General features: G+C 36.9%; 1 protein-coding gene and 1 long non-coding RNA gene across 2 annotated transcripts; one reads left to right on the top strand and one right to left on the bottom strand.

Annotated features, from left to right (window-relative positions):
- The first annotated feature begins 32,242 nt into the window (after positions 1 to 32,242).
- LOC131073585 (uncharacterized) lies at positions 32,243 to 33,631 on the top strand. Its single transcript, XR_009112900.2, has 2 exons — positions 32,243 to 33,022; positions 33,139 to 33,631. It is a non-coding gene; the product is annotated as an uncharacterized LOC131073585 (long non-coding RNA).
- A 5,765-nt stretch (positions 33,632 to 39,396) lies between these two features.
- LOC131073620 (uncharacterized) lies at positions 39,397 to 45,291 on the bottom strand. Its single transcript, XM_058010098.2, has 2 exons — positions 44,750 to 45,291; positions 39,397 to 42,330 (listed from the first exon to the last, which is right to left on the bottom strand). The coding sequence occupies exons 1-2, from the start codon at positions 44,756 to 44,758 to the stop codon at positions 39,787 to 39,789; spliced, it is 2,553 nt and encodes an 850-aa protein (XP_057866081.2). The 5' UTR covers positions 44,759 to 45,291; the 3' UTR covers positions 39,397 to 39,786.
- Between the last annotated feature and the right edge of the window lie 26,798 nt (positions 45,292 to 72,089).

Consider the following 72,089-nt stretch of genomic DNA (forward strand, 5'->3'; position numbering starts at 1 on the left):
TAGACAGTTCAAATAACTGGAAGACAACTGAGAGGGGGGGTGAATCAGTTGTCACCAGATTACCAGAACCTTAAGCAATTAAAAATTTAATACCGGAACCTAAAAGATCAATACCAAAATGCATAAACCAATTGCCAAAATAGCAGACAAACCAATTAAGCACAATAAATAATCAGAGAATAAATACCATCCACATGACACCAAGATTTGTACGTGGAAAACTTGGTAAAGGGAAAAAGTACGGTGGGAAGTCTACCCACAGTCAGATAATACTTCTGCAATAAGTATGTGATTACAAATGAGGGGCCTGCACTTGCAAGAAGGCCATTAGCTTAGAGCAGACTGCTCATTACAAAAGGATTCTCACTAACTACATAAAGATCCAAACTACAATCTAGAAGAGAGAATGAACTGCAATGATAGCATCTCCTATGCCTGAATACAGTTTCGGTTAAGCTCAATACGAGAGGACTAAATCCTCTTACATAAACCCAACTCGATCACCAATGATCGACCAAATCCTCTACATGAATGATTATTACATTATTCACTCCTATTCATCCATATCCCTTACATATGATCTACAATGGGATCTTACATCATATATACACAAACCCTCAACCACAAACAATAAGGTCAGCCACCAGACAATAAAGCAATTACATAATTACAAAACATGTCAGCCTGAGACCAAACAAATAATATCCCACTCATAAGACATCCTGGAAACACATCGAGAAGTCCAATCAACACGTTACATTAAGCCGGTCCATAACCTAGATAAACCGGGACTCAATTTAGGTCCACACACACTAAATAAATAATCCCAATCAACCAAGTCTCGAACATGATCACCATCAGCATCATGAATCTCTACTAGAAGCTGCACCAACACCACTTATGCATATCATCAAAGATCTTCAACAAATCTCTTCCCGTGAAACCCTCACCAGATCAACAAACCAAGCTTACTAGCATACAAGATAGCATTTGATCACCAAATCAAAACCAACTGACTGAACATGAATCTAAGTAGCATGAATAAGCCAATTCCATAAGCCAAAACATACCAGAGCATACTGGATCATCATGATCTAATCCAACCATAAACCACACAAATTACCGAGACTAGAAGGATACCGATAAACCAACCAAAACAGGTAGTGTTGACATCAATGACAAAACATCAATGAAACACATAATCAATTTCTCCAAATGGCCAACAATCTCCCCCTTTGGCAGTGATGACAACACTAGATGTGAAAAACATCCAAGTGCCAAGAAATGCCAAACAAATCTCCCACACAAAATATAGCAATGAAGTTCTGATCCATATTCTCCCTGTAAATGATATCACAATTAAGTTCTAAAATTTTCTCCCCCTAATGTATATATCCCTTAAGTTTTTCACATGAATATCTCTCCCCCTTTGACATGAATGCTAGAAATCTGACAAAAATATCAAAGCAAAAACATAAACCACTGAATTACAAGGCTAACTACTCCCTCTGAGTAGTAGCATCTCCACATCAATCCGAAATGAATAATATCTCTGATAGACATACTGGACTGATGCAAAATAACATCAACTAGTTCTTTGTTGGAGGGGCAGAAATCCCTAATCTGTCTCTGAGATACTCAAATGATTGTTTAGGAAAAGGTTTAGTGAAAATGTCTACAATCTTCTCTTTAGTGTTCACATAAACCAATCTAGCTTCATTTTCTTCCACCTTCTCCTTCAAAAAGTTATACTTGATATATATGTGCTTTGTCTTAGAGTGAAATACTGAATTCTTTGATATGTCTATAGCAACAGAGTTATCACAGTGAATAACTATCGGTCCGATGCAATGCACTCTTATGTCCTTCAACATTTGCTTCATCCATAGAACTTGTGTATGATAGTTTTGATACTAAATGTAAGTACAGATCCAATAGCCAACAAGATGAGAGGGGGGGTGAATCATACAAACTTAATATTTCATAAAAACATCGTATTCAACCTCGGTAACATATACTTCAATAATATAACCAAAATTTTTAAACATGCAAACTCAAAAGCATATAAACATCATAAACCTCATAACACCAGATTTAACGTGCAAACCCAAATAGGGAAAAACCACTATGGGATTTTGGACCCACTAAGAAATATACTCTTCTAGAGTATGCTCAATTAAAAGCAAATCCTGTTAAAGATTACAAACACATTGCTAGATGTGACGCGATTAAGGGATTTCCCTTAGATCTGTTAGGATCTTCACCTTGTTAGAAGTGACCTTGTTAAAGGATTTCAAACACTCAATCAGAATGTCACCTTGCTAGAGGGTTTTACAAATAAGACTATTAAGTCCACTTGGTTAAGAGATTTTCTGTCACTTTCACAAAATAACAATAATAAAATCTATCTGCAATTTCACATCTAAAATGCTAAAGAAGATTCTTATTTGTTCAATACAATCTAGACATAGAACTAATCTTGTCCATCTGCTAGGCTTCTATACTTTGTTATTCAAACAGGTCTTCAAGCTTTTGTGCTCGGTAATCACTATGTAGCATCCTTGTGCATACACTTGCCTGCATGCATTGTTTATCAACAGTTCCCTATTTATAAATAATTAGCTAACTGCTTAATCTCCTTGATCACATTTCCCATGATCAATCATAGCCATCAGATCTTCAATCTTGTCTAGGTTCAATGTATCTTTCGATTTGAAAATGTTTTACCCTACCTTGGAACTTGTGCCAAGGTATTATGGTTCAATTTGTGTTGTATATCTTCATGCCGATCTTCCATTGCCATAGATTCTTAACAAACTTTATTTATGGCATACCAATCATTTAATCAGTTCCATCTCATCACCTTCCTTCATTAAATAATGCATGTAACCATTTAATGTATTCTGTTATAGCTCGGTTACAACTCGGTAAATACTAAACTTCACTCGGTAGACATTCCGCCTTCATTAACCGATAGCGATAACCTTAGGGTTTACCGACTAGGTTCCTTAGGGTTTACTGACTAGGTTCTTTGCTTGATAACATAGTATAGTATTAACCTTACAATTTACAACATATGTATGATGTTAAAACAATCTAAACAGCATGATCTCATCATTGTCTGACTCGGTAATAGTTGCCCATTGAATACCTTATTCATCCCCTTATTCATCATAATCTTTCTTGTGTCTTTTACCGACATCTTTATACTCTTCAAATCATATTTCTCAAGATATAGCAACATCATACTGAATTAGAAAATCAATTTCTTGACGTCAATGACAAAATAATAATATCAAGACAGTAAACATCCTTAATCAGTTATATCCATAATCATCAACAACCTTCTCAATATCCTTTATTGAAATGTCAACAATCCTTCATTGTCTGTTATAATGCTAAATTGCCAACAATATCCCCCTTTGGCATTGATGGCAAAACCAATTGATTTGACCTTAAAAGATTCGGATTGTTGTGATTCTGAAATGCTAAAATGCTCTCTTGCTATCATCAGACTTCTCCCCCATACTTTAGACTTCTCCTCTTTTTTCAGTCTTCTTTCCAATCTTCAGTCTTCTCCCCTTTCTCAATTTTCTCCCCCTTTGACAACAATGCCAAAAAGTAAAGAACTTAAAACATAATTTCTTCCTGTATGAAGTGAATTCCTGTTGTAATGTGTCAATTCAGTCTCGGTCAGAGCATTTTGTCTTCAATTTCTGTTCCCTATATGGTATCTTGTACACCTTTAGAAAATCTCCTAAAGTGTGTAAATCAGCATCAACTCCTAAAAGATATTCGATAGAGTCATCGGATTGATGCTTTCACCGAACTCGGTCAATGAGTAGAAGATAGGGGTAGGACCCCTAACTTACTTCTGAGATATTCAAAAGTGTCTCTTGGTAGTGGTTTGGTGAAGATATTTGCTATTTGTTCCTTTGTGCTAACATATTCCAACACCACTTTCTTCTCTTGAGCTTCTTCTCTAAGATAATGATATTTGATAGAGATGTGCTTTGTCTTAGAGTGCATAACAAGATTTTTTGAAATGTTAATGGCACTAGTATTGTCACAGAATATAGTTATAGGCTTGGTAACTTTCTCATTTATACCTTCCAACAGTTGTTTGATCCATGCAATGTTGGTACAATTCAATGTTGCAGCAACGTATTCAGCTTCTTCTATTGACTGTGAAACACATCCTTGTTTCTTGCTAAGCCAACTCACTAGTCTTTCTCCTAAAAAGAAAGCTCCTCCACTTGTGCTTTTTCTATCATCAATGTTGCCTGCCCAATCAACATCAGTATAAACTTTTAAATCAAAATCATTTCCTTCCTAATATACTAAGCCATAATCTTCAGTGCCTTTCAAGTATCTAAAAATTCTTTTGATTGTTGTCATGTGCATTTCCTTAGGATCTGCAGAGAATCTTGCAACTATACCTACTACATGTGCTATGTCTAGTCTACCGTGAACAACATATTGTAGCTTTTCAATCATGGATTAGTAAAGTGTCTTATCAACAGATGCAGATTCATCATTCTTTGATAATTTACAGTTGGTAGTCATAGGAGTACTTACTGGTTTTGAATCCTCCATTCCAAATTTCTTCAAGATTTCCTTTATGTACTTGGATTGAGTAATGAAAATCTCATTTTTCATTTGCAGTATTTGTAAACCTATAAAATACTTTATCTCACCGATTAATGACATCTCAAATTCTTTGCTCATTTCATTTCCAAAGTTCTTGCATAAAGAGTCATTTCCATAAAATATAATATCATCAACAAATATGGCTGAGATCAGTATTCCATTTTTATCATTCTTCATGTACATATTGTTGTTCTCACTTGTCCTTATAAAACCAATCTTAATCAAATAAGAGTGCAATCTTTCAAACCATGCTCTAGGTGCTTGTTTCAAACCATATAAAGCTTTGTTCAATTTACATACTTGATCTTTATTCTTGTCTTCAACAAATCCTTCAGGTTGTTCAATTAAAACTTCTTCTTCTAATATTCCATTCAGAAATGTAGATTTGACATCCATTTGATATATCTTGAAGTTTTTTAAAGCAGCATATGCCAACAATGTTCTTACTCCTTCAAGTCTAGCAACAGGTGCAAAAGTTTCACCATAATCAATTCCTTCTTCTTGAGCATAACCTTTGCAAACTAGTCTTGCTTTGTTTCTAATGACCTCTCCTTTTTCATTTAGCTTGTTTCTGAAAATCCACTTTGTATCGATTACATTTTTGTCCTTCAGTCTTGGGATTAGTGTCCATGTGTCATTCTTCTTGATTTGATCAATCTCTTCTATCATAGCATTTATCCAATCTTCACTGTTAAATGCCTCTTTCACTATTCTCGGTTCAAATTCAAATATCAAACTTGTGTTATGTCTCAGTTTGTTCCTTGTCATCACTGGATCATCCTTATCTCCTATAATCTGACTTGGTGCATGATGTCTTCTAACATACTTGGCTAATATAGGCTCGGTAGGCTCTGTATGATCTTCTTCATCACTCGGTAACTGGATATTCTCTTCATTTTCTTCAATAGTTTTCTCGGTAAGACTTGTCAGTTGAACATAGACAAATTCATCATAGTCTTCTAGTTCTTTGGAATTTCCTTCATCATTTCTTTCTGCAAATTCATCAATTTTCACATTTGCACTTTCTACTATTTTGTTAGATGATTTGATCAGACATTTAAATGCTTTGCTTCTAGAAGAATAACCTAGAAATGTTCCTTCTTCACTTTTCTGATCAAACTTGCCATTTCTATCATCTTTGTGAACATAGCATCTACTTCTAAAGATTTTAAAATAACTTACATTAGGTTTCTTATCATACCAGATTTCATATGGTGTCTTCAAAGTACCTTTCTTCAATTGTACTCAGTTCGGGGTGTAAATTGTTGTGCTTATTGCTTCTCTCCAAAATGTTTGTGGCACTTTCTTTTCAATCGTCAATGTTCTAGTACAATCCACAATAGATCTATTTCTTCTCTCAGCTATTCCATTCTACTGTGGAGTTCTCAGTGCAGAGACTTGTCTTTTAATACCATGATCATTGCAGAATAAGTTGAATTCGTTAGATGTGAACTCTCCTCCTCTATCTGATCTAAGACATTTCAGTTGTCTTCTTGTTTCATTTTCAACTCTTGCCTTGTACCATTTAAACATTTGAAAAGCTTTTGATTTTTCTTTTAAAAACATTACTGACATCATCCTTGAATAGTCATCCACAAATAATATGAAATATTTATCACCATAATAACTTTGAACTTTCATAGGACCATAAAGATCAGTGTGCACAAGATCTAAAATTCCCTTAGAAGTGTAAGACTTACTTGTAAAGCTTGATCTTGTCATCTTACCCATCTGGCATCCTCGACACATAGCATTCTTAGGTTTTTCAAGACTCGATAGACCTCTTACTCTGTGCTTCTTACTTATTTTGATCGGATTATCAAAATTTACATGACAAAACCTTTTATGCCATAACCAAGTATCATCTATCTTTGCATAAAGACATTTATTCCAAGTTGAGTCAAGATGAAATGTATTACCTTTTGTTTGTGTCCTGGTAGCAGCTAACTTTCCATTCTTGTCATGAACTTTGACAATTCCTTTCTGAAATTCTATTCGGTAACCTATGTTGTTTAGCTGTGCTACACTCAACAAATTGTATTTCAAACCTTCAACCCAATAATCATCATTACATTTAGCATTGTCAAGAAGTGTTATAGATCCTTTACCTTTCACCGGACATGGTGCATCATTACCAAATCTAACATAGCCTCCATCATAATCTTCTAATATAACAAATTTGTGTTTATCTCCTATCATATGATGTGAGCATCCACTATCTATGATCCAATAATCATTAGTGTTTATGTGAGATATTAGGGCTTTTTCTTCATACTTTTCTTCATCTGATCCATCTTTGATAGCCACATAAACTACTTCCTCTATATCAGTGTCATCTGATTTATCATCATTGGATTCCTCATCGGCTATTAAACATGTCTTTCTATCTCTTCTTCTAAAGTCTCAGTGTCCTCTGTAATGATTATCTTTCTATCTGTCATCTCGGTAATCTCTCTTTTCAGTAGAATCTTTGTCAGGATAGTTAGAAGCCATATGTCCTATTTTATCACAATTGAAACATTTCAAAGGTAGTTTTCCTTTATACTTACCTTTTCCTCTCAATAACCTCTTGGCTAATAGTGCTTCAAACTCTTCTTGCTTTCTGATTTCCTCATACAGTTTGTGTACTTCTTCCATTTTCTTATGAAATCTTTCACTTGCTCCACTGTGATCTCCTTCAGAGTACTTATACTTTCTTTTATTGTAATCATTAGATTCATCAAGATGAAAATAACTAAATGCATATTCAACTTTATTTACTGAAGATCCACTGTTATCAAAGTTACTTAACTCAAATACATGTAGCTTACCAATAGTAGCATCTAAAGAAACTGGCATATTAGGTAGAAACCTCAATTCATTGATTGCAGAGACTTGGATTGCATAAGCTAGTAGAAGGGTTCTTAACAACTTACTTGTTATATCCTTTTCTTCAATAGTTCCACCTACTCCTTTGATTTGATTGAAAATCTCTTTTAGTCTTGTATTGTACTGAGTTATGTTCTCAGCTTCATTCATCCTCATGGATTCAAGTTGTCCTCTTAGACTATCTACTTTTCCTCTTTGAACATGTTCATCTCCTTCATATACTGATATGAGCTTATCCCACATTGCCTTTGCATCATTGCAGCCTTCTAGGTCATTAAACTCTGAATCGGTCAATGCAGATGTTATTTCAATCATTGCTTGAATATGTTCTTGCTTTGCCTTTATCTCTTCCATTGTCAGTGGATAGGTGCTCAGTGTAACAAAATCATTCTCCAGATAGCATACAGCATATTCTCCAACTCCTGATAGATGCAGCTTCATTCTTTTCTGCCATGTAGAGAAACTTGACTTGTTCAGCTTCGGTGCATCCCTCTTATACATCTTTGGATCTTTAACTCAAGTGCCTTTAAACTTTTCTTCTGGAGTCCAAAGCTCTGATACCAATTGATAGTTCTAATACTAAATGTAAGTATAGATCCAATAGCCAACAAGATGAGAGGGGGGGGGTGAATCATACAAACTTAATCTTTCATAAAAACATCAGATTCAACCTCGGTAACATATACTTTAGTAATATAACCAAAACTGTTAAACATGCAAACTCAAAAGCATATAAACATCATAAACCTCATAACACCAGATTTAACATGGAAACCCAAATAGGGAAAAACCACTATGGGATTTTGGACCCACTAAGAAATATACTACTCTAGAGTATGCTCGATTAAAAGCAAATCCTATTAAAGATTACAAACACATTGCTAGATGTGACCCGGTTAAGGGATTTCCCTCAGATCTGTTAGGATCTTCACCTTGTTAGAAGTGACCTTGTTAAAGGATTTCAAACACTCAATCAGAATGTCACCTTGCTAGAGGGTTTTACAAATAAGACTGTTAAGTCCACTCGGTTAAGAGATTTTCTGTCACTTTCACAAAATAACAGTAATAAAATCTATCTGTAACTTCACATCTAAAATGCTAAATCAGATTCTTATTTGTTCAATACAATCTAGACATAGAACTAATCTTGTCCATCTACTGGGCTTCTATACTCTGTTATTCAAACAGGTCTTCAAGCTTATGTGCTCGGTAATCACTATGTAGCATCCCTATGCATACACTTTCCCACATGCATTGTTTATCAACAGTTCCCTATTTATAAACAATTAGCTAACCACTTAATCTCCTTGATCAAATTTCCCATGATCAATCATAGCCATCAGATCTTCAATCTTGTCCAGGTTCAATGCATCTTTCGATCTGAAAATGTTTTACCCCACCTTGGAACTTGTGCTAGGGTATTGCGGTTCAATCTATGTTGTAGATCTTCATGTCGATCTTCCATTGCCATAGATTCTTAACAAACTTTATTTACGACATACCAATCATTTAATCAGTTCCAACTCATCACCTTCCTTCATTAAATAATGCATGTAACCATTTAATGTATTCTATTATAGCTCGGTTACAACTCGGTAAATACTAAAATTCACTCGGTAGACATTCCGCCTTCATTAACCGATAGCGATAACCTTAGGGTTTACTGACTAGGTTCCTTAGGGTTTACCGACTAGGTTCTTTGCTTGATAACATAGTATAGTATTAACCTTACAATTTACAAAATATATATGATGTTAAAACAATCTAAACATCATGATCTCATCATTGTCTGACTCGGTAATAGTTGCCCATTGAATACCTTATTCATCCCCTTATTCATCATAATCTTTCCTGTGTCTTTTACCGACATCTTTATACTCTTCAAATCATATTTCTCAAGATATGGCAACATCATACTGAATTAGAAAATCAATTTCTTGACATCAATGACAAAATAATAATATCAAGACAGTAAACATCCTTAATCAGTTATATCCATAATCATCAACAACCTTCTCAATATCCTTTATTGAAATGTCAACAATCCTTCATTGTCTGTTATAATGCTAAATTGCCAATAGTGTACAGTTAGTAGCAGCGTCAACATACACAGCTTCAGCAGTAGATAAAGAAGTACATGATTATTTCTTGTTGATCCATGAAATAAGTTTCTTTCCAAGAAAGAAAGTTCCATCGAAAGTACTTTTTTGGTCATCAACATCACCTGCCCAATCTACATCTGTATATGCACATAATGTAAATTCATCATCCTTAGGGTACCATAAACCATATTCAGATGTAGCTTGTAAGTATCTAAATATTCTTTTCACCGCACTCTCATGATTTTCTCTAGGATCACTTTGATATCTTGATGGAATGCAAACAATATTCATTATATCATGCCTAGTTTGATTCAAATATAGCAGACCTCCAATCATAGACTTGTATCTAGTAGGATTTATCGGTGCAGTTTAATCTTTCCTTGTCAATTTCTCACTTGTAACCATAGGAGTACTTACCGGTTTAGAGTCTTCTATACCAAATTTCTTCAACAATTCCCTAGCATACTTAGTTTGACAGATGAAAATACCTTTATTAGTCTGAGTAATCTGCAAACCTAAGAAAAATTTCATTTCCCCAATCATAGACATTTCAAATTCTTTCTCCATATTTTTAGAAAATTCCATGCACAACTTATCTTCACCTACAAAAATGATGTCATCAACAAAAACCTCAATAATCAGTATATCATCATCAATGACTCTATAATATAGATTACTATCAGCATTACCTTTACTGAAACCAAGCTTCAAAAGATATTTATCTAACCTTGCATACCAAGCTCTAGGTGCCTGTTTCAATCCATATAAGGCTTTCCTTAACCTGCAAACCATGTTTTTATCATCTAAAAGTGAAAAACCATAAGGTTTATCAATATAAACTTCCTCATCAAGACCCCCATTCAAAAAGGCACACTTAACATCCATCTGATATCCTTGTAGTTTTTATGTGCAACATAGGCAAGAAATAATCTTACAGCTTCAATCCTAGCTACAAGTGCAAAAGTTTCACCATAATCAATTCCTTCCTTCTAAGAATATCCTTTACAAACTAATCTAGCTTTATTCCTTACAACTTGTCCATCTTCATTTAATTTATTCCTAAAAACCCATTTAATTCCAATAACATTCTTATTTTTAGGCTGGGGAACCAAAGTCCATGTGTTATTCTTCTCTATTTGATCTAATTCTTCTTTCATAGCTTTCATCCAACATTTATCTTTACATGCTTCAATTACTGATACCGATTCAACTTGACAAATTAAACATACCTCATTAGTTGCCAATCTCCTTCTTGTCATTACTCCATTGTTCGTATCCCCAATGATCTGATCTTCTGAATGATTCATCCTTACATACCTAAGAGTCTTCTGATTCTTTGTTCCTCTTTCCTGTTCTTTAGTTACTATTGAATTTTATGATACTATCGGAGTAACCGGTTCAATATTTTGTTTTGGTAAAGGTGTTACCAGTTCAGTTATGATCATTTCCACTATCGGTTCTTGCTCATAAACTCTGATTTGACTTTTATTCAACTCATCCACCTTGACATTAGCACTCTCCACAATTCTCTGCAATCTCTTGTTATAACATCTATATGCCTTGCTTTCATTAGAATAACCAAGAAATATTCCTTCATAACATCTAGGATCAAATTTTCCAATGAAATCATCTCTCCTGATATAACATTTACTACCAAAGATTCTAAAATACTTAACTATATAGGTGTATTGCCAAACCATAATTCATAAGGTGTCTTACCAGTTTCTCCTTTGATATGTACTATGTTGAATGTATAAACTATTGTGCTCACTGCTTCTCTCTAGTAGATATGAGGTAGATTAGCTTCCATCATCATGGTTCTAGCAGCATCCAAGATAGTTATGTTCTTCCTTTCCATAACTCCATTTTGCTGAGGTGTCCAAGGAGCGGAAAATTGTCTCCTTATGCCATGCTTCTCACAAAAGTTATTAAACTCACTGGATGTGAATTCTCCACCATGATCTGACCTTAAACATTTAATCTTAAATCTTTTCTTAGTTTCAACTTTAGCTTTAAAATTTTAAACTTTTCAAAAGCCTCAGATTTCTTAACCCGCATCATTCTAGAATAATCATCAATGATTAGCATAAAATATCTATCACCTTGAAAACTTTTAACTCTAGCAGGGCCACATAGATTAGTATGAATAAGATCAAGAACATTATTAGATTTATCTTGTATACTCTTAAAAGAGGTTCTGGCCTATTTTCTCATTTGACATTCTTTACATACTAGATTATAGGGCTTCACAATCTTAGGTATATCTCTAACTGCCTTATTTGAACCGATCTTTACCATGCAATCAAAATTCACATGACATAGCCTTTTATGCCATAGCCAACTCTCATCAATTTGTGCAATCAAACATGTCTTCTCAATGGAATTCAAATGAAATATATTACCTTTTGTCTGAGTACCAGTTGCAATCTCCAATCTAGATCTATTAATGATTTTTCACTTTCCATCCTTGAATTGTAATTGAAATCCCTTATCCACCAATTGTCCTCAAATGATTATGCCTTAAACCTTCAATATAATAAACATTATCAGTATTGTGCTTACCATCTAATGATATAGTTCCTTTTCCTTTGATCATACATGCTTTGTCATCTCCAGATCTAACTAGACCACCATCAAATTCTTGCAAAGATAGAAACTACCTTTTATCTCCAGTCATATGATGTGAACATCCACTGTCAATTACCCATTCATCCTTATCTTCAAATTTAGCAGCCACGGCCTTCTCTTCAGGTACATTCTCTTCCAGTGCTGGAACATCTTCCTTGAGAGCCAAGAATGCCCATTCCTTTCCATTTTCAGAACCACTAGCAGAGTCTTGTGTCGGTTCATCATTAGAATCAGTCACACCTTCCTCATCTGCAATGTAGCATGATTTATCTATGTTTTTCATGTACTTATACTTGTTCTAATATCTAGGGCTAGGCTTAAAATATCTTCTAGCTCTCTCTTCAAATCTTGAATTCCTTTCAGGACATCTAGATGCAAAATGACCTATCTTATTACATGACAAACATTTAAAGGGTGCTTTTCCTTCATACTTACTTCCTACTGGATCTTTAGGTACTCTTCTAGCAAATAGGGCTTCAAGTTGCTCGAATTCTTCATTTTCTCTCTTCATATCATCCAATTCCTTTGCATACAAATCTTTCCAATCTTGCTTGTTGGTTGATGATGTGGATGCATGAAAAGAAGGTTCAAATTTCACAGCTCCAGAAGGTCCAAATTATTCAAGCTCAAAAGAAGATAATTTCCCAACCAAAGTATCTCTATTGACAGAAGTATTAGCCATTATTCTCAATTCATTAATTGCAGTAGCCTTCATTTTATAAGACAGTGGAAAAGCTCTCAAAACTTTAGAAACTATTTCAACTTCACTCAGAGTTCCACCACAACATTGAATTCCCATAACAATTTCATTTACCCTTTCCATGAATGCTATAATCCTTTCATCTTCTTCCATCTTCAATTTTTCATATCTCACTTGATAACCATCAAGTTTAGCAATCTTAACAGTAGGTTCACCTTCATTAAGAGTCCCCAACTTGTCCCATATAGACTTTGCTGATGATTTGTCAGTTAATCCCATTATTTGTTGATATGAAAGTGCACACAAGAGGGCTTCTCTTGCTCTACAATCATTCTCAAGCTCCTTATCCAAGTTTTCCATAGGAGGATTGCAAGATGTCAAATTATAAAGTGTAACACCATTCTCTGTGAGCTCCCAAATTTCCTTACCAATACATCTTAGATGAGTCTCCATCTGAATCTTCCATACTCTGTAATTTGTTCCATCAAGCCTAGGAATATATCTCTGAAAGATAGCAGTAGATGAACTTGAACTGTTAGTTGCCATAGGATCTTCCTCAAGCGGTTAAGCTTTTGTAGAGAGGACCAAAGCTCTGATACCAATTGTTAAATAGTTCAAATAATTCGAAGACAACTGAGAGGGGGGGAGGGTAATCAGTTGTCACCAGATTACCAGAACCTTAAGCAGTAAAAAATTTAATACTAGAATGCATAAACCAATTACCGAAATAGAAGATAAACCAATTAAGCACAAGAAATAATCAGAGAATAAATACCATCCACATGACACCAAGATTTGTACATGGTAAACCTGATAAAGGGAAAAACTACAGTGGAAAGTCTACCCACAGTCAGATAATACTTCTGGAGTAAGTATGTGATTACAAATGAGGGGCCTACACTTGTAGGAAGGCTAACAACCTAGACCACACTTCTCATTACAAAAGGAGTCTCACTAACTACATAAAGATCCAGACTACAATCCGGAAGAGAGAATGAACTACAATGATAACATCTCTTATGCCTAAATACAATTCCGGTTAAGCTCAATACCGGAGAACTAAATCCTCTTACATAAACCCAACTCGATCACCAATGATCAACCAGATCCTTTGCATGAATGATTATTACATTATTCTCTCCTATTCATCCATATCCCTTACATATGATCTACAATGAGATCTTACATCAAATATATACAAACCCTCGACCACAAACAATAAGGTCAGCCACTAGACAATAAATAAATTACATAATTACAAAACATGTCGTCCTGAGACCAAACAAATAATATCCAGCCCATAAGACATCCCAGAAACACATCAGGAAGTCTAATCAACACGTTACATTAAGCCGGTCCATAACCTAGATAAACCAGGACCCAATTTAGGTCCACACACGCTAAAGCAATGATCCCAATCAACCAAGTCTTGAACATGATCACCATCAGCATCCATAATCTCTACTATAAGCCGCACCAACACCACTTATGCATATCATCAAAGATCTTCAACAAAGCTCTACCCTTGAAACTCTCACTAGATCAACAAACTAAGCTTACCAGCATACAAGATAGCATCTAATCACCAAATCAAAACCAACTAACTAAATAGGAATCTGAGTAGCATGAATAAGCCAATTCCATAAGCCAAAACATATCAGAGCATATCGGATCATCATGATCTAATCCAGCCAGAAACCACACAACTTATCGGGGCTAGAAGGATATCGATAAAGCAACCAAAATAGCTAGTGTTGACATCAATGACAAAACATCAATCCAACACATAATCAATTCCTCCAAATGGCCAACATACCCCTCATGTACCCTTTCATGTTGAGACATGAATCCCTCATTTGATCTTTGGTCTTTTGAGGTAAGAGAATCCGGTATGCTCAAGAAGTGAGTGCCATGGTGGGAGAGTCGATGCTACCAAAATCTCTAGCTATCCACTTGTTTGAGGCATTTCTATTTTGTGGGGGGCCCATTGAATGGTTTCTCTTTCCAGCCTAGGTTGTGCATGTTTTCAAGTGTCTTTAATCTGTGCTATACCAGTGGAAATGTGTAGCGTCGTAAATTGTACGCAATTGCTAGGGTGGTACAATTTCACACCTAGTTTAGCACCCGCCTTGGCGCATTTTGCATTTTGCATTGCATTTCCCCTTTAGCACTTAATTAATTAAATTAATTAGGTCTAAGGTTCTATTTTATCATTTCCCATATCATAAAATTGGGCCCTTTTCATTAAAGTGTGCCCCTTTCATTTTATTCTTCCAATACATCATTTAATCAAAAACCCTAATTAGGTCCTATTTTGAAAATGGGGGCTTGATTTCGGGGATCAAAACATCTCGAAATCAGCTGTAACTTCGGGATTCGCTCTAAAATCATCATATCTGACGGCCCTGAAAATTTGGTGAAAAGTTGTCGGGACCATGGCGCCCGGCGTGCACATGGTCCCGGACATTTTTCCCAAAATTTTAGGAGCGCGATCCAATCATAAAATAAATCTTAACCCCAAGAAATTGGTGAGAGATTCAATCTCTAGGTCGGCCTAAAGTTGAAATTAAGACCTAGGGTTTCATATATAAGAGCTCTCTTTCTTCATTTGAAAGGATCAAGAATTTTGGTTTTCAAGGACCTTCTATGCAGCGAAAGAGCAGATCTTTGAAGACTTCAACAACATTCAACATCCATCCATCAAGCATTCATCAATTTCATTCATCTATTTAGGGCTTGGAAGACATTGAAGAACAATAGGAGATTACCGACTGAAGATTGGCTTGTACCCCTCCCTTGAGGGTTGGGTATGATTTCATGTTGTTTTCATGTCTTTGCATAAGCTTCAATATATCATTTATTCATACTTTAGATCACTTTGCATCTTGATTTAGAGCATTTACATTTTCATTTACAAGCAATTAGGGTTTACTTTCTAGGTTGCTCTAGTTTGCTTACTTGCATTTTAGATCTTGCACACACACAAGGTCTGCACACACATTACTTTAACAATACAACTTGGCTATTCGTGGAGGTCGAAATCACCGAAGCGGGGGTTTGACTAAGGCAAAACCCTATATAGCCGCCCAAACACCCTTTTCAAATATAAGTGTAGGTTTCGGGACTCGGACGATGCCGCAGGTTACAGATCCGGGAAAAGCAGGTGGAGTGTTCGGACGACGCCGCAGGTTATAGATCCGGGAAAAGCAGGTCGAGACAGCACTCCACACCAAATTGCAGAGAAAAAGACCAGGACAGGGGCGTGGGGTGCCCTGGTCCTACCAAGACAGGGGCGCTGGGTGCCCTGGTCCTTCTGTCAGACAGCAAGTTTCAGCATTTTGACAACTTTTCAAGTTGCAAAACAGCAGTTTTCAGAGCAGTTTCAGGGGCAGAATCAGGACAGTGGCGCCCGCGCCCCCGTCCCGAACATTTTCACTCAGATTTTAACTCCAAGTACGCATCTGCATTCTTGTCTTGCTCTTGTGTTTACAGCTTTCCATTGTTTAAGTTCAATTCTGCAATCTTGTTATTAGTTCATACTTGCACTTTGGGGTTTGGAATTGAACTTGCATCATTTTATCTTCCAATTACAACAAAGGAATAGAAATCCTAATAGGTAGCTCGTGGCTCTCTCTTCCACAAAAAGAAGTAGCCAATTGTGTGATACCTCTAGGCTCTTTCGTATTCCACAAATGTGTGATTGAAAGTGAGATTAGGGCATGTTTGCTTAGTGTCACTTTTTCCCCCACACAAAATGTTTTGAACAAACACAAAACATTTTGGACAAAAACACCTTCAAACATTGTGTCTTCATTGTTTGTTATGTTTTCTTGCCACAAGATATTGAACATCAATATTTGGTCACATTCAACAATTACACATCTGGATAGATTAAGAAAATTTTCTTAGAAGAACGTCTGTGTCGAGAAATCGCGTCTATGCAGAGTAGTAACACATCTGTGTACTAGAGAGTGAACATTGTCAGAAACAACAATATAAATCATGTATGTGACATATCAAACTACGTCTGTGATTTAAAATTGCGTCTAGGTTTCTTTAAGTCACGTATGTGTAGGAAACAATTATAAGCCATAAGGAAACCGCATTTACGCAAAGCAGAAACATGTCTATGTTTCAGAGAATAAATTTCTGCAAAAGTTGCCAAGGAAAACATGCTTAGGTTTTTAGATCAAAAGAGCTTCCAAGATAGCTTCCTTTTTAGGGCTTCATCTTTAGTCAATCGGTCCTTGACCCTGTCATACATTTTCAACCATTTTCCTTCTTTTGGAAAAACACATCCTTCAAGCTAGAGTCAAATGGTTGTTGTGTGGTCCTCATCATATCTTGCAAACATACTACAACATATCACTAGGTGGGGCCTGCATCAGATATATCATCTTAGGGTCCCACTTGGTCCTCTTTAGTCAAGGTCAAATTCCCTCATCAAGAGATCTATCATCTCTTTGGAAGCCATACCTTACTTTAGATCACACATATCTTGGACTTACATTTTTGGACATTACAAGACAACCCTAGATTCTTTTCATCCCATATTCCTTTTTGGTCTTCTATAGTCTTCACATTTTCTTCCATCATTCATTTTAGCCAATGTTTAGTTCATGGTTGAAACCCGTTCACAAAGGTCTAGAAGAGAAGTCGAAGAATCTCTCAGATCTCTCAATATGAATACCTATGAGTTTGATGGAGATGAATTTTACAACCCATTTGAGACTCAGTATTATTCCAAACAATGAGAATAACAATGATAATGACAATGCATCTATCACTTCCACATACATTGAAGAAACTATCATAAATCCAAGGTTCAATAGATTGATCAAAGAAATCATGAGAAGTGATAGACAATAATTTTTTCAAGTCATGACACAAAGTGGAACAAGACTACCTCATAATTTTGATGTGTCACAAATTTTAGAGGAAGATCCTAATCAAATGGCTCAAACAAATGCAAATCCTAGAGGACATAATGGTGGTAATAGGAGAGACCGTTTCATGCCTGAGTCACCCTCATCCTTATTTCAAAAATCCGAAGTTACCAACACTCATGCTCAAGCCAATTTTGCTAGGAACTCTCATGAATAGCCCCACAGTCGTCATTTCCCATGGAGAAAAAATGCTAATACACATGCTTATGATAACACCCAAGATCATACCAATGCATACAATTACACTCAAGGGAACATTCAAAATCATGACAAAAGGAAACCTCGTGTCAAATTTGGGGGCAATATCCAAGATCATTCTTATGATACCTCTTATCCTCATGGTCAGGACATGTATCAACCTAGACCTTGTGCTCCTCATTAAAATACCATACCAAGTGGTTCATATGCTATCTACAACTATGTTCCTCCTCCATATGAGCACATCTATGACCAATATCATCCATACATGCATTATATCCCTCCTCCTCCGCTTAGTGGCTCAGGCATGGGACTAACTCAAAGAAAAAAGACACCACCCAAGAATGACTTGCAACAACAAATAAAGGATTTGGAAAAACAAATGGTAGACATGAATACACCAAAGCAAGAATATATAAATAAAGACATATGTCCTTATCCATTTGATAGAAGTGTTCCAATGCCTCCATTTCCTCCACATTTTGTGACACCAAAATTTGATAAGTATAGAGGCAAGGGAGATCCTAAGGCACACATAAGAGAATTTTTCACAACATGTATTAAGGTAGCCAACGAGGAAACATACTTGATGAGATTATTCCCACAATGTTTAGGTAGACAAGATATGGAATGGTTCTCCCAAATTCCACCTGGAATCAAGTCATGGAGTGATCTAGCAGAAGCTTTCATATAACACTTCTCATACAATATTTAAATATATGTGTCAGTGATTAATTTGTGCAATACCAAACAGAATAATGGGTATTCCTTTGCTTCATTCTTACAATAATGGATAGGTCTTTCTAGTTGATGCTCTTGTGATATCCCACAAAAAGAAATGGTAGAAATGTTCACTCAAATGTTAACAAGGATATTGGATATGAACTAAGAAAAGTTTGTTTGTCTACCTTCAAGGAAGTCATAGAAAATGGATTGGCAACTGAGAAAGTCCTTATTGAACAAGGAACTATAAAGCTACTAAAGGATAAAAAAGAGGAATCAAATGGGAAAGACAAACCCTAGTTTTGGAAAAAGAACAGGAACATAGTCAATGATGGGGTAGTATATGCAAGTGTTGTAAAACCAAAAATGACTTTCCCCTGTGCAAGTTCATCCAATTCGAACAATCAAGTGAACACTCAAAGGAAATCAAAGCCTCGAAGGAAATACACTTCATTGGGAGAGAAAATTGAGACAACATTTAAGAAATTGGTTGCAAACAAGCTTATACCAATACTAGACAATCCACCTTATGAACCAAAAGTGAAACCCGCATGGTGGAATGATGATGAGTATTGCGAGTACCACAAGAGTAAAGGGCATACAATTGGTAGTTGTCATAGATTGAAGAATTTTATACAAGATCTTATTGACAAGGGCGACATAGAAGTTGATGGTCACACTTCCAATGAGGAACATGTGATGTTTAAGGAGCCATTCCATAAACATGATAAAGGAAAAGCCAAAGCCGATAATCAAGATAATTATGCTAAGATGTCCTATGATTATGATTCTACCATTAACCACATTTCAATGGACAATTATGTTTCTACCATTATCATAAAGGACAAAGCTCTCGAAGGTTTTACCCAAAGGAGTAAATCTATTTTGAAAGGCATTGGACCATCCTCTTCACCATCTAAGGACAAAACCTCCAAATGTAATGTCACAAACTGTCGAGGTAATGTAACCTTGAAAAGTGTTGCGCCCAAGCCTCATTATCTACCAAAAATGAGTATGACCTTGTAGATCAGTTAGGGAAGATACGCACCCTCATTTCCATTCTTGAGATTTTGCGTATATCCCCTTTACATAAGGCTATCCTTGACGAAGCATTGAGAGAAACCTCTATGCCCACTGATCTGAATGTGGACCATTTTCAAGCCATGGTGGGATACCTTTCCACTCCACATTGCCTTACATTCACAGAAGCTGATGGCGTATCCATATGCCAACCACACAATGCACCTCTCCACATTGAATCTTTTCTCCATAAAAAACTGCATCAAACAAGTCTTGATAGATGGAGGAGCAGGTTTGAACATTTGTACATTGAATACTATTAAACATATGGGATATTTTGAACAAACTGTGAATTCAAAAAATAAGATCACCATTAAAGCATATGATGATGAAGAACACTCATCCAAGGGAATAGTCACCTTACCTCTGAGAGTTGGGCCAATCACGAAGGATGTGGTTTGTCAAGTCCTTGATTTAGATCTTACATACAATATACTTTTGGGACGCCATGGATACATGAAATGAAAGTAGTACAATCAACATATCATCAATGTATCAAATTTACTTACAATGGAGTTGAAGTGACGATAAAAGGTGATCGAAATCCATTCATATATTGCAATAGCCTGCAACCAAGACCGGAAATAATAGTTCTAGTCAATCGACAGGCTATTCCATCTTCAACATATGTTGATCCAGAATCCTTGAAAGCTTCTACATCAAAACAAGTAGAGCTCAAAAAAAAATTCAAGGTTAAAGACATGGGATGTGGTGAGTATATATTTCATGTTGATCAACTCCCACTATCTCCTAAGACATTTAGTCGACAGGAACAACCTACAAACAATTTGGAATGTTAAGGAATTGTGTGTGAACCACCTAGTGTTGTGGCTACTAAGTCTGAATGCAAATCTCCTCTAGTGGTGCAAGCAACTCTTGATATCAATAGTCCTAAGAGTGGTTCCAACAAAGAAACTATTGAATATATCATTGGCCCTCTTGAGAACTCATATAGCCTTACGATTTCATCCACTCATTCCATTTCCACTTCACTCCCAGACTTGGATCAACAAGAATCATAAAATCCCTTACTCATTAGGGATCAAAAATCAAGCTTTGAAAAGAAAAATCTAAAAGTAAAAAATAAAGAAAAATCCTTTAGTCCAAATCAAAATCAAAAGCTATTGGACTCTGGAAAAATCAAAGTCAAGGATAAAAATCCTATGAAGGAAAAAGAAGAAGAGTTGATCTCCCCTAATGCCAAATTAACTATGGGCAAAAGTTCTAATATTTCAAGTCAAAAGATATTCTTGTTGATCCTAATTCTCAATCATGTCGTGCTACTTTCACTTCTTTTCACAATCATAAGACTGCATCATTCATTCACTTGTTCCATGCATCTATCTCCTTTTGATGATATATCACATCAATGGACCTTTAATGGAACTTCCTTGAGGGACTTTTTTGACAAGGATGCCCAAACTTCTTTAGGTGACACACATATGGGCCTACATAGTTCACACATTAGTAATTCTACCTTAGTTCCTTCATCAAGGAAGACAATTAAGGGAGCAACACATCAATCGGTCAAAGTATATCAACAAAGAATGAGTCAAAGCTACAATCATAAGGTAAAACCTTGCACATTTGAGGTAGGAGACTTAGTTCTAAGAGATAATCTGAAGAATCAACAAGATAGAGAAAAAAAGGGTAAGTTCAAGCCAAATTGGCTTGGCCCTTACATCATCACAACGGTATATGGATTAGGTGCATATCATCTCTCAACACCAGATGGAGAACCTTTGGAGGATCTTATCAACAACATGCACCTTTGCAAATTTTATACATAGTTTTTCAGAGTATCCCAATGTCAAAAATACAAAAAAAAAAAAAATGTCAAAAATACAAAAAAAAAAGGTCAAAAATTCAAAAAAATTATAAAAATAAAAAAATTGTTACTTGGTGAAAACTTGGCAAATAGGTGCCTTGTGACACACAAAAAAGTGAAAAATTGAAAAAAGAAAAAAATAATTTCGTTTAACGATGAAAACCACTTCGGTGGCACCTTGGGCAAGTACCATGGTGAAAATCGGGTTACCGACACCATGTGTAGTGACTTTCCTCGTCCCTCCTTCAGGATTCAATCTAACCCTTTCACTTTGAACACACTCACAACCTACCACCTCATAATAAATTTACCCATTCTCATCATAGATTGTTATTGATCTACCTAAGATTGGTTATCCATTCATAATAAACCCCTTTTCACCCTTTCCTTCCATAATAAATTAGGTCCAATCTATAACTAGGGAAAAATCCTAACTCTAGTGATGGAAGTGCCACTCTGAGCATCACATGTTTTGAGGAGTATCATCTTTTCATTCCTCCTTCTTTTCATGCACAAACTGCAATAAAAGGTCATTTGTATTGCTGATTCATAGTAAAGTTTCGTTCTTCTTCACAATAAAGGTATCAGTTTTAGATGAGACACACTCGGTAGTGGGCTTTCAACAAATCAAATCTTTTAGCAAACTTTGGCAACAACATGGTTTTTCAACAAGATTTGTCCTTTATCAGGAAAATAATATTGTGACCAGATCAAACATGTTAACATATGTGGCAAGAAACACAAATAACTTGAGGATTTCATTGGATGTTGGTGTCAAGTCTTGGTTTTCTATTTGATTTTATCTTATGGTGACATGTCTTTTAGCTTTTTCGGGATGTCTCTGACTAGAGATTCTATCTTCAGGATGTCTTTGACTAGAAAGGCAAGGATGGGATATGTTCACCTATTTTGCTGTCTATGGATTGTCTCTTAGTAACACCATGGCTCGTCCAAGACTTTGAGGACACTGTGAGTCTAGTGTGAACTAGGGAATTCCTTATTTGTGACTATCTGATCTCCATGGAAACAGGTACAATGACTTTCTAGGTCGAACCTATACCTAGATGCTCATAGCCTATTTGCCATAATAAAGTTCCATGATGATAATAGCACAAGAAGCTCTTTCACCTCCATATCTTCTACCTTCCATCCCCCTTTCTTCCATTTGTCTTCCATTGTCCCTTCCTGAATCCAAGTAGCTCACTATCACATGACTGAGTATAATGACACACCAAAAATATCTGCATCTCATGTAGTATTCATCTGTATCATCACATGTCATTAAATTCCATTATATGCATATACAAATCATAATAGCATCATTTCCTAAACACACCACTTATTAGTATCTCATATAAGCATTTGCATCCTCATATAAACCATAAAAATAATACAAAAATAATTCATCCCATCATGTATATAGTGTGTCATATAAGTAATCATACAACATCATTTTCATACATTCCTTTGCATCATGCATATAATAAATCATAAAAGCACAAAAACCAATGCATCACATCATATAAACATCTCATTGCATCATCATAGGCATCATAAGAATCATAATAAAATATGCATCATAGACTGCATCATCATATAGAATCATCACATCACATCACATAATCATAAAGCATATAGAAGTGTCACATAAGAACACATGCATATAATCGTCGCAAGGATAGGTCATCTTATATATATCAAAAATATCAGTGTCATGATACAATGATGTCAAAATATTATATGGCTACAAAATCACCTAAAGGTGTCTATATCATCATACAAAACTGATACAAAATGGATCCAAGATAGATATGATGAACTTCCTCCCTCAAAACCGACAAGCCTCGAAGGAATCTGAGCTCTTGACGACCCAACCCCATCTCATCTGCCTCCTCCTGCTGACCTTGTTGCTGCTAGTGGTGTGGGTGGACCCATAAAAGCCCCACTAAATGCACCTCATCTCTCCTAACCTGTCATCATAGAGCTAAAGGCTCTCCTAAAGCTGCCTGCTCTAAGACCTGGAGGAACTGTTGCATGATATAGGTTCCTCCAGTACTCTATCTCCTCCCTTGCTCTGACTCAGTATGCAAACCTTGCCCCTGAGTATCTTGAGGTTTTGGTTCATGTTTCCCTTAGTTCCTCCTCTATAGTTGTGTATCTTAGTATGGCTTGGTCTCTCTTGCTCTGCATCTCTCCCAATTGTTGCCTCAATCGAGTCACCTCTCTCTCCAGATCATTGATCTTATTGACTTGTCCCTGAGTGAGCTCTCATAGCATGAGAAGCTCATCCTCCTCCTCATCTCCTCCTCAGGCTCCCTCTACCTATCCACCCTATCCCTGTCCCTCTGCCTGTCCCTATTCTTGTCTCTGACTAACCTGTACCTATCTTGCTACCCGAGTTGGAAATTATAGTATTTGTCCTCCCCTCCCTTTGGGTGGCCTTGGTGGTATGCCTTCCTTCCCACCTCCCTGTGCTCCCTCTACTCCCCCTCACACAATCCTCCTCACTCGTCCTCTCCTCTTCCTCCTCTGTTGGCTACCTCTATCCTCATCATCCTCCTCTGCAGGTGGTATGGTCTCCCCGAGATTTGTCAACCTAGGAAAAGGATGTGCCCAAAAATAAGCTGTATACTCCTCATCCATCCCTACATCAACAAAATCCGGTAGCATATCCCAAGGCATGGGTACCATCTCCTAAAATTGGGCAACTGTCGCATCATATGACAAAATTGGCCCCTAGTGAGCCTGCTCTCTGACAGTCCATGCAAACTCTCTAGATCCTCGTGGCATCCATTGTCTCCTGCCAAACTATCGAGTGACCCTATCTATCAAGTGTTTGTCCAAAATTTAAGGAGTCCTCCCAATGAGATACCTATTGCATAAACAAAATGACATCTCTATAGCTCCTCCTCCTAGGCCTCACAATCAATGTACGACCACCATGTAACACTATCTATATCATCGATGATGTGCCACCATAACTCTAACTTCCCAATCCATGGCTGGGAAGTAATCATGTTGTATAAATGGACATGTGCTTGCACATTCCCTTTGAACCTGTAATGAATCGGCCTCATCACAATGATATGCTCACAAGCCCATACTTGTAGTAGAGTCACCCCACACCCTAATCCGCAACCACCAAGGTAAACACACTAATGTAGCTCATGGTACAGGTGTGCTAGTACACAAGGTTCCCAAGCAAATCTCCTCCTCTCAGTAAGTAAGATCTCTAATGTCCTCCCCCATCCGATAGCTAGTCCTTGTGTTGCCCTGTTGGGACATAGATACCCGCTGATCATACCCCCTAACACTTCTACCAATGTTCGTTCGCTGGAATAAACGACATCCTAGCTCAAATGTCTTGGTCTCAGCTCTAGATTTGGGTCTCCAAAGACTTGTTAGAGCGCATCCTTATCTTCCTCTCGATCATATACTACTAGAGCTCCATGAATCAATATTCGTAGTATCCTATACACATCCTCTAATGTGACTGACATCTTGCCAGTCGACAAATGAAATGTGCACGTCTCTAAGTGTCACCTCTCTCCAAGAGCAGTCAACAGTCCTGTGTTCGTCTAAATCTCTGGCATAAACATAGCATGCCTTAGTCCCATACCATCAATGGCAATATTATCATCATTGGTCAACTCTGGTCGTAACCGTTGAGTCAGTGGGAATCTCTCTCATGACTCTAGCTGGGGCAAGTCCTCCTGCATATAATCAAACCAATCGTGTCGATCCTAGTGGTACTCATGTTAATCACATAGTGCTATGTATCTTATCCTATCTATCTTAGTGTATGTGTTTATCACATTGCACTATATCCTATTTTGCTAGAGCACTCACCAGATTCTATCAATTCGACAACTTATCCTATACTCAGCTTAGCAAACCTATCTGTTTTAGGGCACCTGTTTGAGTGAATCCTCTTAGCAGCTTATCCAATTGGCAAAGTATGTCTATCACAGAATTGTAAATTCTATCCTTGTTTCTAGTTTTTTTCCCCTAGAGCACCTATTTGAATGAGTCCTCTTAGCAGTTTATCTAATTCACAACGTATGTTGATAACAAAATTGTCAATTTTGGCCTTTTCTAGACATAGACGTGTTTTTGCAACAGAAACGTGATTTTACTCAACCTATACATGTGTTGGTCGCATAGACGTGCTTTATCAACATAGACACAAAGTTGTCCCTCATAAATGTGCTTTCCAAACACATACGCGCTTGTTCATCACAGGCGCACCCATATGCATACATAGATGCGATTATATTCGCAAACGCGTGCAAACTCAACCTAAACATGCATGTTCATCATAGACATGCTCAAACCTAACATAGATGCATTTCTAGCTTAATTACTGATTACATGGTTTTGCTACACTACTCATACAATGCATTAAATATGGCATAGATGCAAAAATGTACAAAGCAAGATCAAGGTACATACCGACTCACTCATGTCATCTAGCCACTGGAACCATCAGACATGATCGAATTTGTGGATCCTCTCTGCCATCTCTCCTATACTATTGATTGATCTCTAGGTGCTATACTATAATCTGATCGCTTGAGTGTCATGGATGCCAATGATGATTTTTTCCTTTGAGCCTGCATATATATGTTGCTTAACCCTAGTTTGTTGTGTCAGTATCTTCATTCTCGAGTTAGTCTTTTTCCTGTGTAACCTTGCCACCCTAGCTTGTCAGACCTTTCTAGCCTTTCTTTCTTATTGAAAGATTGTCTACAAAATTCATCCAATCTCTTGAGGGGGCATATCATTCCCATCTTGGGGCAACTTTGTATCAGTTTATCTTCTTTGAGCCAACGTGACAAGCTGCATTGTCTCAGAGAGGGGCAAAATGTAGACACCTAAAATTGTCCTATTTAATTAAATAAATATTTTTATTTATTTAATTATTTTATCCTAACTCTTATATTAATTAAATAAATCTTTATTTATTTAATTAATTCATTAGCTTTTTCCTCTATGACATATGTCATTTATCTCTTAATTTTCCTCTACCTACCCTCTTCATTATTTTATTATTTCTTCTACCTACCCTTTAATCCTAGCCGACCATTTATTTCTTTCACCTCTTAATCTTATCCCTCCATTTTCTAAAGTATCTTCTATATAAGAGGATTCTTTCTCTCTTTCTAACACTTAATGCATCTACCTAATGCGAATATCAAGCCTTCTTGCAATCAAGAGATTTCACAACCACAATCCACTCTTTGTTGAGTTCTTGTGCACATACAAAATCTAAGAACAAATATATTAAACAAGATCAATGGAGATAGGAGACAAGGAGATTAAAACCCTACTTGGCATGTGAATGGTATTATTGTTCAATTTGTTGATTTACGTGTTCTTAGGTATCTTTATTGGTGTATGGTGAATGTTTTATTGTAGGACTAGGGTTTGTTGTGGTTGGATCTTTGACGCTTTGCAATAGTTTGTCATCATCATTTTTCACTATATACACCTTCCTCGATGAACATTTATTTTATCTAACAATGCATACACCTTGATATGCAGGCATGGATAAGTTTTTAGTTGTAGAAAAAAACCACCACATTTATCACTGAGGGAGAAATGCCAACTAGTTGAGCATAATTTCTATATTCCTGGATAGTTGGTTATTTATTCTATATAGGGCCTGAAAATGTATGCGTAGATGTGTCAGAGGGTGAAATATTTGATATTCTCAAGGTTTTTCATGACGAGTATTGTGGTGGACATTTTGTTGCTAAGAGAATAACACTCAAGATTCTCAACATAGGATAAATGCCCTTGCAACAACAATTAGTGGTTGCACCATTTGACAAATGGGGCCTTGACTTGATGCAAGAGAATCTAGTAGTGTAAGGGCAATCTTGCATCACCCAAAAATATTGTATTTTTCTTTTGTTTTGTAGTTTAATTTAGTTTTTTTAGAGCCCATGATGAAACATATGAGGTGTAGGATAGTTAGATGCTTGGAATGACCAAAAATATTCACATATTATTTTAAGTAAGTCGAATGATTCAAATTTATATGGACATGATAGTTGATCCCAAGGATTGAAATTGAAAAATAAAATGATTAGTGAAAGAATCATCTCATTATCCTGCAATTTTTGGAAGGTATTAAAGTTTTCATCTGGATAAATTTCTCTAGTAAAGTTTCAAACTCAAAATTGAGGACCTTACAAGTATCAAAAAGTATTGAAATGTAGACAAATAAATCTTTAGATTATTTGGCATTGTAGATGTCTTTGAAACCTTTCCAACAATATGTTATAATAGCAAATCAGATGCCCGAGTCAAAATTATGGATCCTAGAAGTTATGTCATTAAAACTCAAGTTTCAATGAATCCACTTGGATGTGAAAATGAACCATTGGATTGTTGGGCACCAAAGAGATGAAAAGTTACACTTTTTATAACATTCTAAGGTGGTTATTGGTGTTAAATAAAGAGGTGAATTAAGGTTTACATGTGTACATATCCACCAGTACAGATTGTGGCTCCAAATCGTAGAATTTTCTTTAAGGAATAATATTTTTGTAGTGATTTGAGCCCATGTGTCTATAACATGTAAATTATAAATGTTGTAGTTCTCATTTCATTGGGATAATAAAAACAAGTGTTTATTTCTTGCATTTTCTATTTATTTATTTGTTGTTCTTATGTGTTTGTCTTTGTAAGAGGAGTACCCTTCATCATGAGTTCATTGGCCCAATTGAACCAACATCTAACACCAATTCTTACATATTGGTATGTACATCCTACTTGCCTAAATGGGTAGAAGTTAAAACATTGAAAAAATTGCTAGAGATACCATAGGAATGTTCTTGTATGAATTTTTTTCACCAGATATGGTTTATGTCACAAAATAATCATAGACCAAACCTTAGTTTACTTCGGGCTTGATTACACAACTAGTTAAATAATATGAAATCGGACACAAAAAGTCCACACCAAACCACCCACAATCTAATGGATAGGTTGGGGTGACGAACAAATACCTTGAATACCTACAAAGATAGTTCAACTTCATAGGAGAGCCTAGGCACCTCAACTACTAGAAGCAATATGGGAATGTAGAACAACATGGAAAATGACCATAGGGTTCACACCTTGTGAGCTAGTTTATGGGGAAAAGTCAGTTCTACCAGTTGAATTTGAATACAAAACATTAAGGACACATGTGGAATTGGGAATAGATATTAGAGAAGCTTAGCAAGACAAATTACACTAGATGAATGTCTTAAATGAGATGAGGTTAGAAGTAGTGCATCATATAGAGATTATCCAAAACTAGAGGAATAAATGACATGACCAGTTTATTAAAACAAAGAAATTCAATGAAGATGACTGGACACTTCTTTATAATTTTAGATATAAGGACCATCACAAAAAACTTTAGACACGATGGCTAGTTCCTTATGAAATTCAACAAGTTTTTCCAAATGGAGTTGTTTAGCTTAACAATGTTGATATAGTTTATTTTTCACTAATGTGCATCACCTTAAGTTGTACAAAATCCCCATAATAAAGATGAATTTGTGCATCACTTGCAACAATAATTCATTTCTCCATGCACATCAACAACATCACCCAACCAATCAAATGACCTTAGTCCATCAACATCGTCATCCACCACTAAGGTGGTACCACACCCTTATCAAAGAACTAGTTGGTGGTATACTTTATCTCTCATAACCAACCTTAAATAACTCCCGCCCTATAGATGGTAGGGGTAGGCTTCGTTACTACAACATCATCGGCTTGGTTAGTCTCTACTCCCTAGCCATGAGTCATCTTTGCCCCCTAGGAGAGACTACTCAGTCTCATCAATTGGCTATTAACCCTCCTCTATTTGTTGATGGGCCCTTGTATTTCCTTCTTGACAACAAATCCTAGCCTTGAAGGTAAGAAGAGTCCTATGATTGTGGAGTAGCAATTTTGGGGTCAATAGAAGGTACATCAATAGAACCAAATGCATCATTATGAATCAAATATAAAATCCATATAGATCTTACAAAGCTATCATAAATAAAACACAAATTTTCTTTCCATATATACAAAAAATTTAAAATATAAGAAATAATCAACTAATCCCTCAACCATTTTTTTACATCCCAAATCCCTAAATCCTTTCTCTTTAATGTGGCCCATGCCCTCATGCCAAAACATAGTCTTCTCAATTGGAAGCTTATGGTTCTCTAATATGGAATTATACAAATAAATTGCCAAGCTATAGAATTCGTTTGCCACTAGATTTCTTAACTATACCATCAGGTAATGTAACTCCTTTTCTATGAAACTCAACTTTTGTAGAAATTGTTGAAGAACCACCATATTATGAAGCTCTAATGTTACATAGTAAATTTTTTATAGAGTTTATCATGGGAATTCTATGCCCATTACTTCTTTGCTACAAAACTCGATGTGGAACTTCCTTTGTATGGAAAGTATTATAGAAATTGTTATGAAACTTATAAAGTGTTACTTTTTATGGAATTCCTAGCCTCAAGCAAGAACAAACTTTGAACATGAGATCTCTTAGCTAGTATCATAGCTTCATAAACCATCTTACACTCATCTTGGATTAAGACTACTTGTACACCCACATCATTCATTTCCATCACTAAGAAAAGGTTCCTCACCAAACTAGGGATGTGTACTAACACAAAAAGAGATTAAATTTTTCCAACACCATACATGAGCTTGAGTTTTCCATATCTAATATTATCAAGAAATATATTATCTCTCAAGTAGAAATTCCCACTATTAATTCTCTCATACTCTAAAAATCACTATCTATAGGGACTCATGTGGAAGGAGACTCTAAATTCAATCACCTATGCATGCTCAATTCATGTGTAGCAAGGGCTACATAAAATACATTACCAATGTCATCATTCAAGGTTGTTGAGTTTAAATCATCATCAAATGCCTTCTTTTATTCTTCTTTCCTTTGTATTCATCTCTATATGATCATTTTTTGCCACAATTTTAGCACTTAACCTTATACCTTCTAGGAGACAAATATCCCTTTTGATTGGAACTTCTTTGGTTTCTCTTGTTCTTGCCATTTTCCTTTGAGATGTGAAAGTGGCTCGTGGAAGGTGCCCAAAGAAGAGTGGGAAGAGAGGGTGTGCCTCTTTTGTAGCAAGAGGGAGGTGGAAACAAAATGACATTTCATCAAGGAATGTGCAACATATGAGGATATTTGCAGTCAATTTGAGGAGTTAAAGGTGGACAATTTGAATGAACTTTTTGAAGAGATGAGGCTTCATAAAACAACTAGTTTCTTACTCAAGATTCATAACAGAAGAAACAACATGGAAACGAACTTGAAAATGGGCTAATTTTGGTTCTTGGTCCCTTGGCCCATTGGGTCTCGTGGACATCATTAAAATTATTTCATCCATTCATTCATTTGTTCTACCCTTGAAAACTAATGCACCTTAATAGATAGGTTTTCTAAATCATCTCCTCTAAAAGTAATGTACCCACATTTTGTCAATTTTAAATTTTGTGATAATAATTATGCCGAGAGGCATCTACAATGACATCAAATGTCCGTAAACAAAAATCTATTTTTGAAACAATTTGACATACAAATGACGGGTAAATGCATGAAATATACCATGTTTCAATTTTTGTGGAGGTGTTATTGTATTACTCCAAATAAAATAGAATCCTCGCCACTTGTCTCCAACTAGATTCACAACTTTTTGTGTGCAACAGTTTAATGGATTTGTATTCTTGGTGTTTAGTAAGAACATTTATTTGACAATGATTCTCTTCTATTATAAGATATATCTCGACATATTTTACTTATGTTTTTTAAATATAAGTATACTAGTTTTTATTATGCCGAGAGGCATCTACAATGACATCAAAGTGTTTGTAAACAAAAATCCATTTTTGAAAAAAATTGACATGCAAATGACAAGGTAAATGCATGAAATATGCCATGTTTCAGCTTTTGTGGAGCTATTATTTTATTACTCCAAATAAAATAGAACACTCGCCACTTGTCTCCAGCTAGATTCACTGTTTTTGCATGTAAGACTTTAATGTATTTATATTCTTGGTGTTTAGTATTTTAGAAGAATTTACAATGAGTCTCTTCTATTATATAAGATATCTCTTCTACAATGAGTCTCTTCTACAATGACATCAAAGTGTTTGTAAACAAAAATCCATTTTTGAAAAAAATTGACATGCAAATGATAAGGTAAATGCATGAAATATGCTAAGTTTCAGCTTTTGTGGAAGTGTTATTTTATTACTCCAAATAAAATAGAACACTCCACTTGTCTCCAGCTAGATTCACTGTTTTTGCATGTAAGACTTTAATGTATTTATATTCTTGGTATTTAGTATTTAAAAAAAAATTATTTTACAATAAATCTTTTCTATTATATAAGATATCTCTAGACATATTTTACATATATTTTTTAAATACAAGTATACTAATTTATATTGGTAATCATTTACAAATATCTTCCTCATATAGAAACCAACATGAGACCAATACAAACAAGGGCAGGAGTAGCAGGATCTTTGGCGGAGCTAGGGTTTCGACCGATGGTGGTAATGCAGATAGGGAAGGAGATCGTAGGGCAGATGATGTAGATGGGGCATGAGTGTTCTCGGGTCTACACTGCGTGGGGGCCGACGTCTTTGCTTTGGGCTTATTTTTCCTATTTTGACCGATCTTGTGTTTTTCTGTCGTGGTCGACGATTAGGTGTTTATGTACAAAAGAGGATGCTTTCTCTTCCTATTATGCACAGGGTCCCTGTTGGTTCCAGGTTTTTGCATTTTGATCCATGCTTCTTGTTGCACCCTCCTCGTCTCCCAGTTTTTCGCAGCTGTTTTTGATGAGGGTGGAGTTGTAAGCACAGGGGAGGTTGCTATCTGTAGGGAGGGCGCCTATATTAATGTTAAAGGCTATCATTTTTGGTCCTCTCTGTGCCTGTCTCTATTTCTCCTTAATGTGTATTTTGGGATCTTTCATTGATGTTCCCTTTGTGGGGGCCTCTCCGATAGTGGCTTGGTGGATTTATTGGCCTCTTTGGGTTTATTGGTCACTGGCGTTGTGGGGTCGTTCCTTTGCTTGGGTTGTGCTGTCGGCTCTTCAATGTGTATGCCCAGATTGTTTTCCTTCTAGGGTCAATTCTGAAATGTATTGTGGGTTGTGTTTTTATGGTGATCGGTGGATTGCTGGTGATAGCGAGGATTCTTTGGAGGCTAACATAGAGGAGGTTTTCTTCGTGGGACAACATAGAGGAGGTTACTTTCTGAGGGTTATTTCTCTTTTTGCCTTTTCTCTTCCCCTTGGTGTGCTCATTTAGTGTATGCTCAGTTTGTTCTCTTTTCTCCCCTGGAGTGTGGTTTTACCCTTGCAGGGCTGCTCTGATGTAGATTGTGGGCTACACTTTTTTATGGTGTTAAGGGAAATGCGGTTGTCACTAAGGATTCTCTGGAGGCTGACATAGAGGAGCTTGCTCTTGGGACTTGAGGATGATGTAGAGGAGGTCGCCTCTAAGGGTTGGTCCTCTTTTTGCTTGGGCTCTTTATCCTTAGTGTGCTCATTTGGCTTAGTTTGGTCCTGCTCTAGTTGATGTGGGATTATGTTTGTGGATGCCTCTCTATGTTCTTATCGGGTAAACCTTGTAAGTGTTAGGGTTTGATCAAAATGTTTTTGATTAATGAGGATGTTGTGCCACTTTCATCCCGGTTGTGGAATATGCCTCTTCTCCTCGGTTGTTGAAGACCATCTTCAAAATTAGTTGTCTTTCCAAATTCTTATGTTATTCATTTGTGGATGTTAAACATCATAAACATTGTTTTGGGCCTTCGGTCTAAGTTTTTTATGGATAAAGATTATGGGAGTTCTTTCAAAACCCATTGCTCCAATTATCTTCTCATTTAGGTTCTCTTGGTTGTTGGAGGTTTGACCCGTTCTCGTGGGGAGGAAGCTTGCTTGTTGGTAGGTTGGTAGGTTGTTGTCTGGCTCATGGTCTTTCCTATGTTGCAACTCTATGTTTAAGGTCTAGACTCGTTGTGGTCTTTTGTAAAGGGTTTCGGCATTGCTTTCAAACCTTGTTTTACCCCTAATAAAAAACATGAGACCAATACATCTCTTGCAAGCACAACCATGTGACTAGTATTGGCTTGTTTTGAGCAAACACACTAAAAACACCATGGAAGACCAAGAGTCACAACTTGTAATTCCATACTAGATGCCTCTTTGGGATTTAAACTTGGGTCTCCACAACAAGATGCTTTAACCAATTAAGACAAGCCTTGGATTGCCTCATAAATCTATTAAATAAAACATAGTTTGTAATATTTCCCTTACCTCCTAACGTAAGGGCTCTAAAGCACTCAAGTGCTCTCTCAAACTATGAGCTATTTTTATAATTAAGATAAGTTCATCAACATATAAAAGTAACTTTACTACATATCTACCAAGTTGAACTCCTTCACCATTGACCTTGTTTATCCACTTTTTTGACTTAGCAATTTGTAACCCAAACAAAGTCCGGGAGAGTTAGAAATCGTATTTGATATCAATATCACTAACAAAGCACTTGAACTTTCTTGAACGCTAGTTCTAATTTAAAGCCTATGAATGATTGGTCTAAACTCATCTAGAACATTGAGCTTTTCCATCTCATTCCAAAGTTTTTCTCTATGCAATGTGTCAAACGCTTTTGTAAAATCCACAAAGCAACCAAAACCCTCTTCTCCTTGGATGCCCCCTATTTTTTCAATCAAATACATAAGAGTGAAATAATGATCAATAGTGTAGTGTTTTAGTTGAAGCTTGTCTTCCTCTTTACCATTGTCCCTCTTTTTCTACACATTTGCTATTTTTTTTTTTTTTTTCGATAGGTAATGGGCCAAAGCCGATGAGGTGTACATACCCTACCCCATTTGTGGGATTTGAACTTGTGACATCTATTTCAAGAGTACGAGTTCTCCACCACTAGGCCAACTTAGGTTGCACTACACATTTGCTAATTTTTGCCTCAAGAATACTTCCACACAGTTTTCCAAAAGGAGTATTAAACATATTTGCTAATTTGATGGACTATTGATATCTTTACTTTTATAAAGAGGGGTAACAACACTACTTGTCCATTCTGTTGAGAAACCCTATTGAATGACTTTATTGGAGATCAATTTGATATGAGGCATGCAGACCTCTATATCCCCATTTAAAATACCATGCTTACAACCTATCCATATCTTGTGCTTTCACCTTGCAAGATTCTTCATGCTTTGATTGATATCTTCAATAGTTGTGTTAAATATCTTCAATAGTGAAAAACTCAATAGCCGTGTTAATTATTGTTGGACTATTTTTATCTTGGGCGTGTTCATTGAACAGTTTTGTATATTCTAGCTATTGATAATCTATCGTATTATTTTCAATTTGCTTTATTTTATATAATAGTTCCTTTCTAAAAGATCTTGGTTGTGCTTTTTGAGAGCAACTAGTTCTTCCATTCTTGTATTCATATACCTTTCTTTTTTAGACAATATTAGTTTTTTATAATCTTTCTTATTCTCTTTGCTACCTTGCACTCTTAATTGAACCAAGGGTTGACTCAAAAAGTATTTGAAGTTCCTCTTTTAAGTCTAGCTCTTTTACATACACGTAAAGACTTATGTATTAAAATAATCAACATACTTTTATTTTTTGGGTGGCTTGTCATACAAGTTGGATTCCTCTCATATTCTTGACAAAAAATGTTTTAACTTTAGATTGCAAGAATTAGGTAGCCTCCTATAAACTGTAGTGTGTCGGGTAAATGTTTTAACATGACCAATGACGTTGGTGTGACATGTCATTCAATACCACATGGGCTAGGGGAAGATTGAACCTCATGACCCCATGCCTATCATAGGATGCTTTCACCAATCAAGGCAAAAGGGTTGTTTTAAATTTTCTAGTTTTTTTGAGTCATGAGGATTTTACCTTGCAAAAATAGCCTCTTTTGATGGAGACAAGCTTTTCCACCTTGTTGACTGTTTATGTGAACATTAAGCTTTACATATATTGGATTATGATATGATTTCAACTCTATAAGGAAGTGACCAACTTCTAACTCCATCAACCTCAAGATAAAGTTCTATGAGAAAATAACATAGTCCACTATGCTTTTGACCATTGTAAGTTTAGCAAGTGATGTTGCCTAAATTTGGTCATATTCTCAAACTATTGCATATGATTATATTATACAACTTACATAGCCTCATTCTACCACATGCCTCATTCTACCACATGGTATGTAACATTTCCCTTACCATCTTGTGATATCCCTTCCCAAAGTTGACCACTTTCTTCCTTTAACCATAATGAATCATTATTCTCTTTGTATTTGCTTTTCAAATTTAGGGCTCAATCGTTTATTGTCCTTAGATTGAAATCACCTATTAATTATACTTCCCTCGTAGTAGTAAAAATTAAAATGTTGTCGTTTATTGATGCATGAGGATCTTACAATCTAGGTTCCTTTTCTTATATGACTTTAAATCTTTTGATGCGAAGTATCAGACAACTAAGATTTTTGTTAGCTTATTGTGTATTATTTTCAACCACAGACATTACTTATTTGGGTCTTCTTCTACCACTTTTATGATTTTGCACCATGATTCTTTGATTAACATCGCCACACCTCTACAACTCTTTCCATTGTTGATCATTTCATTCCAAATTGAAGCTTTTTTATACACCTCAAACTCTAGTATATTGCAACCATCACGCTCATGCATCTTTGCAAGAATGATAATGCCTTTTCCTTTTGTTATGGGCCCCAACATAGGTCCATGTCTCCACGGATAACCTCTATAATTCAACATTTAACATTGTCAAGTATTCTTGAGGGCTCCAAATCCTTATTTATTATGTGTCATTTGATCATTAATTTAGGCCTTTCCATTTTATACCCATGCCCATTTTCCTCCATCTTTTGTTGCCTTCACTTTTTCCCATTCTTCCCTTCTCTCTTCTTATTATATTATAGTTAAGCTTTTGTCTAGACTTGTTGTCTACCTATGAGAAACCTATTGTTCCTTAGTATCATAATATTGTCTTCTATGCTTCTCATTATAAATATTACATATGTCCCTTCCTCCTCTTATCGTTTTTTTAATCTTGTTTGCTTGGTGGATATATCATGTCTATTATAGTTGGCCTTCAAGAAAATCTCTCGTTAGCTCTTTTGTATCCTCTTTCTTGTAGCTCAATCTTTTAATTCTTCAATATCTATTGTTACATTTGTTTGCTTTCCTTACATTGTTACATTGTAGTAATGTCTATTAAAATCTTATTAATTGTTTTAAGAAAATAACTATAAATATTTTATTCTTCATTTACTTCAATTTTTTATTTTCCCTGCACCTTTTACAAACCTTTTGATTGTGTTTGAAAGGCCATCTTTAAGATAACCTAGCATGAATGCACTCCAATAGATTTGTGATTGTCCCTGCATGTGCATTGAAATTAGGGTATTGATAAGCAATTGGAAGCCATGCATTGAAATTAGGGTATTGATAAGCAATTGGAAGCCTTGATGAATATTGTGTGGTTAATGGAATTATAAAACCCTTAGATATTATTGTTGACCTATATGCTTTCCCAACTTAGAACCCTTCTATTGTTCTCTTATAGCATTATTATCCATATTTGTATTTTCTTCAATAACTTCGCTTATGCCTCTCAAGATTGCCTAACCCACTATACAAAGAAACTCAAACCTTTATACATTTTGACTTGTTCTGATATATTTAGGGTGGCTCTCACTTATTTTCTCTTTCCTTGTTCCTTAGGGCCCATGTGTCACTTGCTTTTGGCATAAGGAGCCACGTTGTTCATTTTTTCCGCTCTCTTATTTCTTCCCTAAAGAATTTGGACTATAGGTATATTAGGCACCTCACATACCCATGGCCAAATAAACTAACAAAACAAATGTGTTAATTCCACCACACTTTACGAAGAGGATAAAGTGAGTTAAGAAGGACCAATTGCTTATGTCGTTTTGTTGTTGGGCTTAAGCAAAAGGACAAGACACCTTTTGCAATGGTCAATGTATACAAATAATTAATAATTAATAATAAGCATATTGTCTAAAGGTATATATGGGATTGGTACCGTTCCTTTGTATTATAGCACAATTTTGAATTAATTTATTTAAAAAAAATTAATATAGTAATTTAACACCGCCAAGGTCAGGCCTTATCACCTCGTAACATTACTAGCGAGGAGGAGACTCGAGTATGGGATTACCCCATCGACAGGGCCTGTGACCGCAGGGTCAATCCCATTTCATTTTTTTATTTATTTTAATGTAAGTTATTTAATTTATTTAGTTTGATTTAAATTATTTAATTTCATTAAAATTATTTATTTTCTTTTAAGTTATTTTATTTAATTTTAATTATTTTTAATTGTTTAATTTTTTATATTTTTTTTATTTACATTGATTTGAAATAAAATGTTGTAAACAGTTTATTGATTCCTATATATATAGAGAGAGATTTTATTTATTTTCATTTAAGTTATTTAATTTTAATTATTTTAAATTGTTTAATTTAATTTATTATTTTATTTTATTTACATTAATTTGAAATAAAATCTAGTAAATATTTTATTGATTTCTATCTATATATTGAGTAATATAATGGAGATTTTAAATATTTAATTGGAGAACTCTTATTATAAGTTACTTTGCAAAACTATTAATAATAATCTTTCTATCTATATATTGAGTAATATAATGGAAATTTTAAATATTTAATTGGAGAACTCTTATTATAAGTTACTTTGCAAAACTATTAATAATAATCTTTTAATAGTGTGGCAACTTCTATATGATAATGAGATAATTACAATAATTAATATTCACTTTTCAATTAATCACAATATAATTATTGTACAAAATGAAAAATGGTGGAAGAAAATATTTTTTTGATGTAATTAGAGGGCTCATAACTTGCAAGCACAACAACTTGGTGAAGGCACATATCATGTGAGCATATTAGCCCAAAAAGGCATAACAATGTTATGACTTGACCATTGCACTACTAATTATTGGTGATGGTGTAAGAAAATATAATCAAATACTAATTTTAAAATATAAATTTTAGGTTGCAAATATTTTGGATTAAATTATCTAAATTAGTTTTTTTCACGTTTGGGATTATATTCACATTTGAGATTATATCCTATGATCAATCATTAAGATCTCTTCTCTAGCTATCTCATCTTGATGGTAGATCATGGAGTGTGACATAAAGAAAATAAGTTTACATGGTCTAATCTAGAAATTTTGCAAGTTATCATAATGGATTGTGAAATAAATATTAATATAAATACATAAAGTAGTACTATATAGACTACATAATAAACAACATAATAATAAGATTTATTATAAAAAAAAGTGGTTATATCTTTAATAAATCAATCATTATTATAAGAGATGATATCAATTAAATGGCTTTGGTTTAAAATTAAATATGATTTTGTAAAAATATTGATATTGTAAAAAAGAATATTTCATGGAAAATAAATGTTGACCAAAACCCATTAGTAATTTCAAAAAAAAATGGTAGGTATTATTAAATAAGGAATCACTTATTCATAAATAAATATCTAACAAGAGAAATAATTATATTGTAAAAAAAATATTTCATGAAAAACGGATTTTGATCCAAAACAATTCAATATGATAGGTGTTATGCTTCAATATTGTATGATCACACATTTTAATCATAGTGATTATGAAATGTGATCTGCAATGTTGTATGATCATATATTATAATCACACTGCTAGCCTATATTTACAGTTAAAGGTGATCATCTGGGTTAAGGATGAAGTGTGATCTGCAGTGTTAACATAAAAAAGTCCTACACAATTTTTTAGCAGAAAACAATTCCTCTACTGAAAATATCACCTCTCATCGAATGAAGTATAGTAGTTGCAGTTGCAGTAGCATATGATTGAAATACAGAAGGCCTAGTTGCATGAATGAAGGGAAACAGATCAATTCTTCTTGTGGGTATTTCCATGGGCACCAGCGTGCACATACTCTTTCTTCCCTCGCCTTAATCGAGAGAGGAAGCTAAGAACAGAAAAGACCAGAACATAAGCGGCGTAGACTCTCCAACAGGTTCTGGGAGGCTTGTGAGCCATGGCCCTGTGGAAGACTGTCACGTAATAATGCAATCCAATACACACAGTTCCGAGTAATTGTATCCCAGCTCCCAGTTTGTCCAGAATGGAACCATTTGCAGTCGAACCCACCACATTACAACATTGCAGGGACAAAAACAAAACATACCCCAAACCCTGAAGCAGCTGCAAGTAAATGTAGCCTTCGGGAGAATTTCTGTAGAAAAATTCCATGGGCTCCACTGCCAAGATGAAGCTGGCAAACATGAGAGTTGCAAAGTAATTGGCTAAGTATATGTTGGTCAGGAAGAGGAGCTTTTGCAATGGTAAGAAGGCCCTGATTTGGTCCAAGACAATGACTGTCACAAACAGGGGAATCAGCAGAAATAGACACGAAACTGTTGTTGCCATGAAAGGGGCGTAGTGCCTTCCGACCAGCGGCTGGAAGCCCTGCGCAATTTCCTCGCTTGCCATATTGAAGTAGATTTTTGATTTATTGGACAGCTTTTGGATCCCTGGCATTAGATGGTCTGCAACCTTCTCTGCCGTGTCGTGAAGCTTCCATGGAAGTTCCCTGAATTCTTGAACGAGGTCCTCTTCTTCCTCTGAATCTTTTCCCCCTTCTTCCTCTGATTTTCTTTCCCCTTCTTCCTCTGAGTTCTTAGGTTTCTCAGCATCAATCTCGCTCTTCATCTCTGTGTCTGTTGAATTATTCAGGATTTCTGTTGCCAGGGACACTGCCTCCTTTGTTTCTGTCTGTGAAGAACTTTCCAAGGGATCCGCTTTTGTGCTTTCTGAACTTTTCTCTAATTCTGCCTCTTCAGAATTTGCCAAGGTTTCAGCCTCTGTGATTTCTGTGTTATTGGTTTGTATGCTCGTAGAATTTGTGAAGCTTTCGGCTTCCTCAAGTTTATTTTCTCTAGACTTTGTAGCGGATTCCAGATTGCCTGTGCTTTTTGTTTCATCGTCCATGGAATTCACAGTGCTTTTCAAGTCTGGGTTCATGCTAACCTTGGAATTTGTCATGGGTTCAGCTTGCTCCTGTAATTCGATATTAATGGCATTCTGCGCTTCAGTGCCTTTGGAATCCGTCAGGCTTTCAAATTCCTTCAGTCCGGTGTCTGTTGAATTCGCATCCCCTTCTGTCCTAGCGCCTTGGATTTCTTTTGATATTTTCAGTGTTTCAGCCTCATGGTCTTCAATTTTCTGCATTCCGGTTTCTGTTTTGTTATCCACTGAATGTACTTGCATTTCACCTTCGCTGCTTTCAGTTTTCTGCATTTCAAATTCACCTGTAGTGTTTTCAATTTTCTGCATTCTAATATATGTTTCTGCTTCAGTTGAATTTGTCTGCATTTCATCTCCATTACTTTCAGTTTTCTGCGGTTCAATTCCTGTTTTGTTATGTACTGAATTTGTCTGCATTTCCAATTCAACTCCAGTATTTTCAATTTTCTGCATTTTAATATCTGTTTCTGCTTCTGATGAATTTGTTTGCATTTCATCTCCATTGCTTTCAATTTTCTGCAGTCCAATTTCTGTTTTGACTTCTGTTGACTTTGTCTGCATTTCAGCTTGGTTGCTCTCCATTTCCTGCGGTCCAATTTCTGTCTTGTCTTCTGTTGAAATTGTCTGCATTTCAGCTTGGTGGTTCTCCATTTCCTGCGGTCCAGTTTCTGTTTTGAATTCTGCTGAATTTGTCTGCATTTCAGCTTGGTTGCTCTTCATTTCCTGTATCCCCTTTTCTGCCAAATCCAGGGCGCTTTCTTTTTCAGTGCTTTGGATTTCTTGTTTCCTGGCTTCTGTTGAAGTCCCTGGAGTTGTTCCAGCTTGAATATTCTCCTTAATTCCATCTGTTAATTCACCTGTACTCTTCCATTCCCCTTTATCATTCTCTGTTCCATCATTCAATTGTTTTTGAACATCATTAACTTCAATATTTTCTGTTGTGTTTTTTTCCATTGCCTTCAACCCCTCCACATTGACGTCCTTCACCTCCAGCTTAACGCCAGTAGGATTCATGAGTTTTGACATTGGAGCCGTTTCCTTCTTTGGATCCTCTGGCAATGTATTGTTCTGACTACTCTCATGTGATTCGTTATGCTGTTCGTCCGCTTCTTTGTTCACAGTGGATTCTTCTTTATCTTCAAGCAACCTTCTCCATAACACTATACCTAATTCTTCCTCTGTTCTAAATGAATCCCATTTCCTTCTCCTTCCAAATTCATTGCCAAAAATGAATTTCCTTCCAGTGAAGAACTTCAATTGCTGTTCTTCCTCATCTATCTCTGCTATTCCCTTGTCTTCAGGTTTGAGTATCTTTACATTGTAGCAGTGAACACTTGGATCCAACAATATCAGCAACAAACAACAACAGATGATCATTGAAGAAGCCCCCATTTCTCCTATTTTCACCTGCCAATATTGTCACTTTGTAAAACCGGATCCACCATTAAAATACCAGCAACTTTTAAGGTCATATAGTTAATGCCAACAACGTCAAAGACAAAACAATCAATTTTTAGAACCAAAGCAAATACATATGCAAGATGAAGACGAACCAAGTCAAAGCATTATAAGATCTGATATTTTGGATTAGGAAATCAAAGGCTGCTGTTTGCTGATGCTTCTGCTTTCTTTACTCCTTACTGTTATGGCATTAAATCTGAGCAAGATGGGCTCTTCAGATCTATTCGGCAAGTTTGTGCCTCTTGCACCATTGTTTTATGTGTTGGCTGCTGCAGCCTCAGGCTTTCCCCTTGCTAATGCCATTTCACAGAGATGTGTCAAAGGAATCTCCCTACCAAGGCAACAGTCCCTATCAGCTTAAAAATGGTCATTTTACTGACCACTCTTTCCTCACCCTTGTTGAGGATGAAGACAACATCAAGCAATCATTTAAGTGCCTTGGCACTGTTTACTTGGCTTCTGGTTCCATTATTTAGTGGAGTAAAAGCCAGTTTGTAGGCAGTGTATTACTTCTCCTAATGGACCTGAAACCTCTGGGTAGAAATGGATTGGCCATGGGGAAATTTGGTGGCCAAAACATCTAGGAAGCTGCGAAGCATGAGAAGCCATCAATTTGTGGCTTCTATGGAATGGCAGTGGTTCCCACAATGGCCTCTGAGAGATTATTTGGATGCACTCTCTCAAGTTCTTTGAAGAGATATTACATATTCAAGACTTATATTCCAAAGCCACTTTTGTTTGGATTTTGTGGTAGTAGGCTAAAGCCAATTTAACTTGAATAACAAAAATAAAAAGACTTTCCAAATGATAATTGAGGCAGTGTTTCCTCAGCATTTACACAAAGTCTCTGTGAGATCCACCAAATCTTGGTGGAAGGATTGAAAATTGGAAAGTGAATTATGACACCCTTTCTACAATTACACTCCTAACAAAGGATACATGTGGATTTCCCCACATTTGCCAATGGTTAAGAAGTTGGATTCAAGATGGTCTCTCTAGTCTGTCTTTTATTTGAGATAAAACATTTTTAGACAATTTGGAAAGCTGTTGGGGAGCTCAAGATTGCTCATTTTGCCCAACGATTATTCTATCAAAGCCTTCCTATTGACAAATGGTTAACATATTTAAGTGTATCGAATCCCATATGTCTATTTTGTGGACAATTCAAAATGATTAAGCATTTGTTCAGGTTTGTACTCATGAATGCAAACCAACTTAGTTGTGGATTCATGATTTTTTCAAGCCCTTTAGATCAGAAGCCTTCACTTTGGCACAATGTTTTGCTAGCATTTCTAACCAAATTTGCTCAACAATGGCATGCTTTCAGATTGGAGATTCCTTTTAACATTCGGAAAGATAGAAATGCTGCTCTACTCTCATTGTTGTTGATTCAAACTTTTCTACTCGCAAGAAGTCACTGGTGGTGACTGGTGTGTGATGTTCTCCTGTAGATTCAAGATTAGCACAGCAAAATGTCCTTGGAGGTGGCCCCTCTCCAAACTCTTTTCAATCACTGGGGGAATGCCCCTTGCATTCTGGCCACAATGCCATCCTACTCGCTTTTCCATGCTAGATCCCCAATGCCACTCACAGAGTCACCACAGAGTGGTCTTCCCCTCTACCAGTTGGGTATTCTTGTGGTTGGTTGCCGCTAGCTAGGCACCAAACAGGAAGGTCTCCAGTTTCACACTACTCAATAGTGCTGGGGGGGCCTTCCAAAGCTTAGTCAAGTTCCCTGGCATGGCTCTTGCCATTTTGCCATAAAGGAATGTTTCTTCTGACCTTGAAAGGAACTTAAAAAATCGTTAACGATGCTACTTTTGATCCCATTCATTCATTCAGCTGGAGCCTAAAGCTCTGGAGTCACAAACTCAAAAAATTAAGACATTGGTCTCATTGGTACTGGAAACGATCTACCTGATCTCTTTACTTACTCAAGAAAGAGAATAGGTCACTTCCAGAACTCGAAATTCTGGATCTATAAGTAACGTTGGAAAGCAAAACATCAACATCCATGAATTGGCTGTTCTTTATATTACAAGCCGTGTCTCTGCTAGACAATGGGTGTGCATGGAACAGTTTTCTCGTAGAAGCTAGCGACTTCTCAGATGAAGGAGAAGAGCATAAAAAGAAATGAAGATTTGCTTTGTAACTATATATACATGTTTAGCAAAACATAAAAAGAAAGATAGATGGTCTCTGGAAATATGTGGGTATGTTGGGAAATCTTGGAATTATCTGTGGATCAATGATATTTGAATCTTTGGACTAAAATGTAGGCAAATTAACATCAGATCTGAACTTTTATACATGATAAAAATGAAATGAAACTGTTCACCAAAATCAAGAAAAACTGAACACTTACAATTGGCATAGATCCAGAATGCAGCTTCTCTCTGTTATGAGTTGCCCGTTAAAATGCTCTCCTCTATTTCAGAATGAGTGTATAAATGGATTCAACACCACAATCCCACATTCCGATTGCTACATGACAAGATGCAATTGATTAGACAATCAGGGGAGCCCAACATGTGACAGAGAATGGGACAATCACATGCAAAGACAAAGAAAAGTGAGCTTAGCTCCCAAATAGCTGGCTTTTCCTATTCAATTCTACAGTTTTACTGGCTGTATATAATGAAATGTTTAGTCAACCCTCAATCTACGCATTGAGCGGTGCATTTCTGTAACTGGGCATAATGTTTCAGTTAAAATATGCACATCCATCAGTATTGTTAGTAAGCTAGAGTGGTGGTGGTGGTAGTTGAAATTTTGCTGCAATTATAAATTGTCATGGTGTCCTGCCGTAAGGGGCAATCAGCCTGTGCTTTAGAGTATGTTGAGTTATCACTTCTGAACATTTTTTCCATGATGTCGATATCTTAATGCTAGGCATGTGAATCTTGTCTTTGTCGTCCGGGCCGAGTTGTAGGGGGCTGTGATTTCCTTTCACTTCCATTACAATCATAGAGAGCTGTTATTAATTGTTTACATATAAATGAAAGGAAATAAAATATTTTGAAGTATGGATGGATGTTGATAGGGAAATTATCTAGCCATTACGATGCATTACGGTATGGTAGTTGGATTCTATATAATTGAAGTTTTGATTTCTCTTCAAGGAAGATTGTTGTTAAATTTTGAGGTGTTGGTACAGTGAGCACGTTTAAACGATTTTCATGATGAGAAATCGAAACTTCAGTGTAACATCTAGCGATTGTTGTCATAGCGTAATCGATCTCTATTTTTTTAATTATTTAATATAATGTTTGGTCAATAAGATTGTCTATATAGATGTCTATCACCATCGTTTTTAGGTATTTTATTAGTCTATAATAATCTTATAGGTGTAATAAATTGAAATATTTCATGAGTATATTTAAAAAAAGTGACTTTCAATGTATAATAATTTTTCAATACCAATAGTTATTTGCAAAGACATAACAAAAGGATACAATAAATCTCAAATACAGCATTCATCAATCTTGTCACAATAACTCTCATTTATCATACGCTTGGATTCAATTAAAAAAATAAAAAATTCTCATTTAACATAGATTAGTTTCACAAAATTATGATCTGATTGATTTTTACAATCAACGATAATGAATGTGAACTAGTAGTATAGTCATTATCATTGTTAGTCTCCATTACAAAATCACAAGAGAATAACCAAATTTTAATTGACATATAGAACACCAATTTTTTATATTATCTTAATGGATTTCAAAATACACTTGTAATCACACACACACACACACACACACACACACACACACACACACATATATAATGTATTTCTTTACTTGATGATTCCAACATCTTTATAACTTTTGCATCAACATTCTTAGGGAGTGGAATAGAGTTGCAGATTACCTAATCAAATGGGCATCTGAACGAATGTAGGATTAAAATGTTACCAATAGGAGACATTTGCCTTTGAAATTTATCTCATATGTTCGAGCAATTCATTGTGGAGAATAGGAATGTTTAATTAGTTTCTTTGTTGGGCCGGTGGTCAATTTTGCTTTGTAACTCTCTTTTGTGTTTGTGAATGCAAAAGTAGTACAGTCATTCTTATTATAGTCTCCATTACAAAATCACAAACCTACAAACATTAAAATAGGAAGAAAACCAAATTTTAATTGACATATGGGACACAATTTTTTTATTTAATTTTAGTGGATTTCAAAATACACTTGTAATGATGCACATGTTTGGATGATGGTTGTTTCATATCCCCACAACCATTACACACACACATATATATGTATGTATGTATGCTTGCATGCATGCATACATATTCTTAGGATTATAATTAATCCCTTTACTTGGTGATCCCAATATATTTAAAACTTTTGCATCTTTTATTGCAACAACTTTTATTGGGATTCCATTTTGTAGTTACCTTCATCCAAAATAAATAAACACACAAAAGATCCATTGCATTGTTCATAATAACATCTAGGAATGCATGATGTAATGAATCTTATGTTGGAAACTTGACTTATGTTGAGTTATGTTGCCATTGATGTCAACTTGTCTGGTGTTGTCATTGATGTGTGTTGAAAGTATGTGTTGATTTGTTGCTATGGTTGTCATTGATATCAAACTTGTTGTCCCGGATTGGTCTGAAATGTCCATGGTTTGGAATGTCTTTGGTGCAAAGTTATCTTGTTGTGTTGTTGATTTTGCAATTGTTCTATTAGTTGTTCCAAAAGTGTTTGGGTCCGGAATCTGTTGCCGATGTTAAGTGTTGTTGTTATCTTCATTGGATATTGTTTTAGTATCATAGATATGATGGTTCTATGGTCCAGAAACATCTTTGTGTTCTCTGAGTGTTGTGGCATTGATTGTTGCTAGTTGTGAGAATATATGTTTGACCTATCCTTAGGGCTTGATATGATCTATGGAAGCATGTTTGATATGTTATGGGTCTCAATGTAGCAAGTGGAGATCCAAAATTGAGTTATTTGCATTGGAGAGTATGTTGTTGACCGTTAATTGCTTATATGGATGAGTAGCATGTGGATATGTTCCAGTGATTATGGATCAATGAATTGATCTTTGGAAGATGTGTTTTGGTCCCTTCTTACTCCTAGAGTGGATCGATGTGTGTATTTTTGGTTCGGAAAGTGTATCTTGATTCAGGCCAACTTGGTTTAAGCTTTGATGATCTATATTGTATATAAGGATGAGTGTGATTGAGTTACGTGTATGATGATGAGGTGTGGAGTGTAGATGTATAATGCGATGATAATCAGTGAGGTTTGGTAAAGAGAAAATGAAGAGTTGTGTTCGAATGATATGTAAGTTGTGTTGAGACTGTGACAAAGATTTGAGATAGAGTGTTGGTAGTTGAGCTCAGAGTTGTGTGTGTTGATGTTGGTCGCTTGATGTAGAGTTCAAGGACAACTTCATGATCAGAAGATCATTCTTTTCATATCATTTTTGTATCTTTCCCTGAGTGCAGTTAGTTTCAAGTCTGTGAGTCCTCTTTTGTATCTTGCCCCATGAGCAGTTAGCCTTGGTGTGCAAGTCCGGAGCAATTGGCTCTTTTCTTTGTGTAGCGTCCTAAAATTGCAACACTTGCAATTTCGACTGCATTTCGGTCTTCACGATGGCGACGCAACACGCAACCTGAATGGAGACCCCGAAACTTGTCCACGACACTGAAAACTACATTTTTAAAGCACCCTGGCCTGAACCTCCTTGCACCCTGCTGTCCCGGGAGGTGGGACCAGAGCGCCCAGCGCCCTGGTCCCTGGGTCCTATTTTGGGCCCGGTCTCCTAAGGGGTCTCGAATCTTTTTGTTTGCAAATTGGAAATTACATTCCCTGGTCGGCCTAAGGTCGGGAAAATCAGTCTATCAGCCCTAAATGACAAGTATATAAACTACATTTTTCTCTCTCATTTGGCATGAAGAGGATATGTGTACAAAGGCGTGGAAACTATACTCAAGCATTCAAGCATTCAAACATTCAAGCATTCATTCCAAGTCTCCATTCAAGGCTAAGTGTTGCATTCAAGACAAGGATTCAACCATTGAAGAGGAGATCACATACTACATGCTACATACAACATACAACATACAACAAACAACAACATCTAAACCTTCGCACATAAGGATACAAACATCCTTAGAACAAGGTATTAGTACTTGTTTTACAGTCATTTACATTTACTTGCTCATTTCTTGGTTAATTCCAAAACCGGGGTTTGACCTAAAGGCAAATCCCTAATCCCTAACCCCCCAATCGTCTTCGCTTTTCTGTGTGTAGGTTGCAGGTACGCGGCTGAAATTGAAGATATGGAATCCTTGTGTAGAGACGAACAGATCCCCCTTCGTTTCGCGGATTTTTCGGAGGACCGTGGCGCCGGGCGCCATCGTCCCGACAACTTTTGCTCAAATTTGCAGGACAGTGCCGTATCGACATTTTACTGCTAATTCCAGGTCCACAGCTTCATCCTATATCCCTATCTCAGTTTATAAGCGAATCTTTGTCACTTTCTATGCATTCCTAGCTTAATTCTTCTATGCACATTCTTTACAAAAGAGGGTAGCCTTGCTTTCTTAACCCTTGAAACACATTTAGCATCCAATCTTGCATTGTGTGGGATTGGATCTTGTGGGTTTCAACCCCTCTTTTGAATGTAAAGTCTCTCCCCTAAGTGAAAACCATCAACCCTAGTGAATCTCCCTTCTCTCTCCTTGGAGTTGGAAGAGGGGAGAGCAACTAGGGTTCGATCGCGATTTTCCGCTTTACATTTTGGTGAACCCGACGTGAACATCCTTTCTGATTTTTCATGCTTAGATCTGAAAAAAATTGATTACATTTCCATGTTTGATCTTTTGCAAAATTTTAGAGGTGATTGCATAAAAACCCTAAAATTTCTTTTTAGTAATTAAACTTGTGAAATATTTAATTGTTAATGCTTGTTTCAGATCTGCCCTTCTATTACAAATTATCAATTCATATTTGTGCTTTGATTTTGAAAATTAAGTGGTTAAGTGTCAAAACCCTAATTTTTGAAACCCTCTTGATTCAACCTTTGTCCGACAATTTCACTGATCAAAACATCTCCAAATCAGCTGTAACTTTGGATTCCGCAATAAAATCAAAATATCTTTCATCCCTGAAAATTTGGAAAAAAGTTGCGAGGACTGTGTGCACTCCGAGCGCCATCGTCCCCGACATTTTTTCCGAAATTTCGAGAGCGAGATCTTACTGTATTTTCCTGCTAAAATCTAGAATTTTGGCTGATTTTATCAATTTTAACACCTTCAAAATTAAAGTCAAAGTTGGTCTAGGGATTGCTTGGATTAACGCTTCTAATCATTCAAAAATCATTGAAACTGAAATTTTGTGTCAAAATTGTGTTCTTACTGTCCTAAATCTGAAAAGTGTGTTTGCATTCATTAAAAATTTCAGTGCTTTATTTAAATTCTTGCAATTTGTGACTTTTGAAATTAAGTGCTTAATTACAACAACTTCAATTTCCGCTTTCAAAATTGAATTTTGCGTGAAATTGAGTCAACTTTTGAATTTCAAAACTTGCATTGCTTTCGGTATTCCCTCTAAAATCATAAAATTCAAAATTTCAGTTTCCCTCTCTTTTTCAAAATTCAAATTTTTGCATTTTTCGACAATCTTGGTAGGGTTCAATTTCGAGATTGCAACTTTAATTTGGCCTATCTACAGATCGTAAAATCACTCAATTTTTTCAGATTAGCTTTAAAATCATCATACCTTTCATCCCTGCAAATTTCGAAAAAAGTTGCAAGGACCGTGTTGCACTCCGAGCGCCACGGTCCCGGACATTTTTTCTGAAATTTCGGGAGACTGTCGTGATTGCATTTAACAGCTTAAATCCAGAAGATTGGCTGATTTTACTGAAAATTGCTACCTCTAAATTCAAAACTTTCTCTCTCTCTCTAGTGCATGAGTTTTACAACAATAAGCCCTACTTACACTATTCCCGTTAGACGAAGCCGTAGAATTAAGTCTTTCCGAGGTTTAACTACTGAGGAGATGGAACCTAATTTGAATAGCCTTTTTAACGAGGACATGGGTAATTCCTCTAATCCTCCTAATGATGAAGAAGCTCTCCATGAGGTTTCTGTAGAACAACTTTCGAAATTGGATAACCAATTTGACGATTTTCGACAATGGATGTCTCATGAGTATCCCGATAGTCAAGCTCTTCCTTTAATTGAGGGTCTAAAACGTATGCTTCAAAGTGATAAGAATGGAATTGATATTTTGCGTGGTATTGCACACATTGTGGATTCGAATGTGATGCCTATGAAGAGTTGTGCTGAAAATTTAGGTTATACACAACCTCCTACTCAAGTCAATCATTCTATTCCTTTGATGACTTCTATTGCTAGCATACCTACCTTTACATCAAACATAATGGCTACTTCTACACAAGACATTCCTCCTATGATCACCAGTCATGGGGGCAATCCTTCTTCTTCAATTAACCCTATTCCTTCATTCAATCCGACTTCTTCATTCGTTCCTTCAATGAGTGTCCCTATTACATCTCCACAAATGAACATGACGCAAGGGGGCAATTCATTTAACCATTCCATTCCTCCTTGTAGTGTTCCTCTTGTCCAATCATCTCCTATGACTGACTATCATAGGGTCCCACCACCTTACTCTCTACCTTCTTTCAATAACATAACACCTCCATCTCAATCTAACACATCTAATATGAACTCTTCGATTAAAGCGACCATTAACAATCTTGCACAAACTGTCTCTTCTTTACAGCAACAAATTGCCTCTATGAATCAATCTAAGTTTAGTGTGCCCACATTTGATGTTGCGAGCCCACTTTCTCTTGACATTGTTCGAGCTATCCCTCCTAAACATGTTGAAATCCCGCATTTGGAGCTTTATAATGGTAAAGGTGATCCTCTAACACATGTTAAGACTTTTCAAACAATTTGTACTGATTTTGCTTATGACCAAAGGTTGCTTGCAAAACTGTTTACTAGAACATTAAGAGACAAAGCCCTACAATGGTATTGCTCGTTGCCTTCCTATTCTATTACTTCTTTCGAACAACTTGCAAATGCTTTCATTCAACAATTTCAAAACAATATAAGTCCTAAAGTTACTTTGATTGATTTAATGCATTGTAAACAAGGTGTTAAAGAAAAAGTGACTGATTTCATTGGTAGATATAAGCATTTGTACGCTCAAATTTCTTTTCCAGTGCCTGACAATGATATTCAAAGAATTTTTATTTCTAATTTAAAAAAAGACAATCGAGACAAACTTCTGTTTTCTGAGTTTACTTCTTTCCAACAGTTGTGTGCAACTCTTCACAATTATCAACTGACTGTGAGTCAAATGGAACAATCACATCCTATGGCTCCGAGTGATAAGGGTGATAGTAGTCAACAACCATTTGGGAAGTTTAAACCGAACAGAGATTCCATCAAACTCAATGAAAACATCATCAACAACAATGTGAATGCAGCATCAGGTGTGCCTCCTATTTCTAAATTTTTCAAGAAAGAAAGAAAGTATACTCCTTTGAATGAATCATTGCATAGTATTATGAATAAGTTATTGGAACAAAATGTGCTTACTCTTCCTCCTATAAGGCAAATTGATCCTGCAAAGATTACTTCACCTTATTTTGATAACAAAGCTTTTTGTCAATTTCATCGTCAGCCTGGGCATGATACTGCAAAATGTTTTTCTTTAAAGGGTAAAATTAAAGATTTGATTGATAATAATACTATTTCTGTTTCTGGAGTGAATGATAAAGGCAATACATCTGTAGCTCCTCCTAATCAAAATCTTCAGATTTTCACTGATCCATTACCTTCTCATACCTCTAATGCAATTGAGGCTAATGATTCCTCTCTCTCATCTGCTGGTCTTGTGTCTATGGCTCCGAATGTGATTAACTTTGTAGAGCAACAAGAAAACCCTAAAGAACCTTCCATCACATTTGATTCCAGTGAAACCATTAGGGCACCTGATGGTCCTTTATACATAGTTGCAAAAGTCAAGAATACACCTTGCCGTGGAGTGCTTATTGATCCTTCGTGCATGGTTAATGTTATTACTGAAGAATTTCTTTTTACTTTGCAATTGAATCAAGTGATCTATGACAAAACAGATGTGATTGTGAAACTATTTGATGCATTTTCTTCTCCTGCAATTGGTTCTATTACTTTACCTATTGAGGTCCATAACAAATCCCTTGATGTGAACTTTGCTATTATTCCATCTTCCGAACAATTTCGTGTGAAGCTTGGCTATCCTTGGCTATCTTTCATGAAAGCTATTGCTTCTCCTATACATAAGTGTTTGAAATTTCCCCATAATGGTGAAGTTGTTACTGTCAATCATAGTCTCTTTAAACCAGCTGAAAGAACCTCTAGTGTTCCTATTGATTACTTTTGGCCTAAACAATTCCAATCTCTTCCTCCGCGAAGTGATCATCTTTTCAAATCTTATCAAAAGTGGAAAAAAGACATGATCCTATCTCTAAGTGAACCTAGAACACCTAAACTTGATATTCCTATCATTCTTGAGAAGGAAGTTCTTCCTTTGAAAGATAAAACTAATGTCTTTCCTCAAGAAGATTCCCAACCCATCCCTATGGATGTGACTATGTCTATGCCTAATAAACTTCCTAAAAGTAGACCTATACCTCCTCGTCATGATGGACTTGGTCTTCTTCCTAAACCGAATATTCCTCCCTTATATGGAGCAGTCCCTCCTCCTTCTTTTTATAGAGAGAAGAGACCTTCTTCTTCTCCTATTATCCAGCCTAAGAGACCACAACCTAAACACCCAAGTGATAAGGATGAGAATATTCCTCCTCCTCAATCTTCTCCACTTCCTACTAAGACTAGACGGAATCGTTCTGCATGTGAACGCCGACGAAAGCTTCGTCTTAGAGCTCAAACAGCTGCTTCTCAAACTTTACAATCTCCAAAAACACCTTCAACAAGCATTAGTCCATTTTCTCCTCAGCCGACGATTGAGCCGAAATCTCCTAAAAATAAGATGCATGATGGTTTTGATCCTGTGCGAGTTAAAGATCCTATTTTTATAAATCTTGATGATGATATAGATGAAAATGTTATTCATGATGCAAATGTTACTCCTGTTCATTCTGATAGTGAATATGAACTTGTTGATATTGATAACCATTTATCTAATGAATTTTCTAAAGCACTTATCCTAGCTCCTAGACAAGAACACCGCGGCTTGGGATATGAACATAGCCCTTGTTTGGATCTTGTGATAGCTCCATCTGCTGTGTTGGATGTTCCTCCTCTAGCGTGTTCCCTGCCTTCCCGAAACATTGATCAGCAAGATCGGGGGGTAGATGACATGCTAGACTAGTTACATTAGCATAGCAGATTCTCTCCTCCTCTCTTGTGTTACTTCTTCTATATGTTATTCTCATTCTTCTATTTGTTGTCCTTAGTGTTGTCTACTTGAGGACGATGCAAAGCATTGAGATCTCTCGATCTCTCTCATGTTGACTCAAAAGACACATGTGTTCCCTTCTTCTAGGTGACCTTCCTTGATTGGGGAATGAAGAACAATTATGCATACATACATATGATATACATGAATAATCATACAGCATACTGACCCCGAGGAAAGTGAAGTCACCTCGTGCTTTGTGTTTTGTCTATTATCCTTGGGCTTATCTCACACTTGGGGGCTAAATCTTTGCGATAACGTTCTCCTTTCTCATTTCTTATATGTATCACTACCTTAAAGCAATCACCCCCGGTGAGGCGTGTGCGATCGCTTTAACGTAGGGGGGCATACACCCTGTCTATCCCTTCAGGATACATGAAAATTTCTTGGCAAATTTAGCTTTGCCTTGAAAATTTTTGATATCTTTCTTGCATGACTCATAGTGAGGGAACCTTACTACTGACAGTCATGGTTCTCCCTCGTGATCTTCCCTTTTACTTTGTCAATCGAAGTCGTAAGATCCTTAGTCCACTGGGGGCTTGGTGTATCTTGCCTCCTTGACGTGGTGAAAGTCTTTCAATGTTGTTTCCTTGTACTTTACCGGAAGTATGAGCATACATACTCCCGCTAAAGTGGGGGCTAAATGTAGCGTCCTAAAATTGTGACACTTGCAATTTCGACTGCATTTCGGTCTTCACGATGGCGACGCAACACGCAACCTGAATGGAGACCCTGAAACTTGCTCACGACACTGAAAACTGCATTTTTCAAGCACCCTGGCCTGAACCTCCTTGCACCCTGCTGTCCCGGGAGGTGGGACCAGAGCGCCCAGCGCCCTGGTCCCTGGGTCCTATTTTGGGCCCGGTCTCCTAAGGGGTCTCGGGTCTTTTTGTTTGCAAATTGGAAATTACATTCCCTGGTCAGCCTAAGGTTGGGAAAATCATTCTATCAGCCCTAAATGACAAGTATATAAACTACATTTTTCTCTCTCATTTGGCATGAAGAGGATATGTGTACAAAGGCGTGGAAACTATACTCAAGCATTCAAGCATTCAAACATTCAAGCATTCATTCCAAGTCTCCATTCAAGGCTAAGTGTTGCATTCAAGACAAGGATTCAACCATTGAAGAGGAGATCACATACTACATGCTACAACATACAACATACCACATCTATACCTTCGCACATAAGGATACAAACATCCTTAGAACAAGGTATTAGTACTTGTTTTACAATCATTTACATTTACAGCACTTGCTCATTTCTTGGTTAATTCCAAAACCGGGGTTTGACCTAAAGGCAAACCCCTGATCCCTAACCCCCCAATCGTCTTCGCTTTTCTGTGTGTAGGTTGCAGGTACGCGGCTGAAATTGAAGATCTGGAATCCTTGTGCAGAGACGAACAGATCCCTCTTCGTTTCGCGGATTTTTCGGAGGACCGTGGCGCCGGGCGCCATCGTCCCGACAACTTTTGCTCAAATTTGCAGGACAACGCCGTATCGACATTTTACTGCTAATTCCAGGTCCGCAGCTTCATCCTATATCCCTATCTCAGTTTATAAGCGAATCTTTGTCACTTTCTATGCATTCCTAGCTTAATTCTTCTATGCACATTCTTTACAAAAGAGGGTAGCCTTGCTTTCTTAACCCTTGAAACACATTTAGCATCCAATCTTGCATTGTGTGGGATTGGATCTTGTGGGTTTCAACCCCTCTTTTGAATGTAAAGTCTCTCCCCTAAGTGAAAACCATCGACCCTAGTGAATCTCCCTTCTCTCTCCTTGGAGTTGGAAGAGGGGAGAGCAACTAGGGTTCGATCGCGATTTTCCACTTTACACTTTGTAATCTGATATACATAGTTGATATATTTTGTGGTCAAGTGATCACCGTGGTTTTTCCCTGTTTGTTTTTTCCACGCATAAATCTCAGTGTTCATGTGTTGGATGTGTGTTGAATTAAATTGTTTATGTAGCATTGCATTTAATTTTTGTTTTGGACAAATTCACCCCCCCTCTCAATCCTACCTTGGGTTCAACAATGTCTTTGTATGTTGTAGATGGTTTGGAGGTAAGTGTTTAGATGTCGTTGTGTGGTCTGGTGGTGATGTTGAGTAAGTATAAGGTGTTTCTAGAAGGCTTGTGTAGTGGAAGTTTCAATATGCAGGAAACAATATTTATATGCAAGAAAGAATATTTAATGTCCTAGTGGAAGAATGTTTTGCATTCCTCCAATTTGTGAAGATTATGGCTTGCAATTTTGGACATAATTTTTCTGATCTATTTATATTTCACGATCAGGTTTTTAGGTCTTTTGTTGCTTAGATGGTAGAGTTGGTTGTTGTTGTTTTTGACAATGAAGTTTTTGTCAAAACTAGTTCGGGGAATGCTTGGTGATTCTCAGATATGTGGATTCAAGTGTTGTAGCTTGGAGGACATGTTCATTTGGTTTGTGCAGTATTACAGTTTAGTTTTCTAGTGCTAATTTGTTTGGCAAGTGAAGTTAAGTTGTTTTGTGTTTGGCATGCTTGGTTGTATTGGCTTTCGGCCAACCCAGTTGGTTTATCTTATTTGGATCATGCTCTTTTGGTCTGGATATGCATTGGAGGTTGAGTTTGTATGTTGATATGGGTCTCACTATGACATGTGTAGACCTACATTGTGTATTTTCACATTGGAGGATGTTTTTGGGCCAACTGGTTAACATACTTTATTGTTTATCTACATGTTTCATTTTGATGTCGACTTTGGAGGATGTGTTTGTGAGAGTTGAGAAATAAACAACCCCTGATTGAAAAGGAGTGGGAGCAGGCTGGCAATCAAGCATACTATAGTGTCGAAGCATGTCAAGAGCATACTTCTGTTGGTAAATGTAGATCCCATTAGAAGACCGAATCACCTGAAGACCAAGGAAATAGTGCAGAAGACCAAGGTCTATCATCTCAAACTGGTCCATCAAGGCTCGCTGAATATGTTGAATCATAGAGGATGAGCTACCTGTGATGAGGAGATCATCAACATAGAGCACAAGAATCAGGATCTCACCCTCAAGAAGCTGAATATACACTGTGTGATCAGAATGACTGCGGGTGAAACCAATGGAGAGCAATAAAGAATCCATCTTCTCATACCAAGCCCAAGGGGCCTGTTTGAGACCATACAATGAACGCCTAAGTTTGCAAACCAAAGAATTGTCCTGCACAAATCCCTAAGGCTGCTCCATGTAGATTTCCTCTTGTAGGTCCCCATGCAAGAATGCACTCTTCACATCCATCTGAAAAACAAGCCATCCCCGAGAAGCTACAAGAGAGAGTACAAAGCGAATAGAGTTCATCTTAGTGACAGGGACAAAGGTCTCAGAGTAATCAATACCCTCAACCTGTGAGAAACCCTTCGCAATAAGACATGATTTGTACTTATCAATGGAACCATCAGCAATATACTTAGTGTGATACAACCAGCGACACCTAACCATCTTTCTGCCCTTAGGAAGAGGACAGAGATCCCAAGTATGATTCCTCATCAAAGAAGAATACTCTTCCATAGCACAATCCCACTCAGGGTGTCCTGTAGCCTCTGAAAACTTTTGAGGATCATCTGAAATGGCATGACTCAAAAGACTAGAACCCACAATATGAGAATGGGTGCGACAAGTATCTGAAGGATCATCAACCATAGAACCTGTCGCCTCAACAGTAAAGCGAGCCCACTTGGCCATCTAAGGTGGAGCAGGTGGAGGTAGGAATGGTGGATCATCAGCACCATCATCAGAATCATCCTCAAAATAATCCTGAAGAGATGCAGTGGAAGGAGTAGGCAAAGGGGTAGACACTGGAGTCGGGGTATCCACTGTGGGAAGGCACTCATCAAACTGAACATCCCATCAAAATAGGACCTCTCTGGAATCAGATCAAACAACCTGTACGCCTTAACATCCTCATAGTAGCCAACAAAAATGAGGGGTCGACTCTTCCACTCCATGGCTTTCCTCTAATCACTACCAAATACTCGTAAAAAGGAAACATCAGGCTTGTCATGAGACCAAGCCTCCTCAGGAGTCATATGTCGAATAGCCTTGTGAGGCATCCGATTCTGAATATAGCTGGCACAATTGACTGCCTCAACCCAAAAAGATGAATCCATGGACCTGGACTGAATCATACAATTCACCATCTCCCGTAAAGTTTTGTTCTTGAGCTCAACAACACTATTCTGCTGAGGGGTGTAGGGAACAGTAAACTGATGCTGCAAACCATGCTCAGTGCAAAAATATCTGAAAGTCTGATTCACATACTCCCCCCCCATTATCTATACGTATCCATTGAATAGAACAACCAGACTGCTTCTCTACAAATGTCTTGAAGATTCGAAATGAATCAAAGACATCCGACTTGTACTTAAGAAAGTACACCCATGTGCGTCTGGAGAAGTCATCAATAAAAGTGAGAACATACTTGGCCCCAGAAAAAGAAGGAGTGGGAAATGACATGAGATCACTGTGAATCAACTCCAAGGCTACCAAAGCACGAGAGGCTCTTCCCTTTGAAAAGGGATCTCTGTGTAGCTTGCCAAGCACACAACCATGACAAACACCATTAGTGCAGGAAATCTATGGGAGCCCAAGAACAAGTGCATGTGTACTCATCTGCTGAAGATATTTGTAATTGACATGGCCCAAGCGCTCATGCCAAAGCTTACTCACTGAATCTACACATGTTATAAGAGACGAACCGACACCCACAGAGGGCTCAAATCCATCAAATCTGTATAGGCGAGATGCAGTATCCACACTCCCAGTAGCCACAACCAAAACAGAGTCACGGAGGTCCCGAATAACCACATCATGTGGTGAGAACTCAACTGTCTTACTAGAGCTAGAATGACAAATCTGATAAATGGACAGGGGGTTCGTCGAGATGTCAGGGACAACCAGAACATCCTGCAAAGTACCCCCATCCAAAGAGACAGAACTTGAACCCAAGACTGAAAGTTGAACTGAGTCACCCACTGCAATCTGTGAAGTACCACAAGAGGCAAGAGAAGTAACCAACTGCTGAGTGTGAGTCATATGGTGAGAAGCACCAGAATCAAGTATCCATGTGGACCCATAGGTCGAAGCTCGAGCAGTGAGAGCATGACCTTTCCCTGTGGAAGGAGAAGATTCCTGAGGTGAGGAGATGTGATGCTGCTGCATGGCTTCCTCTAAAGCCTCTAAGCATTTCCAACACTTAGAAACTGGATGTCCTTCCTTGCCACAAAAACTACAAGTGTCTCCTGATTTCTTCTTAGCCTTGGAGGAAGACTCACTAAACTATGAAGATTTCCCATGTTTCAGAGGAAATGGTGGTTTAGAGTCAGACTTAGGAGTAGGCTTGGAGGGATGCTCACTACCTACAGAAGGCTTCTTTGGCTTCGATTTTTGCTTTTGTTTCTCCTTAGAGGACTAAGCAACCAATGCTTTGTGTTTGGATCCTGAGAGCATATCTAGCTAAGAAAGATGAGACTGCTCACGAGACAGACACTCACAAAAAACATCAAAGGTAGGCATGTGAAACGAGCACCCAAGCCAGCCATGGTGGAGTAGAAAGCAGAGGCAAAAAACTGAAAATGACCCCGAAGCTTTGAAAGAATCAAGTGAGTGCACTCTGTGTCTGTCTTGGTCTTGCCACATCCCTGAAGAACAAATTTGGTAGTCTTGAACTTGTTAAAAAAATCCTCAATGGTGGGAAAGGAATCAGGGGACAAAGAAACCAACTCTGTCTCAATCTGTAATGCATAAATCTCATTCACCCTCCTGAAGAGAGACTCAAACTTCAACCACATAGCCCGAGGAGTGAGCAACTCATCAAGGTGAAACAAAAGACTATCAGAGACATGCAAAGAGAGCAAACCCATGGCTTCATCCATCTTGTTTCTATGTTGAAGAAGCTCATAAGGACACTGCAAGAGAGGCTGAACCTCATCCAAACAAGACCACAACCCTCATTCCCAGATAAGCCTCATGATGCGGGGATTCCAAGTGTGATAGTTGTGTGAAGTCAACAACTCAACTTAAGGATCTTCCATGAAAAAAAACTCTGCACCTACACCTGCTTGTTGGTTTTTTTTATTATGTGATCTTTCAGAATAGACAGAAGATGCAGAAGGGTTTGTTTGTTTTGAGAGTTTTGGTGTTCTTGATTTCTGATTTAAATGACAGAAAGCGAGAAAAAAACATCCCCCACAATAGATAAACCCAAACCCTAGTATATACTGATGAGAAGGAAGTAGTGCATGAGCAAAAAAACTTCAAACTGAAATATCATGTACATGATAAAAACTCTGAGAAATAAGATCACATATTTGAATAGAGCACGCTGAGAGCTTTCCAATGCCTATTCGTTTTCGAAAAACGGAGTCCGTTTGCCCAAGCTACGACCCCGAAAGTGCAGAAAAGAGGCCCGACTTTGACTGGAAAAAGGTATAGTCAAACAGTAGATTCAGAAACAAAATCCAACACCACAAGGTCCATCTTGGAACCATCTTTCCGACGCCTATTCATTTTCCAAAAAATGACTACGGATGCTCAAGATATGGCCAAAACACGAACCCCCTCTCAAAAAGGCAAGAGGGTGGTGGTCTGGTGGAGGAGCCAGGTGGAGGTGGCGCACGAGCGGCGCTATGATGGCACTCCGACGACACTCCGGCGACGCTCCAAGGAGGAGCGGCGGAGTGGCGAGCGGCAGAGGAGGTGGCTGGGTCGGGCGGCGGTGGCGCTGGTTGGGCCAGCATGTGGCCTGAGGGGGACAATGGGGCCGACAAAGGGTCAGCAGAGGCCGAATTGACAGGTCTAGTCTGCCATATGGCGGCTGGACTGTCAGGTCCGGAACCTTGCAAAAAATGATTCCCAAATTTAAAAAAAAAAACCTTTTTTTCCTTTTTCGCATTTTGAGTTTTTTTTTTTTTTTTTTTTTTTTTTTTGTATCAAAAAATCGGCCTGCATGTCGTAAAAAGGCAAAAAAAAAAAAATTTGAAATTTTTTTCTCGATTTGCATGCCAGGGCCGTACGACTTGGTTTTAAAGAAAAAATGCCCTCAGATGCTCAGGAGTCAAAACTAGGCAAGTTTTATATGACTATAGAGGTTTTTGGGCCTTCTGAGCACGATGGTGAGGTCCGTTTAGGCCCAAAGTGCTAAGAAAAAGGCCTATCCCTAAGTACAAACAAGAACTTCCTGAAACCCCATATTTGCTTCCAATGCAAAATTCTCAAAACAAGACCATATAGCTGCAGATTTGAAGCTCTGATACCATGTGAGAGTTGAGAAATACAACCCCATAGGAACCTAAAGATCTTCTGCAAACTGAATAATCTGTTACAAGGAGAAGCAAGGAAGCAAATAATCTGAAAGACAAAAAACATAGGAAAAATGCTCAAAAGATGAGAGTTGAATATTCACCAAAATGTGTAATGTCATAATGATACAAAGAAAAGAAAATTAACCTCTAATAGGTCAAGAAACCCTAAAAGGGAAAACCCTAGGCTTGCACATAATAATTAATAAAAGAATTAATTATTATGCACCTAATGTTAGCTTAAGTATAAAAAGAGATAATAGGGAACTTAAAGAATTAAACAAATATTGTTTAATTAATCAAGTAAAGACTCGATTACTCTAACAGTGTTAGCATGTGCAGTTCATTGGAATAATTTTCAAAGGATGTGTTGTGATGTTTTTGGTCCCCTTTACCTCCTGGAGTGGACTGAATTATGTGTTATTGGTCTGGGTGGCCCAATTTATGTAATTTTGTAAATTGATGTAAAGTGGGTGTAAATTATGTGCAAGCAAATTTGCAACAAAAGTGCAAAAGTCAATTTGTGAAGAGCTTTGATGATGATGTCTTTAGTGTGACAATGTTTTGAGATAGCGGTTGATGTCAGATGTGTTTGTCATGATATTGGCTGTTTGACACAATGGTTCAAGGATAATTTCATGATCAAAAGATCTTTGTTCATTTCAATTCATCTATTCTATGTACCTACCATAATACAATGTGTTCCTTTTGGCAACCTGTGCAGTTATTTGCATCTTGCTCTGAGATAGTGAGTCTCAATAGTGCAAGTCCCTTTTATCTTTCCCTAAGGTTGTGCACCTTAGTCTTGAAAGTTCAATTAGGTGCAGTGAGATCCTTGGCATTGAGCCTAAAACAAAGGTAATCAATTATTCATATTGTGTGTGTGATTCTCATCGTGGTTTTTCCCTGTTTAGGGTTTTCCACATTAATATAGTGTTCATGTGTTTATTATGCTTTGTTCTTTCATGTTTCATAATTACAATAATAAGTTAATTATGGTTTGAATTTTAAAAGATAAAAAATAGAATCTTTTGAGGTTCGAATTGATTGACACCTCCCCTCAATCTCGTGGTGTGCTCAACATGTTCATCTTTGGTCACTAAAGATTATCTTTGTCCATTGCCTTGAGCAAGAGTAGGTTGCACAATAGGAATTAATTGATAGGTTTGCAATAGGTTCCATCTCATTCCTAGAATTGTCATAAGCATCTAATTGGACATCTCATTCCCAAAATAATCATAGCCCTTTATGTTCATCAAATTCTTCAATAGGATAAAATGAGTTTTGCTCTTCCTCGTGTAGATGCTCACCATTTCATTCAACATAATTATAATAGGATCCAATAATAACCTTTTCTATATTATCCTCTAGAGCAAGACTTTCCACTATAATAACCTCTATATTGCATTACTATGGATAAAATATTTAATGTTAAAATGGAAAAAATATTCATGGGTGCCACTAAAAACGTTAGTTTGATATCATTAGCTTGATTTATATTTAAAATATATCTTGAAAGCAACTTACACGATCCTCCTTGTCTAATTGCATTCTAAGTAAGAAATATGATCTCAATTTGATAAACAAAGCATGTTTAGAAAGAACATTATCTTCATAAAGAAACTACCTAATTTTTTTGTATTGTAATATTATCAACTATGATACCCATTTAAGTAGCTTGTTTCCATCTAAGGAAAAGTTTCCTCCCATTCCCACATGCTATACTACATTGATGTTTTCTCTTCCTCAACAATCTTTTCACCTTCTTTAATGCAAGCCACTGTTCGATAAGTTAATAACGTGCTTTAGCTAAAATAAGAAAATTGAGAAGTAAATACGAATTTAAAGCTTTAAAGTCAATATTAAATGCCAAATTAAAGGATCACATAGATAGCATAGAACAAAATGCATATTTGAGTCAATGTACATAAATCATTCATATTAGAATTTTTCTCACATCCAAGAGAGATTTCTAATTAACTAGATCTGCATTATCTGTTGGTTAAATAAGAGAACATGTCTCTTAGTACTAGATTCTAATTCTTGAAACTCAAATATTGAATGTTCAATGCTCTTGAACTTCTTGAATTTATAGAAAGGATGCAATAACATCAATAGGAAATTATAGAAGTGTTTGATCTCTAACAATAATTTAAAGAAAGAACCCTAAAGAAAGTATAAGCATAAATGTTTTTGATAAACAAGAAAGGTAACAATTTATTCAAATAGTGGTAGGGTCCACTATACTTTCACTTCATCCTAAGTCTTATGATTAAAATAGCACTATTGACACAAAGTAGTGGTTTAGGAATCCTATATCTTTCTAGCCCCAACTTTAGCGACAATCAAGGATCTTCATTATTATTATAGTCATCCTCGAAGGCGTGAAAAGTAAAGTGTAATTTAAAAAAATTCCATGTGCTATTTGGTCTTGCAATATTCTTTTGATGACTTATGCAGGTTATATTGTGGCAAGTCCATTTCTTAAAAAACTTTAGGTAACTGATTCTAGTCAAGGTAAAATTCAAACTGGGTAAAGTTGCAATGTTTTGGTTTGCATAGGTCATTAGTTAGTTTTTATGTTGAAATGAATGAATTCATAAAGGAGTTGCACATGCTTCAAAGGATCAACCAAGAAACATTCCTTCCACAAGAAAATTTTCAAACATGAGCTTGCATGAGTAATGAGATTGAAATGATTCGATTGACATATTACAATGTAAGTGAGCCTTTCTTATATAGGCAAGGCGATGAGGTAGGATCAAAACTACCTTTATGTAAAGCGGAAAATCGCGATCGAACCCTAGTTGCTCTCCCCTCTTCCAACTCCAAGGAGAGAGAAGGGAGATTCACTAGGGTTGATGGTTTTCACTTAGGGGAGAGACTTTACATTCAAAAGAGGGGTTGAAACCCACAAGATCCAATCCCACACAATGCAAGATTGGATGCTAAATGTGTTTCAAGGGGTTAAGACAGCAAGGCTACCCTCTTTTGTAAAGAATGTTGATAGGAAGAATTAAGCTAGGAATGCATAGAAAGTGACAAAGATTCGCTTATAAACTGAGATAGGGATATAGGATGAAGCTGCGGACCTGGAATTAGCAGTGAAATGTCGATACGGCGCTGTCCTGCAAATTTGAGCAAAAGTTGTCGGGACGATGGCGCCCGAGCGCCACGGTCCTTCGAAAAATCCGCGAAACGAAGGGGGATCTGTTCGTCTCTGCACAAGGATTCCAGATCTTCAATTTCAGCCGCGTACCTGCAACCTACACACAGAAAAGCGAAGATGATTGGGGGGTTAGGGATTAGGGGTTTGCCTTTAGGTCAAACCCCGGTTTTGGAATTAACCAAGAAATGAGCAAGTGCTGTAAATGTAAATGACTGTAAAACAAGTACTAATACCTTGTTCTAAGGATGTTTGTATCCTTATGTGCGAAGGTATAGATGTGGTATGTTGTATGTTGTAGCATGTAGTATGTGATCTCCTCTTCAATGGTTGAATCCTTGTCTTGAATGCAACACTTAGCCTTGAATGGAGACTTGAAATGATCAATTGCTTGAAGGAATGCTTGAATGCTTGAATGCTTGAGTATAGTTTCCACGCCTTTTCCATCATATCGAATGAAAGAGGAAAATGTAGTTTATATACTTGTCAATTAGGGCTGATAGACTGATTTTCCCGACCTTAGGCCGACCAGGGAATGTAATTTCCAATTTGCAAACAAAAAGACCCGAGACCCCTTAGGAGACCGGGCCCAAAATAGGACCCAGGGACCAGGGCGCTGGGCGCCATGGTCCTAGGGGACCAGGGCGCTAGGCACCCTGGTCCTGAAGGACCAGGGCGCTGGGCGCTCTGGTCCCACCTCCCGGGACAGCAAGGTGCAAGGAGGTTCAGGCCAGGGTGCTTGAAAAATGCAGTTTTCAGTGTCGTGAGCAAGTTTCAGGGTCTCCATTCAGGTTGCGTGTTGCGTCGCCATCATGAAGACCGAAATGCAGTCGAAATTGCAAGTGTCGCAATTTTAGGATGCTACATTTAGCCCCCACTTTAGTGGGAGTATGTATGCTCATACTTCCGGTAAAGTACAAGGAAACAATATTGAAAGACTTTCACCACGTCAAGGAGGCAAGACACACCAAGCCCCCAGTGGACTAAGGATCTTACGACTTCGATTGACAAAGTAAAAGGGAAGATCACGAGGGAGAACCATGACTGTCAGCAGTAAGGTTCCCTCACTATGAGTCATGCAAGAAAGATATCAAAAATTTTCAAGGCAAAGCTTAAATTTGTCAAGGAAATTTTCAAGTATCTTGAAAAGATATGAACGGGATGTATGCCCCCCTACGTTAAAGCGATCGCACATGCCTCACCGGGGGTGATTACTTTAAGGTAGTGATACATATAAGAAATGAGAAAGGAGCACGTTATCGCACAGATTTAGCCCCCAAGTGTGAGATAAGCCCAAGGATAATAGACACAAAACACAAAGCACAAGGTGACTTCGCTTTCCTCGAGGTCAGTATGCTGTATGATAATTCATGTATATATATCATATGTATGTATGCATAATTGTTCTTCATTCCCCAATCAAGGAAGGTCACCTAGAAGAAGGGAACACATGTGTCTTTTGAGTCAACATGAGAGAGATCGAGAGATCTCAATGCTTTGCATCGTCCTCAAGTAGACAACACTAAGGACAACAAATAGAAGAATGAGAATAACATATAGAAGAAGTAACAAAAGAGAGGGGGAGAGAATCTGCTATGCTAATGTAACTAGTCTAGCACGTCATCTACCCCCCGATCTTGCTGATCAATGTTTCGGGAAGGCAGGGAACACGCTAGAGGAGGAACATTCAACACAGCAGATGGAGCTATCACAAGATCCAAACAAGGGCTATGTTCATATCCCAAGCCGCGGTGTTCTTGTCTAGGAGCTAGGATAAGTGCTTTAGAAAATTCATTAGATAAATGGTTATCAACATCAACAAGTTCATATTCACTATCAGAAGCACGAGGAGTAACATTTTCATCATGAATAACATTTTCATCCATATCATCATCAAGATTTATGAAAATAGGATCTTTAACTCGCACAGGATCAAGACCATCATGCATCTTATGTTTAGGAGATTTAGGCTCAATTTCCGGCTGAGGAGAAAATGGAATAATGCTTGTTGAAGATGTTTTTGGAGATTGCAAAGTTTGAGCAGCAGCTGCTTGAGCTCTAAGACGACGCTTTCGTCGGCGTTCACATGCAGAACGATTACGTCTAGTCTTAGTAGGAAGTGGAGAAGATTGAGGAGGAGGAATGTTCTCATCCTTATCACTTGGGTGTTTAGGTTGTGGTCTCTTAGGTTGAATAATAGGAGAAGAAGAAGGTCTCTTCTCTCTATAAGAGGAAGGAGGAGGGACTGCTCCATACAAAGGAGGAATATTTGGTTTAGGAAGAAGACCAAGTCCATCATGACGAGGAGGTATAGGTCTAATTTTAGAAGGTTTATTAGGCATAGACATAGTCACATCCATGGGAACGGGTTGGGAATCTTCTTGAGGAAAGACATTAGTTTTATCTTTCAAAGGAAGAACTTCCTTCTCAAGAATTATAGGAATGTCAAGTTTGGGTGTTCTAGGTTCACTTAGAGATAGGATCATATCTGTTTTCCACTTTTGATAAGATTTGAAAAGATGATCACTTCGCGGAGGAAGAGATTGGAATTGTTTAGGCCAAAAGTAATCAATAGGAATGCTAGAAGTTCTTTCAGCTGGTTTAAAGAGACTATGATTGACAGTAACAACTTCACCATTATGGGGAAATTTCAAACACTTATGAATAGGAGAAGCAATAACTTTCATGGAAGATAGCCAAGGATAGCCAAGCTTCACACGAAATTGTTTGGAAGATGGAATAATAGCAAAGTTCACATCAAGGGATTTGTTATGGACCTCAATAGGCAATGTAATAGAACCAATTGCAGGAGAAGAAAATGCATCAAATAGTTTCACAATCACATCTGTTTTGTCATAGATCACTTGATTTAATTGCAAAGTAAAAAGAAATTCTTCAGTAATAACATTAACCATGCACGAAGGATCAATAAGCACTCCACGACAAGGTGTATTCTTGACTTTTGCAACTATGTATAAAGGACCATCAGGTGCCCTAATGGTTTCACTGGAATCAAATGTGATGGAAGGTTCTTTAGGGTTTTCTTGCTGCTCTACAAAGTTAATCACATTCGGAGTCATAGACACAAGACCAGCAGATGAGAGAGAGGAATCATTAGCCTCAATTGCATTAGAGGTATGAGAAGGTAATGGATCAGTGAAAATCTGAAGATTTTGATTAGGAGGAGCTACAGATGTGTTGCCTTTATCATTCACTCCAGAAACAGAAATAGTGTTATTATCAATCAAATCTTGAATTTTACCCTTTAAAGAAAAACATTTTTCAGTATCATGCCCAGGCTGACGATGAAATTGACAAAAAGCTTTGTTATCAAAATAAGGTGAAGTAATCTTTGCAGGATCAATTTGTCTTATAGGAGGAAGAGTAAGCACATTTTGTTCCAATAACTTATTCATAATACTATGCAATGATTCATTCAAAGGAGTATACTTTCTTTCTTTCTTGAAAAATTTAGAAATAGGAGGCACACCTGATGCTGCATTCACATTGTTGTTGATGATGTTTTCATTGAGTTTGATGGAATCTCTATTCGGTTTAAACTTCCCAAATGGTTGTTGACTGCTATCACCCTTATCACTCGGAGCCATAGGATGTGATTGTTCCATTTGACTCACAGTCAGTTGATAATTGTGAAGAGTTGCACACAACTATTGGAAAGAAGTAAACTCAGAAAACAGAAGTTTGTCTCGAATGTCTTTTTGTAAATTAGAAATAAAAATTCTTTGAATATCATTGTCAGGCACTGGAAAAGAAATTTGAGCGTACAAATGCGTATATCTACCAATGAAATCAGTCACTTTTTCCTTAACACCTTGTTTACAATGCATTAAATCAATCAAAGTAACTTTAGGACTTATATTGTTTTGAAATTGTTGAATGAAAGCATTTGCAAGTTGTTCGAAAGAAGTAATAGAATAAGATGGCAACGAGCAATACCATTGTAGGGCTTTGTCTCTTAATGTTCTAGTAAACAATTTTGCAAGCAACCTTTGGTCATAAGCAAAGTCGGTACATATTGTTTGAAAGGTCTTAACATGTGTTAGAGGATCTCCTTTACCATTATAAAGTTCCAAATGCGGGATTTCAACATGTTTAGGAGGAATAGCTCGAACAATGTCAAGAGAAAGTGGGCTCGCAACATCAAATGTGGGCACACTAAACTTAGATTGATTCATAGAGGCAATTTGTTGTTGTAAAGAAGAGACAGTTTGTGCAAGATTGTTAATGGTCGCTTCAGTCGAAGAATTCATATTAGATGTGTTAGATTGAGATGGAGGTGTTATGTTATTGAAAAAAGGTAAAGAGTAAGGTGGTGAGACTCTATGATAATTAGTCATAGGAGATGATTGGACAAGAGGAACACTACAAGGAGGAATGGAATGGTTAAATGAATTGCCCCCTTGCGTCATGTTCATTTGTGAAGATGTAATAGGAACACTCATTGAAGGAATGTATGAAGAAGTTGGATTGAATGAAGGAAGAGGGTTAATTGAAGAGGAAGGATTGCCCCCATGACTAGTGATCACAGGAGGAATGTCTTGTATAGAAGTAGTCATTATGTTTGATGTAAAGGTAGGTATGCTAGCAATAGGAGTCATCAAAGGAATAGAATGATTGACTTGAGTAGGAGGTTGTGTATAACCCAAATTTTCAGCACAACTCTTCATAGGCATCACATTTGAATCCACAATGTGTGCAATACCACGCAAAATATCAATTCCATTCTTATCACTTTGAAGCATACGTTTTAGACCCTCAATTAAAGGAAGAGCTTGACTATCGGGATACTCATGAGACATCCATTGGTGAAAATCATCAAATTGGTTATCCAATTTCGAAAGTTGTTCTACAGAAACCTCATGGAGAGCTTCTTCATCATTAGGAGGATTAGAGGAATTACCCATGTCCTCGTTAAAAAGGCTATTCAAATTAGGTTCCATCTCCTCAGTAGTTAAACCTCGGAAAGACTTAATTCTACGGCTTCGTCTAACGGGAATAGTGTAAGTAGGGCTTATTATTGTAAAACTCATGCACTAGAAAGAGAGAGAAGATTTTGAATTTAGAGGTAGCAATTTTCAGTAAAATCAGCCAATCTTCTGGATTTAAGCTGTTAAATGCAATCACGACAGTCTCCCGAAATTTTGGAAAAAATGTCTGGGACCGTGGCGCTCGGAGTGCAACACGGTCCTTGCAACTTTTTTCGAAATTTGCAGGGATGAAAGGTATGATGATTTTAGAGCTAATCTGAAAAAAATGAGTGATTTTACGATCTGTAAATAGGCCAAATTAAAGTTGCAATCTCGAAATTGAACCCTACCAAGATTGTCGAAAAATGCAAAAATTTGAATTTTGAAAAAGAGAGGGAAACTGAAATTTTGAATGTTATGATTTTAGAGGGAATGTCAAGAGCAATGCAAATTTTGAAATTTAAAAATTGACTCAATTTCACGCAAAATTCAATTTTGAAAGCGGAAATTAAAGTTGTTGTAATTAAGCACTTAATTTCAAAAGTCACAAAATGCAAGAATTTGAATAAAGCACTGAAATTTCGAATGAATGCAAACACACTTTTCAGATTTAGGACAGTAAGAACACAATTTTGACACAAAATTTCAATTTCGATGATTTTTTGAATGTTTAAAAGCCTTAATCCAAGCAATCACAAGACCAACTTTGACTGTAATTTTGAAGGTGTTAAAATTGATAAAATCAGCCAAAATTCTGGATTTTAGCAGAAAAATACAGTAAGATCTAGCTCCCGAAATTTCGGAAAAAATGTCGGGGACGATGGCGCTCGGAGTGCACACGGTCCTCGCAACTTTTTTCCAAATTTTCAAGGATGAAAGATATTGTGATTTTATTGCGGAATCCAAAGTTACAGCTGATTTGGAGATGTTTTGATCGGTGAAATTGTCGGACAAAGGTTGAATCAAGAGGGTTTCAAAAATTAGGGTTTTGACACTTAACCACTTAATTTTCAAAATTAAAGCACAGACATGAATTGATAATTTGTAATAGAAGGGCAGATCTGAAACAAGCATTAATAATTAAGCATTTCACAAGTTTAATTACTAAAAAGAAAATTTAGAGTTTTTATGCAATTAACTCTAAAATTTTGCAAAAGATCAAACATGGAAATGTAATCAATGTTTTTCAGATCTAAGCATGAAAAATCAGAAAGGATTTTCACGTCGGGTTCACCAAAATGTAAAGCAGAAAATCGCGATCGAACCCTAGTTGCTCTCCCCTCTTCCAACTCCAAGGAGAGAGAAGGGAGATTCACTAGGGTTGATGGTTTTCACTTAGGGGAGAGACTTTACATTCAAAAGAGGGGTTGAAACCCACAAGATCCAATCCCACACAATGCAAGATTGGATGCTAAATGTGTTTCAAGGGGTTAAGACAGCAAGGCTACCCTCTTTTGTAAAGAATGTTGATAGGAAGAATTAAGCTAGGAATGCATAGAAAGTGACAAAGATTCGCTTATAAACTGAGATAGGGATATAGGATGAAGCTGCGGACCTGGAATTAGCAGTGAAATGTCGATACGGTGCTGTCCTGCAAATTTGAGCAAAAGTTGTCGGGACGATGGCGCCTGAGTGCCACGGTCCTTCGAAAAATCCGCGAAACGAAGGGGGATCTGTTCGTCTCTGCACAAGGATTCCAGATCTTCAATTTCAGCCGCGTACCTGCAACCTACACACAGAAAAGCGAAGACGATTGGGGGGTTAGGGATTAGGGGTTTGCCTTTAGGTCAAACCCCAGTTTTGGAATTAACCAAGAAATGAGCAAGTGCTGTAAATGTAAATGACTGTAAAACAAGTACTAATACCTTGTTCTAAGGATGTTTGTATCCTTATGTGAGAAGGTATAGATGTGGTATGTTGTATGTTGTAGCATGTAGTATGTGATCTCCTCTTCAATGGTTGAATCCTTGTCTTGAATGCAACACTTAGCCTTGAATGGAGAGTTGAAATGATCAATTGCTTGAAGGAATGCTTGAGTATAGTTTCCACGCCTTTTCCATCATATCGAATGAAAGAGGAAAATGTAGTTTATATACTTGTCAATTAGGGCTGATAGACTGATTTTCCCGACCTTAGGCCGACCAGGGAATGTAATTTCCAATTTGCAAACAAAAAGACCCGAGACCCCTTAGGAGACCGGGCCCAAAATAGGACCCAGGGACCAGGGCGCTGGGCGCTCTGGTCCCACCTCCCGGGACAGTAGGGTGCAAGGAGGTTCAGGCCAGGGTGCTTGAAAAATGCAGTTTTCAGTGTCGTGAGCAAGTTTCAGGGTCTCCATTCAAGTTGCGTGTTGCGTCGCCATCGTGAAGACCGAAATGCAGTCGAAATTGCAAGTGTCGCAATTTTAGGACGCTACACTTTAATACAAACATTAAATGCATGATGCACAATGATAAATGACTAAAGAAAATATTAGATGTCCTATGATCTAAAAGTAAATAATGAGACATGGCCCCATTATAAGATAACTTCTAGAATGCCACCTATGATAACTAACACGATTCTATGAACAATATTAAATAATAAGTTACATAACGTAACTTTATGACAACTAACTTAAATGCAAGCGAGGTCCTAAGTAAACTTAACATGTGAATCGGATCCAACTAAGAACTAGTTAAGAAATATCTTCATTCACACTAACACATAATAGACATGGTTTAAAAATTTGAGTTTCATTTTCTCATT

Source organism: Cryptomeria japonica, chromosome 11, assembly GCF_030272615.1.
Source record: "Cryptomeria japonica chromosome 11, Sugi_1.0, whole genome shotgun sequence".
Lineage (NCBI taxonomy): Eukaryota > Viridiplantae > Streptophyta > Pinopsida > Cupressales > Cupressaceae > Cryptomeria > Cryptomeria japonica.